This window comes from Coffea arabica, chromosome 9c (genome assembly GCF_036785885.1).
Source record: "Coffea arabica cultivar ET-39 chromosome 9c, Coffea Arabica ET-39 HiFi, whole genome shotgun sequence".
Lineage (NCBI taxonomy): Eukaryota > Viridiplantae > Streptophyta > Magnoliopsida > Gentianales > Rubiaceae > Coffea > Coffea arabica.
This window is the reverse complement of record NC_092326.1, coordinates 28,053,734-28,125,822: the sequence shown is the minus strand read 5'-3', so window position 1 is coordinate 28,125,822 and position 72,089 is coordinate 28,053,734. Positions and strand designations below refer to the sequence as shown.

At 38.7% G+C, this 72,089-nt stretch overlaps 3 protein-coding genes across 6 annotated transcripts in view; 2 read left to right on the top strand and 1 right to left on the bottom strand.

Annotated features, from left to right (window-relative positions):
• LOC113708294 (uncharacterized) overlaps window positions 1–2,051 on the top strand; it is a 5,099-nt gene extending 3,048 nt beyond the window's left edge. The window contains exon 2 of the mRNA XM_027230754.2: window positions 1,855–2,051. Coding sequence (XP_027086555.2) covers window positions 1,855–2,051 — 197 coding nt within the window. The remainder of the gene's footprint in view (window positions 1–1,854) is intronic.
• An 8,267-nt stretch (window positions 2,052–10,318) lies between these two features.
• Window positions 10,319–13,018, top strand: LOC140014163 (uncharacterized). Its single transcript, XM_072064576.1, has 6 exons — window positions 10,319–10,816; window positions 11,246–11,304; window positions 11,543–11,618; window positions 11,725–11,752; window positions 11,942–12,207; window positions 12,539–13,018. Exons 1-6 carry the CDS (start codon window positions 10,319–10,321, stop codon window positions 13,016–13,018), a joined length of 1,407 nt encoding a protein of 468 aa, XP_071920677.1.
• Window positions 13,019–18,064: 5,046 nt separating this feature from the next.
• On the bottom strand, window positions 18,065–44,927 carry LOC113707717 (protein SHORT ROOT IN SALT MEDIUM 1-like). 4 transcript variants are annotated; one of them, XM_027230006.2, is made up of 22 exons: window positions 44,762–44,919; window positions 44,438–44,548; window positions 43,642–43,845; window positions 40,364–40,654; window positions 39,509–39,609; window positions 38,525–39,271; window positions 38,385–38,430; window positions 37,568–37,660; window positions 37,434–37,489; window positions 36,967–37,084; window positions 35,833–36,044; window positions 35,688–35,751; window positions 34,089–34,262; window positions 23,579–23,609; window positions 22,340–23,496; window positions 22,142–22,216; window positions 21,922–21,996; window positions 21,486–21,794; window positions 18,870–19,067; window positions 18,721–18,762; window positions 18,578–18,640; window positions 18,065–18,492 (listed from the first exon to the last, which is right to left on the bottom strand). In XM_027230006.2, exons 2-22 carry the CDS (start codon window positions 44,528–44,530, stop codon window positions 18,394–18,396), a joined length of 4,248 nt encoding a protein of 1,415 aa, XP_027085807.2. In that variant the 5' UTR covers window positions 44,531–44,548; window positions 44,762–44,919; the 3' UTR covers window positions 18,065–18,393. The 4 variants fall into 4 exon arrangements, 3 of the variants coding, with proteins under 3 accessions (XP_027085807.2, XP_071921063.1, XP_027085808.2); XM_072064962.1 differs by having other exon boundaries at window positions 44,685–44,918; XM_027230007.2 differs by lacking the exon at window positions 43,642–43,845.
• Between the last annotated feature and the right edge of the window lie 27,162 nt (window positions 44,928–72,089).

The window sequence follows — 72,089 nt, the reverse complement described above, 5'->3', positions numbered from 1 at the left end:
GGTATCCGGCCAGATTTTGGCTGGATAGTGACGTGGCCGGTTACTGTTCATCCGCGGCAAATTTTCGTTTTTCGTTTTCTTGTCCGATTGAAGTGCTCGAGCGCCATACTTTCTTGCATAATGATATTATGGTTATAGGAACAAGTTAATGGGATAAATCGTTCACTTTGTTGAATTTTCCTTTATATATTAAACGAAATTCGATTTGTTTGCGACCCGTAGTCCTGGCGAGAGTTGGGCAGGCGGTCCGTCGACCCCTCTGGTTCGCCTTAGGGGAAGATGGGGTCGTCACAGAAGCCTTTGAGATGATGCTTGTGACGACCCCACCTCCCCCTAGAGTGTACTTTAATGTTTAGTGGACTGCCTACCTAACTCTTATCTAGATTCACTCAAATCTTTCGTTCAATAGCATTAACTCCAAAGTAAGCATTAAAACACTACAATTAAATATTACAAACCATCCAACTTTCCAAATCAACGATACTTATGTGTACAACTAAACGGATCAAAATACAAGTTGTTCAATCAATTCACTAAGTACAACTAGGATGCCAATTTACTTAAAACAAAGACTTCAACTCTCAAACTCACTATTCTCCAGTTCCATGTTTCCAACCCCTATTAAGAAAAATAAACAAAAAGGGGTGAGCTTGTGCCTAGTGAGGTTCTAAGAAAACAGGTAACCTTAAACACTCAATTTCACACTTCAGTAATATAACAGGAATAACAAACCCATTAATAATAGGATAATTTGTGAAACAATTCTTAACAAATAGTACAATCAATATCAAAGGATACTATACTGATATGGACTCTAGAGATGGCTCCCATCTGTTTCCAGACGTAGCACTTAGTCCCGTTCAGTATTTCACTTGCAACTAAAAGAATACAGTCGGCTCTTGCAAGCCAGTTCAACAGTAGCGTTTTTCGAGTTCGTTGGCACTCCGTCAACTATTGAAATTCAGTAATAAACAATATCTGTAGATTACCGCTTAATGCCAGTTTCCATCCACCGATCATCCCCCTATCTGGCCCAAATGCCAAATATATAACAAGAGACGTAATACTCGAATATACTGAATCTAGTAATAATAAACACGACCTATGGTTCATCAATCATCTCAACCAAACCCTTGCTTGTTCGATTCAACTAACTAGCCGATGGGGTTTGGGATCCCAAGTACGCAGTATAGTCGATTAGATAACATCTCTAGTTGACTTTTAAGTCATACACATATATATCAGTTCACTTGTAAACAAGATAGCAAGAGATCAGTCAAGTTAAATCGAGTGCAATAAAGTACACACTTATTTATTCATTTGCAGTTCAAGATATATAGCAGTATCAATCAACCAGACACATTAATCATTAATCAAGCAAAACATATAGTCCTCACATACACTTAGAACACTCACCGATTTAGTGAGAACTGTACACTTTCGCCTTGGGATCATCCACTTGCCCCCTCTCGAGTCCTGAGACCAAATATAAGTACACGCATGCATGTCGATTCCATCCATCAATATACCATAAGAGAGTACAGATTACATTCAAGTCTCAAACAACCCATCCAACTCCCACTCCCAAATTTCACATGTTTCTCTCTTGTAAAAATCAAGAACTCAACATGTATAGTAGAGCATGTGAAAAGGAATAAGGCATCAAAATTCCATCAAGACCCAAGTTCAAAAGCAACTACAATTGAGTTCGTAAATCATTACTCCACCTGTCAAATTTCCAACAAACATATCTCGTATTTTCCTTCAAAGACTACAAGGTTTTCTTGTTCAAATCAAGTGAAAAACCACGTATATACTAGATCAACATTTCAAGTAATATATGGGGTGATGCAGATACGGGTGTGCAACCACTTCAACCTTGGGTCCAGGACAACATTGACGGTCCGATGACAAGATCAAGATCCAAGAAGGTGAAGGAAGCTTTAAGAACCTTGATTATTCACCATACAAGCAAGGAGCAGGCTAAGTTTGAAGAATTGATGAACCATGAAGTTACCTTGCTCACTTGTACATTTGAAGTGCAAGAATGATCTCCTACTTGGTAGATTAGTTAGTAGCTGTTTTAAGACTGTCTAGTTTAGTAGTTGTTAGGCGTTGAGTATTTTATTACTTATTGGGCCTTATCGGAAAGCCTTAAGGAGCTGGCTCTTTAAGCTCTTTACGCGGACCGAATTTCTTCCAGGTTTATGTGGGCCGGATTTTTGCCCTAGTTTTAGCCTATAAAAAGGTACCTCTTGTATGAGTAAAAGACAGAATATTTTACAACCAGAAATCGTGAGGAATTTTCCTTTCAAGTTCTTAATCGAACTTACTCTTGAATTCTTGAGTTCATTGCTTAGGATTCAAATCTGACTTTATCGATTAGTTTGTTCCCTAATCGTGGTGTCTCTTCATCTATCTTTATTTGCTTAAGGTTGCTGATTGCCTTTGTGTGTCAGAGGTCTTGAGTTCATGAGAACAATCCAGTTCAATTTCCATTGGGAGAAAAGGTCCAACTCTGATAATTATAAGGTTGGGAGGTTCTAGGAGGGTCTTCCCCTAGGGTTGCTCATCAGTTGGTAATCAGAGCATTAGGTTAATTCTCTTTCAATTGAAGTTGTTCATATCTTATTAGTTTGTGTCTTTTGTCAAAAAAAAAAAAAACTGTAGCGATACTGTTCATCGTTACTGTTCCGAAATACTGTTCATCGTACTGTAGCGTCTGTTCACGTTACTGTTCATCCGAAAAAAAAACTGTTTGGGTATTGTCTTTTTGTGTTTTCTGTCCAACTTTTGTTCTTGAGTCTGTTATACTTTTGTTCGGGTTGTTAGGGTTTAAAGACAAAAAAAAAAAAAAAAAAAAAAGAGTCACGTACCTTATATTGTTTTTTTTAGTGTCCAAGTTGCTAGAGTATTGCTGGAATTTTTCTTTTGAGTATTGCTGAAAGTCTGTTTTGCCTATTTCTTGAGTATTGGTTGTTGTTCTTGCAAATCCTAAACACCACAACGTAATTTGGGGGAAGTTCTTGAGCTTCTTGAACAAATTCTTGAAGTTCTTGGACCACCAAGCCTTGTTTTGAAGGTTCTTGAACAATAAATCAAGAACTAGGGTCTTCTTGAAATTTGCATAACCTTTCATCCATTTTTCTTAAACTTGTTGGTGTGATCTGAATTTGTGTTCCTTGAAGAGCCGAAAAAAAAACGAAAGAAAAAAAAAAGGAAGAAGAGAAGGCATTGGCTCTCACACAAAGGAAATCAAGTTTCCCAAATCTTGAGTTTCCAATTCTTGATTAGTCTCCAAATCTTGATTGGTTTCCCAAAAAAACTTGAGTCTCCAAATCTTGATTAGTCTCCAAATCTTGGTTGATTTCCCAAAATTTTGAGTTTCCTAATCTTGATTGGTTTCCAACTTTTGAGTTCCAATCTTGATTGAATTCCAAAGATCCCAAATGACCTAACCAGCCCCAAACACCCCCAAATCAGTTTCCAAAACCAAACCTAAACCGCCACAAACACCATTTACCATCCAAATACTGGCCAGAAACTCAGCAAAAACAGCCGCTCAAAAAAAAAAAAACAAAGAGAGGTTCTAGCTTCGGGTAGTGTTTCTAGGATTTACAAAATTCTGCTTTGTGTCTTATTACTTGCTTATAGGGTAATTAATTCTGGAATTTTTGAGAGTTTGAGTTGTTTTAAGAACTTTGAGAAGGAAAATTGAGAGTGAGTGCGTTTCCTTGAGTGATACACGAGTGCTTTGTGAGGTAGACTAGGATACACTTTTGTTTTGCAGGTTTGACAATATGTCTCAAGAGGGGAACATGCCTGAGCCGTCTGAAACCAACGTGTCACTCAAACTGGTGCTCCAAGCTCTTCAAAAACAAGTGGAGAGACAAGAATTTGTGACGACACAACTATCCGATAGGTTGGCTGCCATTGAGATGCGAGGTACTGGAGATATTCCCAATAGGGCTTCAAGTGCTCAGAGTGTTGAGCATGATGCAGATGATGAGGGGTATCATTCTAACACCTTATTCCGATCAAGGAAAAGCCACAGGGAAGCGAGGGAAGGTCGAGACCGACCTAGGAGAACCGATGACAATCTTGGTTCCATCAAGACTAAGATGCCTACCTTTCATGGAAAAAATGATCCTGAAACTTACTTGGATTGGGTTAGGCGAGTTGAGCAAGTGTTTGAAGTCCACAACTACTCTGAAGAGAAAAAGGTGAAACTTGCGGCTATTGAATTTGAAGATTATGCATCCATTTGGTGGGAGCAAGTATGTGCCATAAGAAGGAGAAATAGGGAATCACCAATTGACACTTGGGCTGAAATGAAGCAAGTGATGAGGAAACGATTTGTACCCTTCCATTATACCACGGACTTGTACAATCGGCTCCAACGACTCACTCAAGGTTCTAATTCGGTTGATGAGTACCACAAACAAATGGAGGTAGCGATGATAAGGGCCAATGTCCAAGAGGATCCGGAAGCAACCATGGCGAGGTTCCTTAATGGATTAAATCCTGAAATTAGGAAGAAGGTTGAACTTCAAGACCACTTTGAACTTCAACAAATGGTGTCTTATGCAGAGAATGTGGAAAAGCAAGTCTTACCTCTAAAGACACCTAGTGGCCGAACCACTACATCCTCTTCCACCCTTTGGAAAAGAAATCAATTTCCAACATCCAGTGCTTGGCCAAGGCAAGGTAATAGAGAGAGGGAAAACAAGCGGATGGAACAACCGTCCCATCCGAGTGCAACTTCTTCTAAACCAACCCCGCGGTCAACTCTTCCAGGAGCAAATACATCTACCAACCAGCCAAAGGCATGTTTCAAATGCAAGGGAATTGGCCACCTCATGGCTCAATGCCCTAACCGAAGCATCATGTATATGAATGAAGAGGGAATGTGGCAAAGCGAATGAGAGGAGGAATATTCGGACATGCCACCGCTTGAAGAAGAGGGGAAGGATGATGACCTGGTTGAAATAGAAGAGGACCCCGTGGCTCAAACTATGGTGACTATGAGAGTGCTAAATGCACAAGCTCAAGAAGATGATCTCCAACGGACCAACATTTTTCATACAAGATGCAAATTTGGAGATGAGGTATGTCTCATGATCATTGATAGTGGCTCTTGTACTAATTGCGTAGCTGCTGACTTTGTTGAGCAAAAACACCTTCCATGGACTTACCACCCTAAACCCTATAGACTATCTTGGTTAAATTATGGGGGGGAAGTCAAGGTGACCAAACAAGCTTTAATCGCTTTTTCTATTGGTCGGTACAAGGACCAAGTTTTATGTGATGTAATTCCTATGCAAGCTAGTCATGTCTTATTGGGACGTCCTTGGGAGTATGATAGACAGGCTGATCATATTGGACTTACCAATAAATATAAGTTCATTATGGACAACCTCAAAATCACTCTTTCACCATTGACACCTACACAAGTGTATGAAGAACAATTGCATTTAAGAAAAGAGAGAGAGAAAAGGCAACCGAAAGAAACAAAGAAAAAGCCGAATGAGAGAGAGAATGAGGGAAAAAAGAAAGTCGAGGCCGAGTTGAGTGAAAAAGGAAATTCGAGTGGAAAAAAACTCAGTGAGGCCGAGAGCTTGAAGGTGAAAAAAAGGAATTTCTATGCAAGTGTGCGTGAGGTAGATATGGCTTTGAATGCACAAAGTCTTCTCGTAGTACTTCTGTACAGGGAAGCTGATTATTCTTCTTTTTACACACTAGGCATAACCGATTCTCTTCCTAGTGCAATCTACTCTCTTTTGCAGGAATTCAAGGATGTGTTTCCGGAGGAACTACCGAAAGGATTACCTCCAATTCGAGGTATTGAACATCAAATCGACTTTGTTCTTGGAGCAATTCTACCAAATCGACCAGCCTATAGAGCAAATCCGGAGGAAACAAAGGAAATCCAAAGGCAAGTCGATTCCCTCCTTGAAAAGGACCAGATTCGTGAATCTCTTAGTCCTTGTGCAGTTCCCGTTATTTTAGTACCTAAGAAAGAAGGGACTTGGAGAATGTGTACAGATTGTCGTGCAATTAATAAAATTACTGTTAAGTATCGTTATCCCATTCCTAGGCTAGACGATATGTTAGAAGAATTGCATGGAGCAATCATTTTCACTAAAATTGACTTAAGATCTGGATATCATCAAATAAGGATAAAGGAAGGTGACGAATGGAAAACTGCTTTTAAAACGAAGTATGGTCTTTATGAGTGGCTTGTGATGCCTTTCGACTTAACAAACGCCCCAAGTACTTTTATGAGATTAATGAACCATGTTTTAAGGCATTTTCTTGGAAAGTTCGTTGTTGTTTATTTTGATGATATATTGATCTTTAGCAAGTCTTTAGAAGAGCATGTTGAGCATTTGCGACTTGTTTTAAGTGCCTTGCGTGAAAATAGGTTATTTGCTAACCTGGAAAAATGTGTCTTTTGCACTCCTGAGGTTAACTTTCTTGGTTATATTATTGGAGCAAATGGCATCAGTGTTGATCCCGCCAAGGTAAAGGCTATCATGGAGTGGCCGACTCCAACCAATGTGTCTCAGGTAAGGTCTTTTCATGGTCTTGCAAGCTTCTATAGAAGATTTGTTAAAGACTTTAGCACTATTGTAGCACCTTTGAATGAGATAGTTAAAAAAAATGTGGGGTTTCAATGGGGAAAAGAGCAAGAAGAGTCGTTTAATAAGCTTAAAAATTTGTTAACTTCAGCACCTATTCTTGCTTTGCCTAATTTTGATTTGATGTTTGAAGTTGAATGTGATGCTAGTGGGATTGGCATCGGGGCTGTTTTACATCAAAATAATAGGTCCTTGGCATATTTCAGTGAGAAGTTGAGTGGGGGAGCTCTTAATTACCCTACTTATGATAAAGAATTGTATGCTGTTGTGCGTGCTCTTGAAGTGTGGCAGCATTATCTTATGCCTAAGGAATTTGTGATACATACTGATCACGAATCAATTAAATTCCTTAAGGGGCAGGGTAAGTTGCATAAAAGACATGCGAAATGGATTGCATTTATTGATTCCTTTCCAAATATCATTAAGTATAAGAAGGGAAAAGATAATGTCGTTGCAGATGCATTGTCTAGAAGGTATATTTTGATCACTAACCTGAACACTAAGTTACTTGGTTTTGAGCACATTAAAGACTTGTATGCACATGATGCTGATTTTTCTAATGTGTTTCAAGCTTGTGAACATGCTGCATTTCAAAAGTTTTATAGGCATGAAGGCTTCTTGTTCAAAGAAAATCGCCTACGCATTCCCAACTGTTCACTTAGGGAATTATTTGTTAGAGAAGCCCATGGCGGAGGGTTGATGGGGCATTTCGGTATTGATAAAACTCTTGACATTTTGCATGAGCATTTCTATTGGCCTAAAATGAGGCGTGACATTGCTAACATTTGTGATAAGTGTTTAAAGTGTAAGCAGGCAAAGTCAAGGAGTAACCCTCATGGATTGTATACTCCTCTACCCGTACCTCGTGCTCCTTGGACAGTCATATCCATGGATTTTGTGCTTGGTTTACCAAGATCTTCTACAGGTATGGATAGTATCTTTGTTGTAGTGGATAGATTTTCTAAAATGGCTCATTTTATCCCTTGTAGGAAAACAAATGATGCGCGCCATGTTGCTGATTTATTCTTCAAGGATGTGGTTAGATTGCATGGAGTACCGCGTACTATTGTAAGTGATAGGGATGTGAAATTCTTAAGCTATTTCTGGAAATCACTTTGGGGAAAGTTGGGAACTAAGTTGCTGTTTTCTACTTCTAGTCATCCCCAAACGGATGGTCAGACTGAGGTAACCAATCGAACCCTTGGTGCTCTACTTCGAGCCATTGTTCAAAAGAACTTGAAGAAGTGGGAAGAATGTTTGCCTATTGCCGAGTTTGCATATAACCGAACCACTCATTCTACTACCAATCATTCCCCTTTTGAAATTGTTTATGGGTTTCAGCCGCTAACCCCTCGAGATTTATCACCTATTCCTGTTAATGAGTGTTTAAGCGCAGATGGTGTCAAAAAGGCAGAAGCTGTTCGGACCTTGCATGAGAGAGTTCGAGCTCAAATTGAGAAGAAAAATGCGCAATATGCACAACATGCAAATAAGGGTAGAAAACATGTTGTATTCGAACCCGGTGATTGGGTTTGGGTGCACATGAGGAAGGAAAGGTTTCCAGCATCTCGACGGACCAAGTTACATCCAAGAGGCGACGGACCTTTTCGAATACTAGAGAGGATCAACGACAATGCATACAAATTGAAACTTCCAAGTGAGTATGGCATAAGCGCATCTTTTAATGTATCTGACCTATCTCCTTTTGACTTTGATACAGACTTTGAAGATTTGAGGACGAATCCTTTCAAGGAGGGAGGGAATGATGCAGATACGGGTGTGCAACCACTTCAACCTTGGGTCCAGGACAACATTGACGGTCCGATGACAAGATCAAGATCCAAGAAGGTGAAGGAAGCTTTAAGAGCCTTGATTATTCACCATACAAGCAAAGAGCAGGCTAAGTTTGAAAAATTGATGGACCATGAAGTTACCTTGCTCACTTGTACATTTGAAGTGCAAGAATGATCTCCTACTTAGTAGATTAGTTAGTAGCTGTTTTAAGACTGTCTAGTTTAGTAGTTGTTAGGCGTTGAGTATTTTATTACTTATTGGGCCTTATCGGAAAGCCTTAAGGAGCTGGCTCTTTAAGCTCTTTACGCGGACCGAATTTCTTCCAGGTTTATGTGGGCCGGATTTTTGCCCTAGTTTTAGCCTATAAAAAGGCACCTCTTGTATGAGTAAAAGACAGAATATTTTACAACCAGAAATCGTGAGGAATTTTCCTTTCAAGTTCTTAATCGAACTTACTCTTGAATTCTTGAGTTCATTGCTTAGGATTCAAATCTGACTTTATCGATTAGTTTGTTCCCTAATCGTGGTGTCTCTTCATCCATCTTTATTTGCTTAAGGTTGCTGATTGCCTTTGTGTGTCAGAGGTCTTGAGTTCATGAGAACAATCGAGTTCAATTTCCATTGAGAGAAAAGGTCCAACTCTGATAATTACAAGGTTGGGAGGTTCTAGGAGGGTCTTCCCCTAGGGTTGCTCATCATGGGGTAAAAACATCTTGAATATAGTCAAAAATTTTGAAGAAAGTGGAACAAAACTCTCTTGGTTCCAAAGCTGAAATTTTCTATCAAGAAAACAACTTGGAAAGTAGATTTTTGGCTCCTCTTAACCATTTTGTTTAGGCTCAACTCCAACATACAAGTAACAATTGAGGTCATTCTAAAGTGGATTGACCAAGAGTATGTCAAAAACCACCATAAAACTACTGATATTTCCACATAGAAGCATATGTCAAACTCACCATAATAATTCCCATCAAAGCTACTAAGATTTCCATTGAGCATAAATAATACTTCTTTTTTGTCATATAAAGAGGCATATAGCATGATTCTTAACAAAGAAATCCACCAAAATCCACATATTAAGCTTGTAAACTAATGATCTAACCACACACATAAAGCTGAAAATTTTCCAGCAACAATCTATCAAGAAGACAATTTGAAAACAACTAAAATCCTCCACAAAATTGCTCCCTTTTTGCTCCTATAACATCATACATCGAATAAACTCAATGATAAGGGAAGAAAGATAGGTTTCCTAGCAAATTTTACCCCCTTACCTTTAAAACCTAGTATGGAAACAAATCAAGAAAGTTGCAAAGCTTCCTCCTCCAAAAACTCATCCAAGAGCTTCCTACTAATGTTGACTCGAGGATTTACGGAGTGGATTAGGGTTTCTCTCTTGTTTGCTCACTAATTAGACAAAAAAGCAAGGCTAGAAATTTGGTGTTTTCTCCCTCTTTCAATTTTCACCCAAGGCTTGCAAGAAAAGAAGGAAATGGTGTTGAAATGGAAACTTGGTTTGTGATAAGTATGAAGCTTAGTCTTGGTCAAGATTGGTTAGATGATTGACAAGTGGCAATAATCCAAGTTAAGTCTATCTACTTGTCTCTAAGGCACCCAAATATCTATTTCCTCACCAATTAACTCTTAACACCTCTTGTCACATAATTCTTTTCATACAAAACTCCCTCTAATCCACCAAAATTATTGTTCATACCTCACTAGTTGGTCACATTAGTATAATGCACTATGAAACTCAACATGCGGCAATTAAATGAGGCAATATAAATAAAATCATTGCTCAACCATTAAATCAACCCAAAATTCAAGACAAGTATATAAAATACAAAATATGAATATTTCGTGTCCTCACAATACCAATAGAAATGAAGGAATTATTGGCCCAATTTAAGGAAGTCTTTGCTGAACCACAAGGCATGCCTCCTATCAGAAGCCATGAGCACGGCATCCCACTAAAAGAGGGAGCAACTCCATTCCAGATTAGACCATACAAGTGCCCCTATATACAGAAGGCTGAAATAGAGAAATTAGTAAAGAAGATGTTGCAAATGGGAATAATACAACCAAGCAATAGCTCATTTGCATCTCCAGTACTGTTGGTGAAGAAGAAGGATGGAAGCTGGAGGTTTTGTATTGATTACAGGCAACTTATTGAGCTGACAGTGAAGGATAAATTTCCTTTGCCACTAATAGATGAACTGATTGATGAGCTACATGGCTCTAGGTTCTTCACTAAAATAGACTTGAGGGTTGGCTATTATCAAATTAGAGTCAAGGAGAAAGACAGACATAAAACAGCATTCAGAACTCACCAAGGGCTATATGAATTCAAAGTCATGCCATTTCAGGGAATAGCTGAGAAAGTATGTCTTGGTATTTTTTGATGACATATTGATCTACAGCCCCACCTGGGAGGACCACCTTAAACATGTATCAGAAGTATTGAACACTCTAAAAAAGCACCAACTGTGTGCCAAAAGAAGCAAATGCTCATTTGCTCAACTAGAGGTAGAGTACTTATGCCACATTATTTCTGCACAAGGGGTGATGGCTGACCCTAAGAAGGTGGAAAATATGATGCACTGGCCAAAGCCAACCACTGTTAAAGAATTAAATGGATTATAGAAAGTTTGTAAAAGGGTATGGGACCATAGCAAAGCCCCTTACATTGTTGTTGAAGAAGGATGGATTTCATTGGAGTACAAAGGCTGATGAGGCTTTTCATTAGCTGAAATTAGCAATGTGTAGAACCCTTGTGCTAGCATTGCCTAATTTTACTAAACCTTTTGTAGTTGAAACTGATGCTTGCTATGGAGGTGTGGGAGCAGTGCTTATGCAAGATAAAAGGCCTGTAGCCTTTTTGGGCCAGAGCCTAGGACCAAAAACTTTGGGCTATCCATCTATGAGAATGAATTGCTGGCCTTGGTGACTGTTGTAACCAAATGGAGACACTATCTAGAAGGACACCACTTCATCATAAGGACAGACCATCAAAGCTTAAAATACTTATTGGAACAAAGGGTTACTACTACACTTCAACAAAAATGGCTCACCAAGCTGTTGGAACTAAGCTATGATATCCAATATAGGAAGAGAAAAAAGAATATGGCTGTAGATGCACTATCCAGAAGGGCAAGTAATGAGGAAGAAGACTATACTGCATTGGTTTGTGTCGTTCCTAAATGGATAAAAGAAGTGACTGAGAGTTAAAATGGAGATAAAAAGGTGCAAGATCTCATCAAGCAACTATTACTCACTCCTGGTAATCTAGATTACTCTTATCAAGATTGTGTGCTCAGGTATAAAGGGAGGAGAGTAATAGGCACAGAAGGAGGGATAAGGAGAAAGATCATTACTGCATTGCATGACACACAATTGGGGGGACATTCTGGAGTACAGACAATTTACCACAGGGCCAAACAATTATTTTACTGGCTAGGGATGTACAAAGACATTAAGGACATTGTGCTGCAATGTGACACCTGCAGGAAATGCAAGGACGAACACCTGGGCTCTTCAACCACTTCCTACTTCTCAGTACTCATGGAGTCATGTAACGATGGATTTCATCGAAGGCTTACTAGTATCAAAAAGGAAGGACACCATTATGGTGGTAGCAGACAAATTCACCAAGACAGCACACTTCATCAGCTTGTCCCATCCTTTTGATGCACCAACAGTGGCTCGGATTTTCTTGGATCAAGCCTGTAAACTACATAAAGTACCGCTGAGTATGCTTTCTAATAGGGACAAAGTATTCACTAGCCAGTTCTGGTCTGAGCTGTTTTCCTTGCTAAGGACTAAACTGAATTTAAGCACTACATATCACCCTTAAATAGATGGTCAATCAAAGAGGGTAAGCCAAGTGTTGGAAATGTATTTGAGGAGTATGACTCACTTAGAACCTAAAAGGTGGAAAGCATGGCTCTCTCTTACTAAGTGGTGGTACAACACCACTTACCATACAGCCATACACATGAGCCAATTTTGAAGCCCTATATGGGATGCCCCCTCCACAATTGGCCCTTGGACCTTACACTCACTCTAAAGTGGCTATAGTGGAGTATCATTTGAGGGACAAATAGAGGCTTGATAAGTTGCTTAAGAAAAACCTGCTGGGGGCTCAGGAAAGGATGAAACTGTATGCTGATCAGAGGAGGAGTGAGAGAGAATTCAATGTGGGAGATTGGGCCTACCTGAGATTACAGCCCTGTAGGCAGACTTTAGTAGAGTTGAGAAACAACACAAAACTGTCTACTAAGTATTTTGGTCCCTACCAAGTGATACAGAAGATTGGGAAGGTGGCCTACGGGCTGAAATTACCAAAGGAGTCTAAGGTGCACCTTGTGTTCTATGTATCTTTGCTGAAGAAAAAAGTGGGACAGCAAATAGTTCCATTGCTTCAGCTACCCAACATAGATGAGAAGGGGCATTTAAGAGTGGAACCAGTAGCTGTCTTGGATCAAAGAATTGTTAAGAAGAAGAATGCTGCAGCTATTCAATGGCTCATACATTGGTGGGGAACTTCTCCAGCTAAAGTTACATGGGAGGATGCAGAAAATTGAAAGGGAGTTTCTTAGATTTCAATCTGGAGGACAAGATTATTTGAAGGGGGAGCAATTGTCATGAAATAGAAGTTTTAGCAAAAGGAATAAGCTGAAGGCGCGAATTTAGTGGAGGAGTTGTGAAATGAAGTAAAGAGGATAGGTCGAAGACGTGGAAGCAAAATCATGCTTTCATTGGGAAATCATCTCAACAACGTGACTTCAGCAACAGTGATCCTGCAACAGATTCCTGGCACAAAGAGCCACATGTTCGAGTTTGATTGCAGCATTAGGAAGTTAGTTATTATTCAGTACCATTATATAGGAAGATTTGGTGATTGTAGTGGCAGAGAATATTTTTGTATCAGAAGACATGGGATCATTGTTCCCACTTCATTTTCGCCTTTCCCAAGTTTCTTTCATTCTTCTTCATCTTCTTCTCTTTTCCATCAAATTCTGTAACTCAACTGATTATATCAATATAAGCATTTTAAGTTTGGTTGCAGTGCTTATTTACTGTTTTGCCATATGTTTGTTTCGTCTTGCCATTTCCCAAGTTTTATTTAGATTTTAGTTCCTTAGTTCAACTTGATACCATCACATCTTGAAGCCTGAGTCCCTGCCTCTGTAGTTGTTCTTCCATAGTTCTCAAACATGTGCCGTCTGCCATGGATTATACTGGTAGGTCAAAGCTACAGGATCCGAGGATCAGTAGGTATATTCTGAAATTACAGATTGCAGGAAAGGAAAGGAAATAGAGAATATTCAAGAGCAAGAATGTGAGAGAGAGAGAGAGAGAGAGAGAGAGAGAGAGAGAGAGAGAGAGAGAGAGAGAGAGAGAGAGAGAGAGGGAGGGAGAGTAAAGAACTGAGTTTGTTATTATTTTCCAGCATGCCCAATTCGGTGGCTTTACAAGTATATATGGAAGTAGCTCTCATAACTGCCTCAACTAATAGTCTAACTAACTCAGTTACAATTATTGCAATCATGACCCCACACTACCTTGCATTTACAAGATATCACATGATGATCAAACATGACACTTTGCATTCGAAGTCACAAAGTCAGATTAGGAAGCCAAGTAAGCACATGGTTAGCTAAATCTAGAATAATTTTGCTTGTCAAGTAGCTAAGAGGTCGGGATCGAATAGCTATGGGGCACTCTAAGAAAATGTGATCAATTCCATTGTTGGAAGCTTGACATAGTGGACATGAAGGATCGAGAGACACTCTAAGTTTGGTATTGGTGGGCAGAATGTCCAGAAAAACTCACCAGAGAAAAATTTTAACCTTATTTGGAAGATGAAGATGCCACAAATGATTCCAAACACTCTTCATTAGCTCATTACTTCTAGAAGGCGTATTTTACCAATTTGTAGATCTCTATCTAATCAAATCATTGGCGCTTTTTACAGAAAAAACACCATTTTTTATGAAGTGCCATATGAGTTTATCTTGACTTCTACCATCACCAATCGGGATGCTCTGAATTAATTCTACTTCGTCCAACCAAAAAAGCTCATTGCAAGGCAACATTCCAACTCCTTTGATAATTATCAATCAAGCAGTCTACTATGGAGTTATCTGGCATTCTATTAGATCGCAATATAACTTTAAAAGTAGAAGGTCAAGGAAGCTGCCTATCTTTCCAAATTCTAATATCTTTTCCATTCCCAACACGCCACCTGTTGCTAGCCTCTAACTTTTGGGCCTCACAAGTCCCTTGCTGTGATTACGATGGTTAAGAGTAGGGGTGTAAACGAGTCTAATCAAGCAAATATCCTAATCTTCAAGTTTCTTTGATTATTTTAACGAGATTCAAATTGTTTATTTGCCGAATCGGGTTTGAATGAGATTTTTATTGAGTTTTAAAGTTGTTGAATATAAAATGTTGGCTTGACTAGTTGGCGAACAAAACTCAAATGAATTCTTACCGAGACGAACTCAATTCGAATATTGACTAATTTGGTTCATCTTTCAACCCTAAACAAGAATTGTTAGCATCCATTTGAGATCAATTGGCAGACAAGGTCACATGGGGGCTTGATTGGTAATTAAATTTGATAAATTGGCAGAAAAGAATTTATCATCCAGGGTTGAGTAATAAAGGTTCCATGGAGGATTGGAAACAATGGCAAATATTTATGTACCCATCGACGTGAGCAAATACGTGCAGATACATGGTTGTTAATGTGTATAAGAACGGTGACAAATTGGTCGGGTATCAATTAAGAATAGAGTCCATGGTGACAGTTGACCTGAGAAAAGATGTGTGAATCAACTCATGTCATACATATTAGGGAAGTGATGATTATATTATCCATGAAATATAGGAAGTGAGCAGTTACCACTACTCAAGAGCCAAAATGATAGGTAGTTGAAATCCGAAAATGGGCCATCGAAGAGGAAGTGGGCTTATCATTAGTTGAGATAAGAACTGTCAACTTTTCAACTATAAATAGAAGGAGGATTCTCATCAGATGAGGACACCACTTTTACACCACAAAAATGAGGAATCTGTTGTTTCTTTCCTTTTAAACAGGTTTTTGGCAGCCATAGGCTTGACTTAGGATTTCCTGAACTTTATTTAGAAATATTAGGCTAATTGTTATAATATTATGGTGGTAGAAGTAATTGTAGGAATTAAAACAATCTAAGCACTAGAATATATCTGTTTAGTATGTTTAAGATGGAACAACACTTCTATTGAGAATTCTATTCTTTATTCTTTATATTATTCTCTATATTATAGTACCCCAACATGATAATAAGGTAAAATTGGATAATTTCATTTGTAAGGCATTGTAACTTGCTTAGGTAAACAGGATATTATGATTATCACTTCGAGGTCCTTACACTATGTTCGAAGGGAGTGAATTTGATGATAAAGGTACTATAGCAATTCGCGTTGCTTAAAGAATTATATATGCATGCTTCTGGAACAAGTTTGATAAATAAAGTGTCCACCTTTTTTTCTTATGTTTTAATTGTGTTTGATAGCCTAACAAGAATATGGTAGCTGTCTCAGATTTTTTTTGTAGAATTAGATACTGTCATGCATTGATGGAGAAGTTGAGAACGGTAATTACTAATAGCAATTGAATTAACAAACTCACAATCTTTAGTATCCAAAACTGCATTAAGAAAACCAGCATCAAAATGATTTTGTGCTCCACTAACCTTAGACTTGTACTCATCAAAAGGAAATTCTATCAAGTTTTTCTTATATTATTATACCTTGAAAATATATAGGGGTCACAAAAAGAGAGAAGAGAAGTCAACCCATAACATCTGCTAAGTTGTCACTTTAAAGTCCTTGAGATAGTCACACTTGGCACTTCTTTCACCTAAATGCTTGGGTCATTAAACCCTTATTGATTTTTGCAGCCTCCACCCTAATTATCATGATTGGACCTTAAAGATTTGAGTAGTTATGGCTTAATTAATTGCAATTTGAAGAAAAAATATTCTATTTGCAATACTGTGCTTTTGTGAAATTTTAGGATTTTGAATGTGCAAAAGCAAGTTGGCAAGATTAGATATGAAAGAAATTTGATAGATAGAAAGATTGTGCTAGTAAAGAAAAGAATTTGTTTATGAAATTTGTAGCAAATCTAGACTTTTCTTAGTAAATGAAAATGAAAATAAAGGTTTTTACAGATTTTGAGATAGTGCAAACGATGTAGGAAGAAAAGAGAAAAATAAATATAGAATGAAATAATTAAAAATAAAGGATCACTCGCATGAATAATTGAGGTTGACTTGTATCTCTATTTGCTCAACTTTATAATTCAAAATAAATTGTTTGTTAAAATCTTACAGCCCTCAAACTTTACAAACATTTAAATTTTTATTTTGACGAGAGGCATTTTTCTTAAATAAAGTAGTATCTGTGTTTTCCCTTTCAAATAAATTGTTTAATGAGAATTCAAAGGATTACTCATATCAAACACTACCAAATAAATATTAGTCAAATTAAATACATGGTTGATTTTTTTTAAGTCAAGAGGTTCTTTTACACAAAACTCTTCATCTACGAAAAGCATTACAAAAACGCTTTTCTTTCATAAAAGAAAAACTCTTCAATAAGTAAAGAAAAAGAACATTGCTATCAAATTTAAACGCACCCTTAGTGCATTTTGTGACGCAAGTCGTTCTTTTGAATTTAGTCCTTGTCATTCGTTTGGATTTGTTTTGCATGATTTCCAGCCAATTTGTTGTGAAAGACTCATTTTATCACAACAATTGTGTGATCATTAATTTTTCCACGAGCTTAAGTTTAGCAAGAAGTTTCCATTTTGTTATGATCCCATTAATTTTGTTATTGAGTTTATCAATCTAATATGACTTTTGCATATGGCCGGAGAGAACATCATTTATATTTTTAGTTAGGTTATTTCACTAGATACTAAATTCTCATTTTGAGAAATCATTTTTTGAATATTTTTGTTTTGCTTTTACATTTTGGATTTAAATTTCAATAGTCCAAAGTCCAAACAAGTAAAAATTTAAAAGAATAACTTTGGATGATTTTGATTAAATGTTACAATTTTACAGGAGAAAAATATGCTGCTAAACTAGGCCAAACTACAATAATATCACCATTAACATTGGCCATTCCATTAGCCTCGTATTTGTTCGTCCCCCCAGCATCAATTTATGGAAAAGAACTTATGGAAGAAAAATTAAAGACTCAGTCAACAATTTTCATATTTAACGTAGATTAGTTAAAAGGGCAATAATTTGATTTTAATTCTGATCCTCTCCGTTCAATTGTCGAATTACAATCAGATTTGGATCCGGATCCCCCAATTCACGTGTCCAATATCCGTGTATCCATATAAAGTTGAGTTGATGAATATGTCTACAGCACAACATTAGCAGTTTAGCATCACCTCATTGAATAAATGTGCATTCCCCTAAAAGGTTTTGTTTGCATTACGACTGTGAGGACAAGGATAGAGGAACAGGATAACCGTTCATTCTTATATTTCATCAGCGTACACGAGTGATTGAGACCAGCCACATTCTACATGATACATACAGAATGAAAAACAAAAATTTGACTTGGGTCTGAAAAATGTGTGCTTCAGAACAGAGGAATTACTGTATAATGTACATTTGCATTAAATGCTCTGGATGGCAAATCTGCTTTTGCTCATGAGCCAGGAAAAGAGATGGGACCATAGAGAAATCTTTTCTCCAGCAGCCTCTATAGGAGCACATCAAATGAAAGAAAAAGCAGAAATACAGGGAAGCACAGTCAACCTTGCAAGAAAATCCCAAAGGTGCTTCAACAAAAACAAACATTTCAGAAGTTTAAAAAGGAAATAAGTTTTTTGATGATAGAAAAGGTAAATTTGTGAAATGACTTGGAAAAATTCAGCAAATTTCAATCATTGATTCAGCATATCTGATATATTGACCAGCTTATCATAGAGAATCCGATCATCCCTCCCAGTGTTGCTCTCTAGAAGGGCACTTTGCACAAGTTCCTGGTCCGTAAAGTAAATTTGGTAAACGTAAACAAAATGTAGCATATAAACAGACTTCTAAATACAATTGCAAACAAAAACCAACCTTTACATCTCTGTGTGAGAGGAACTTCCCCAAGTTATGGATGATTAATCTCATATCTTCAACCTGAAACAAGAAAGATACAGCATAAAATACAAGTTCCATGGTCAACGCATAAATGTACAAAACAATTGACAGCCACTTACCCTTATATACCCAACACGATTCCGGTCGAAAAATCTGAAAGCCTGCTTCAAAACAAAAAGGTTGACAAAATACAAGAAACATAGCAAGAGAAAATTGCAATAAACCCAACCACCAACAACAGAAATGCAGACAGAGTTTAGTGACATGCCTGCAACAGCTCCTTGTCAACTTTATTTCTTCCTTGATTGCTTATATCTGTCTTTCCAATTTTCTCCTCACTGCCTTGAACTAAATCAGGCTTTGTCTGTTGGGCAACAACATTAGCAGTATCCTTCTGATCTTTTGGACCAACAGCATCCTTTCTACTTTTCACATCAACATCCATCTTGCCAACTTGAGAATTTTTCTGCAAATGAAGCATATATGGTTGCAGCTATGTGAAAGCTAAATCAACAAAAGTATCTCCATGCTCTTCAGAAGAATCATATCATCCTTAAGAGACACCTTTTCCTAGATCATTTGATATCCTCCGGAAAGATTAGAAAAATTAATTACAAAGGTTACAAGCTATAAACATCAATAAATTCACAAAAGATATGCCAAGCCCTAATGAAACCATTTTCTCTTAGGAGCTAGCTAGCTTAAATCCGGGACTCGGATCTTTCCTAATTTAAGACCACGCTTATACAATTTTCTCTTCCAAGATATAAATCCAATGAAATGTTTTCTCTGTATTCACGTTTTCATATTTTCTCTTCAACAAAGATCATGTTGAAAAGTACAATAAAACCCAAGCATGCATAACTGTTTTATCTGAAGGACCAAAAGTTACTCTCTGAAGAAAGCATACTTAAGAAAGCTCCAAAGTTCCTAGAGAGACCTTTACTCAGAGAGGCTAAAGTGGCTGCATGTTGCACGAGTTTTTTCCAAAATAAAATAGCAAATGTATGTCCAATATCCAGTTTCACCAAAAATTGTTGGCTCATCAACTTTTCTGTGCTGAAACCAAGTTTTCAACTGTTACAATATTGCTTGCTGGGTCAGTAGTTATTTTATTCGCCAAAAAAGTTTTGGGAGAACAGAACGTGGTCATTGATGATTCAACAGGAAAGAACACAGTGAAGAACAGCCCCCCAAGATTTGAACAATCCATGCCTATACAGAGAGCCTAACACAGACTAGAATGATAGCAGGCTGCAATTGACTTTTCCATATATGAAAACGCAGATACATGTTTCAAATCCACTTTCACTAATGAAATGGTGGCTCATTGAATTTTATCTGCTTAATACAGATAATAAAGCTGTTATGTCTTGGTTGTTGGATCAATAGCATCAATATTCATTTCTTTTGCCTGGAATTTAGAGGATGAGGTTATTGATGATTCCGAACTGGAGAACACAGTGAAAAATGGCTTTGCAAAGTTCCTACCTACAGTCAATGGCACCATCATGTCAACACCTTTATCCCAGGGCCCATTTGCATTCACACAAATCTCCTAGCAAAATTTCCAGAAACAGCATACCAGGACAATAATCTAATGCTCATCAAGACAATACTATGTAAATAAAAGAAAACAGTGATCCAGTGCATTCTCTCTCTTCAGCATAATCTCAACTCAGTCCAAAGCCACCATTTTGTCCATCATTTACACTGAAACATATGATATCCAAAGCCCAACTCATTACAAAGAAAAACAACTCTTGAACTGACGCCTGCAATCTTCTCAAACTCAATAATAATTTCATATTCAACAAATCACAATAAGTTCGCTGAAAGCTAGAAAGTATATAAAACAGGATACACTAAAATAACCATCTAAAAGAGGTGCTTCCCAACTGTAAGTTTCAGATGGAGAATAACTCCTCTAATTTTGCACAAGAAACAAGTTAGAGACAACTTAGGAGCCCTATTAGCCCAACTTCGGTTGGGCAGCCCAAAAATTCATTCTGTTTTGGGCCCAGACCCATAACTAAGTTACTTCAATTTACTACTTCCAGCCTTTCTTAGTTAGGTGTAACAGGAAAGACTACTCTAGTCAGAAGCTTATGAATGAAGCTTTATTATTTAACTGACTAAGCTGATGTAACAGTGATATAAAATCAAACTAGTGCTGATATCCAATGTACATCACCTCTACAAAAGGTGGTGCAACCCATTAAGAGAGGAGCTTGTTGGCAGAAGTACCATTTGAGATTTCACATTGGTGTTTAAACAATTTCTAGTAGGTCATTTCTTGCTTTTACTAAATGAAATTCCTAGATTCCATTTAGCCTAGTCTCCCAAACTCACTTCATTTAGTTGTATCCTGAAAAAATAAGCTCTCTTCTCCAATCAGTTTTGATCCAAGAAGACAGCTGCATCAGTAACACAGTGTCACTTATAGCTAATTCCAAAGAAAGATGCATGCGCACATACTATACTGTTATCCTGTAAAAACCTCTACCAAATATCTACCCATTCTTACATCCCTTCTAGTTCCCATTGTCAAAATTCATGAACATGGGCCAAATAGCTATTGTTTGATAAATTTCTTTTTTCATTCAGATATACTATGGTGATTTATGTTGTCTACAACAGACAGAAACCAGATATCCCTCATCATTACAATTCCAACAACATTTATAGTACTCACCACATTCATTCCAAGGTTCCTTAAAAGATTCACCGATTTTTAAGCTGCACAGACCTCTTAAAACAGGGGACTTGTCCGATACCCACTTAAAACTCATATAGCATTAATACAGATACCAAAAGATTAGATTAGAAAGAGAACAAAGAGAACCAGTCATTTGGAGAAATCAGAAAAATAAAGAAGCCTTGCCTCATTAGCCAAGTCATGCTGTGGGACATCTGAAAGTTCCTCCACTTCCTCAGGGTCTTCCTCTTCATTGGTTTCATTTTTCTTCACATCTTCTGTCACAAAAGGCGTAGTAGTCTCATTGACAATTGATCCTTTTCCCTCTGGACTTACTACCTCATCAGTTTCAGTTTTATTGAATTTAACATCTTCAATAGTGCCATCTCTTTTTTGTCGCCTGCCTGTTGGTTTCTCCTCACCTTTCTTTGTACAGTCTTCTTCCCTCTGTCTCTTCCTTTGGTTCCTCTTAATCACAAATCTAACCTGCAGTTTCTGGAATAGAAGTGGACAAAGTGGTTGTGAGAACTTTAAAAAAAAAAAAAAAAAAAAAAAGACAATAAGACAATAACACCAGCATTAAGCAATTGTCAATAAAGGATCAGAATGCCTTCAACCATACCTGAAGAAAAGTCAACAGCCGAGAACCCATTTCATATTGAAGCATCTCATACAGTGATTCAGCAAATAATGAAAGCTGAAATAAGCATGTAGTGATCAGGAAGGGCATGCAGAAGTATCTCAATTCAGAGAAAGCAATACATGCTTAATGAAGCCCTTCCAAGAAGTGAAAAACAAAATATAATTCAGAACCCAATAACTAGAGAAGACCCACAAAATACCTCAAATGTTGATTCTTCAGTAGCCTTTTCATTATAATCCAAAAGTGAATCCAGAGAGAGTGACAAGGACTGCAACTGCAGTTGAGGATTTTATAATTAAGTCAAACTGTATGCTAAGACAGATTCAAAGAAAGAGGTAAATATGTGTAGTTACACAAATATAGATATAAATATAACCATAGTTTAATATGGACCTACCTTTAAATCCTTGCTCCCTTTTGTTTGAATAATCAACCCAGGATGGCGAGGGGCCTCATCGCTGCTTCTCTTTTCCTTCAACTCTTTCTTGAGTTTGTTTGAGTCATCCTTTTCATCTCGACCTCTCCTCTCTTTCTCATCTTTCAAGTGTTCCCTTTCTTTTGCTTTTGCATGATCATCACCCTCAGGAATCTTTTGCTTGTCTATCTCTGTTTTGGACTCAGAAACATCTTCTTGGTCAGCCCTCATCTCTATCTTTTTTTCTTGCTTCTCAGCATTCACAGCTTCTGTTTCTATTGTAGAGCTAATATAGTTTCCTATGTTCATATCAGTTGACTGCTTGCTGTTAATTCCTGAAGTTTGAGCCTCCTTAATTTGGTCCTCATTATTATCCTGAATCAACTTTTCATCCTTCACATTCCCTTTCTTAGTGCCAGCATCAGTGGCATCATTGTTGCCATCCTTAGCACTTGCCTTTTTTTTAGGCACCCTTCTAATTATTTTCTTCTTCACAGCTGTCTTTGCACCAGCACATTGGGCCACCATGGTATTGCCTCCATCTGGTTTAAAGCTTGCCTTGTCTTCAGCACACTCAAGTTCGTTCAAAGATTTTCTCTGAATCCCTTCAGGCATCAATTGACCATCTACTCTCTCTGCAGCTTTACCAACCACAACCTTTTTAATGATTTTCTTTCTCTTAAACGTTTTAATCTCTGAAACATTGGCAGATGAGCTATCCTGTTGACCGGGAACTTCTGGATCTGCAGGTTTCTCCCCACTATCTTTTCCACCCAGTAAATCAGCCTGTTTATCTGCTGTTTCCAGATTATCCTTTTTTGCAACTTTCTGTTTAACAACCTTCCTTACAATTTTCTTCTTTCCAGGCACTATGGTATCAACTGTCTGCATACTTTCTTGTTTATCCCCTTTCATAAGATCACTGCCACCTTGGACACTTTCAAGCCCTTCTTTATTCCTAACATTTTGGTCAGTCATTTGGCAGTCTCTCTCTGCCACATTCCCTTTATCATTGCTTCCATGTAGCTCATCATTATGAACATATGTTACCTCTCCAGACAATGAAGTTTCTTTGTTTTCATGTGGCAGGCCTTGTCCTTTGGCATCTTTCACATCCTCTACCTTATCTGAATGAGACCCTGAAAGCAGAAAGTCCAAAAGCATAAATACTATTACTAACAAGTTAACAAATTTTGGAAAAGGAAGCTTAAGATGTCATACCTTGAGTGCCGGTCTTGTTTTCTCCAGATTTCTAATCCAAATAAGATTTTATTTAATCAGTTCAAAGCAATTATCTTCACGCTCAATTCTAATGCAAGCAAAGTAAAAAGGAAAAAGACTAGAGTTCCAAAATAAGCAAGCAACAGAAAGCAAACAATTTGGCAGTGAGAGCTACAAATAGTGTCCTATGTCTTCTTAAGTCAGCTAGTCAATCCACACTATATAACCCTCAACTAATGCTATTTTACTGTAAATTTAGACCCTCCTTTTCGTTCTTTCTTTTCCTTTACAACCACCTACTCCCCCTCATTTCAATGACTCTTATCATTATAAGATGATTAACTAGTTATTCACTTATGTTTTCAATGGAACTCCGGCTCTTGACTGTAGGAGTCCTCAAAAGAATTTAACTATTTTGCACAAACTACATTGACCTTCTCTAAATCCTCAATCTGTATTTACAGTCCTCCCAGAAACTTTTTCAACTTGCACACCCCCACCTGAGAAGAGTGAGCTTTTTCTGCAAAAGAAAGTAGTCTATCAAGGCACCCATATTTTTAATTTCATTTGCCTCCCATCTTTATAATCTTTTAGGAAGTTAATTTGAGTATCTTTTTTCAAAAATTTTTTTTAAAAAAAGTATAGTTGATATCATTAATCTTCGATTAGGCATATCGTTGGTAGGAAGGGTTATCTATAGTGGCATGACATGGCGTGACATCTATGGAAAGTCAACATAATTTTAGAACATGTAGGGAGGAGGTCTTTGTAATATGATAAACCTCGAGTTCATTGAAATTTACAAACAATTTATTCAGACTATTTGATGAGTGATAAAGGCTTTTGTCATTGTCCATATGTGTAATAGAGATATCCCCATTCAGGCCAAAATAACACAATACAAAAAAAAAAAGGCAAAATGCCATGACCAAGCCACTTTGATATTATTCAACACATTCTTTCAAGAAATGATTCTTTCAGGATACTAAACCACACTGTTAAAGTGCAGAAAACATATATGAGCGTTCCAAGTTATTATAGCCATTAACCAGCACCAAGTGCGCTTCTTACTAATATAAGGGCTGCACAATATCCCCCATGATTTACATGCTTATATTTTCTGTGGAGGAGGTGCTTTGTCTGCCCCTCAGAAAGAGAGGATAACAATCAGAAATACAGAAACATTGAAGCCCATAGAAGAAATCCCGAAACCATACTCTACGTGTTTGACTGAGAAAATACCATAAAACAACTAATATTGTCCTTTCAATTTTCATGTGCAAGAATTCATTCATGCATCAATGATCATTCCTTTTTACCATCTCACATTTTCTTCCAACACACCCTTTGCTATGCTAACATCTCACTTGTAAGATGCAAACCAATTTGAGGTGATTACATGGTAGATTATTCCTTCGAGCACTTCACCATTAAATGGTGCATCAGGACTTATTAGGGATTTAACAGCCCACTTCTTCTTGCCAGAACAAGAAAAAGGGTACCTAAAATGACAAGATATAGGCACTTTGACGCATTGTTTCCTACAAAACTACCTGAAGGGAAAAAGGTTCCCAAAAAACTAAGATTCGTGAAAATTAACATATTTAACCACTGCTTATAACTTCTCTATCTGTTTTTTTCTAGCCATATTTTACAGTGACAAATTTTGCCACTCCTTTGACATCCATCTTTTTCTATAGAAGGCTGAGATAAACAACCTTGCTGCAATGAAGATTAAAGAGATGAATACTCTAAAAAAAAGTTTGCACAAGCACAAAATGTAGATTAGAAGAAAAAAAAAAACTATAGATATAAAGAGGAAAGTGTCAAGAGAAATGAAAAGGGAAATAGATGATTCACCATACATACTCCCCCACGAATATGACACGACTTAACTGGAACAAACTTTTTGCACAGAGGCTGTGCCACTTATAGCCCTCAAGCTGTAATTTGTACATATACCAGGAGGAAAAATAAATGAAGGGAAAACCAGATTGGGGTTCAAACTGCAGGTGACTTGAATGAAGGAGTGTGAGAACAGAAAAAGAATTCCAGTATATTTAAAAAAGAAGGTAACTTAAAAGACCTCTGAGCTTATAAACTATGTTTGCCTGATTACTTACACTTCAAGCTTTAGGGCTAACAAAACTGGGTCAAAGTAATACCTCAGTAGAATCCAAACAAAGTCAAGGCATGCATGTGTATAAAGTTCCTCAAATTTCAAAATCAGTTATGAGTTCAGCAACAATACAACCTTCCATGGCACAAGGATGGAGTTTTCTAGAACATGCATGTCATTTTCTTTGCATGGGACATAGTTTTCCAAAGGGCTTGAGCATTTAGAACCTTTTGAAACCTGGAGTGATTGTTATCAATGGCATCCATAGTCAAAACGAATAACCCAGGAGATTTTCCAAGGGAAAAGTAGGATTCAGAAAGCAGGCAATCTTGCAAATCAGCAGGTGAGGCAAGCAACTTAACTTGTGCCTATCTACGTAAAGTTGTTGATTACAACAAAAATAATCCAACACTGTCAGATGGGGACTTCTGTAATAGCACATTTTTCTCTTTTATTTTCACAGTACTGTCGACTTTGATCACCACTGGTAACCATGCATTATCAACTAGTACCAATAAGCTACTAGTTTTCCATTATACTTTCATATCCATTTAAGGTTAATGTTATATTTGGTATTCAATATACAAAGAATTTCTTAGCATCTTCTTGTTGCAATCTAGTTGTTAGAATTTGGTCCCATATTTTCCAGCAATAGCTTGCAATTTAAATATTATTCTTTTCATTTTCCTTTCCTTTTTTGTTTTGAGCCCGGAAGGGGGGGAGGGGGTTTCCTATAAATATGTCATTCCTCTTCCTTCTTGCTAACAAAACTAGTGCCGCCATCCTTTGCCCTTTTCCACCTCTGGCACGTTGGGTAATTAGTTGCTCATTAACTGGCTCAGACTTTTGCACCCATATTGATAGCGATAAGTGGCAAAAGTCCACCAAGGTTTATAGGAGACGTGGGGAGGATATGTCCAATGCCCAGGCATTGATTTGGCATGCTTCTGATGACAAGGAACCAACTTGGGAGTTGGCCTGAATCCTATGGAGTTTATTTTCTGATTACTGTCAGCAGGGGTATTTTAGTAATTTGAATTAGCTGCAGGAATTTTATGTTTACAGTAATTTTTGTGTAGTAGTTATTCTTGGTAATTAGTAAGTTGGTTGTTATAGGGAATAAGAAAGCTTAGCCTTCTAGCTTTCTAGTTATAATTCTATTCTAGTTAGAAATCCTAATTAGGATTGGAAAGGGATTTGTCCTAGATAGGAATCCTAATTAGGATTGGAAAGGGATTTGTCCTAGTGTCTATAAATATCAACTTCTCCACAAAGAGAAGGCAGTTTTTGGTCATTAATAAAATATTCCTGCAGACTTAACGTCTCCCTCAGGGCTGTGTGATGCATCCCAACTTTAGGTGTGAGGCCTAAAGATTCCTAGGAGTGATTCCTAGAACTACCAACCAGTTTTACCTTCTTAAGCATAATCTGCCAGCCTATTTCAAGTTGCTATTTTAAGTTCGGTGATATTCAATATATAAGCCCTTCTACAACACTGTTGTGCCCACCAAGTGTTCGTGCTGCGTCAATTTTGGTAATCAGAGCAAGGCTTTCCCATGACGACAAGAAGTGGGTTGAATTTTAGAGGTCGATACACAGACAAGGAACGGGATAACATCATTAATCTTCTCTTAGGGAGGGTTGCTGTGTTAGAAGACAAAATCTTTAATACCGGGCAACAGCAAATCCCTGAATCTGGAGGCAACGGTGAGCCCGGATCTGGGGACAAAAACAATGGAAAGGAACCTGAGCATCTCGAACAGCCTGAACACATAATCGGGAAACAATCTAGTAGGAGTGAAAATAGAATAAATCAATCTTTTGGAAGGCCACAAGCTTCTCTTTTTGACATGGCTGATGAGATTGTTCAATCAGCAAGGCAAGGAAGACAAGACTCTTATGATTTCGCAGGAGACATCACAAAAAAGGTAAGAGTAGATATCCCTGATTTCGATGGAAGAATTGATCCTAAAGTCTTTTCTGATTGGCTCGCTACTTTGGAACGCTATTTTGATTGGTATGATATGACTGATGAGAGAAAAGTTAAGTTTACTATCATGAAACTTGTTGGACAAGCCCAGGTGTGGTGGACAGGAGTCGAGCATGATCTTCGACTTGCTGGACAACTAGACTTAACGTGGGAAGAGATGAAGCTGCGTTTGAAGAGAAAGTACGTGCCTCTACACTATGAAGCTGACCTTTTTGATGACATGACTAGCTTAAGGCAAGGAGGAATGACAGTTGCTGAATATATGAATAAGTTTGAGGAGCTCAAAATTCGCTGCGGAGGCACCGAGAGTTCAGCACAAGCTTTATCCAGATTTAAGTTGGGTTTGAGACCTGAAATTCGCAAAGAATTGATGGGACGAGATATCTACACAGTTGACAATGCATTCCAAACAGCTCTTAGACTTGAAAAGAGCCTGCAGCAGCCACCACTTAAGAGGATCAATACTCAAGGTGGGGAGGAAATTCCTAAAAGATTCACTGCAAACGGCAAGCCATATAGATCAGCAGCAGCTCAAGCAACTTCCAAGCCTGCGGAGACCAAGACTAAGACTTCCACAATCGATGAAAGAAACAAGAACAAAGATGGATGTTTCAAGTGTGGTTTGAAGGGACACATGGCAAGGGAGTGCCCGAACAAGAGGAACTTGCACCTTGGCGCTGATTTCAGAGATAAGGAAAATCTAGAGGTCGAGGAAGATGGAGGTGCTGATTATCTGACTGAGATAGCGCAACTTAATGTTGATGATTTGGAAGACGAAGAAGAAGACACATCTTATCTCTCGGTTGTGAGGCGTCTCCTTAGTGCACCAAAGTCACAAAAGGAAGACTGGCGAAGAACTTCAATCTTTCAAACTTTAGTGTGCTGTGGGCAAGAGACTAGAAAGCTAATTATTGATGGTGGCAGCAGCATGAACGTGGTTTATGATCTACCGTACAACGGTTAAATTTGCCTACAGAGCCACATCCTGAACCTTACAAGGTTGCTTGGATCAACAGTAGCTCTATACCGGGTAACGAGACGTTGCTTGGTGTCCATTAAACATGGACCTTACAGCGATACTATATGGTGTGACGTTATTCCAATGACCGTTTCCCACATACTTCTTGGTCGACCTTGGCTATATGATCGAGATGTGAATCATAATGGAAAGTCAAATACTTACTCATTCAAGTTTAATGACCAGCAGATTGTCTTAAAGCCTATGAGTGCTGAAACTATGAAGAAGTTTCATGAGAAGAAACCAACCAATCAAGAGAAGCCAGGAGTTAATGAAGTGATCGAGACAAGGAAGAAACCTCTTCAGATTTTGAGCAAGAAGCAATTTGAAAGGGAGAGCAAGGAGAAAGGAGTTATTATGGTATTAGTCTTCAGAGAGGTGAAAATTTCAGCAGTTGTCAACTCTGAAGAAGTGCCTCCAGAAATTGTCAAATTGCTGTCCGATTTTTCTGATGTAGCTCCTGAAGATTTGCCTCATGGACTACCACCTATGCGTGATATCCAGCATGTAATAGATTTGATACCAGGCTCTCAACTTCCTAACTTGCCTGCCTATCGCATGAATCCGAGTGAGTCTGCTGAACTTAAGAGACAAGTAGAGGAGCTCTTGGAGAAAGGACATATTCAAGTCAGCCTAAGTCCTTGTGCAGTGCCGGCTTTATTGACTCCAAAGAAAGACGGAACCTGGAGAATGTGTGTAGATAGCCATGCAATCAACAAGATAACAATCAAGTACAGGTTTCCCATACCCAGACTTGATGATATGATTGATATGATGGCTGGGTCAACTATCTACACTAAAATTGACTTGCGAAAGGGGTACTATCAAATCAGAATTCGTCCAGGTGATGAGTGGAAAACAGCCTTTGAGACGAAGGATGGTCTCTATGAGTGGCTAGTGATGCCATTTGGCCTCTCTAATGCTCCCAGCACCTTTATGAGATTCATGACGCGGGTATTTCAGCCCTTTATTGGCCATTTTTTGGTTGTCTATTTCGATGATATCTTAATTTACAGCAAGAACAAAGAGGAGCACATTAACCATCTTCAACAAGTAATGAGAGTTCTTCGTCAAGAAAAAGTCTATATCAACTTGAAGAAGTGCACCTTCATGGCTCCTAGCGTGGAATATTTGGGTTTTGTCATTTCAAATGAAGGGATAGCTGCTGATCCAGGAAAAGTGAAGGCAATAGTAGATTGGCCAGTTCCTACTAATTTGAAGGAGGTTCGCAGTTTCCATGGGCTAGCTTCATTCTATAGGAGATTTATAAGGGGGTTTAGCTCTATTATGGCTCCCATCACTGATTGCATGAAGCAGGGACAGTTTCAATGGACAAAAACTATGGCTAAGGCTTTTGAAGAATTAAAGAAGCGAATGACCAAAGCTCCAGTGCTTAGGCTGCCAGATTTTTCTAAGGTGTTTGAGATCGCATGTGATGCTTCTCATGTCGGGATTGGTGGAGTTCTAAGTCAAGATGGTCATCCTATAGCTTATTTTAGTGAAAAGCTGAATGAGGCAAAGCAGAAATACTCCACTTATGACAAGGAATTCTACGCTGTTATTCAATCTATTCGCCATTGGCATCATTATCTTATTTATAAGGAATTTGTCCTATATACTGATCATGAGGCCCTCAAATATATAAATTCTCAAAAGAAGTTGAGTCATTGGCATGGCAAATGGGTTTCTTTCCTGCAACAATACAATTTTGTTATCAAACACAAGGCAGGTGTTGAAAATAAGGTGGCTGATGCACTAAGCCGTGTGCATCTTATCCTCACTACTATGGCTGTTCAAGTAATTGGGTTTGATTCACTTAAGCAAAGATTATCCTCACTGTAGAGATTTCAAGGTCATATATGAGGATTTAATGGCTGGTAAACAAGCAGAATATGCTGGTTTTTCCATCCATGATGGCTATCTTTTCAAGGGGACTCTACTTTGTGTTCCTAGTACTTCACTAAGGGAGGAGTTAATTTGGGAATTACACGGTGGAGGTGCTGCTGGACACTTTGGACGCAACAAGACAATTGCCATGGTGCAAGATCGCTTCTATTGGCCAAGTATAAGACTGGATGTTGGCAAGACCGTTGGTAGATGCCGAATTTGTCAATTGGCCAAAGGGCGAAAGAAAAACACTGGTCTTTACATGCCACTACCCATTCCACATGAACCGTGGCAGGATTTGAGCATGGATTTTGTACTTGGACTACCAAGAACATTGCGAGGTTATGATTCTATACTAGTAGTTGTGGACAGCTTTTCGAAAATGGCTCACTTCCTCCCATGTGCTAAGACTTCGGATGCTGTCCATATCGCTAAGATTTTCATCAAAGAGATAGTTAGACTTCATGGACTGCCCATGACTATAGTTTCAGACAGGGATGTGAAGTTTATGAGTTACTTTTGGCGGACTTTGTGGAAGATGCTGCACACTAAAGTCAAGTTTTCTTCTTCTTTCCACCCACAAACAGACGGTCAGACAGAAGTTGTTAACCGCAGCCTTAGTGATCTACTTCGGTGTTTGGTTGGTGATCATGTTTCCAATTGGGATCAAATTCTACCAATGGCAGAATTTGCTTACAATAGTTCAGTGAATCGTTCAACTGGTTATAGTCCTTTTGAGGCTGTAACGGGAAATAATCCTTGCAAACCAATTGATTTGCTTCCATTACCAGTTAGTGCTCGTCCAAGTGCTGAAGCTGAGGCTTTTTCTAAGCATATTTTGGATATACATGATGAAGTTCGACGCCGGATTGCTACCAGCAATGAAAGGTACAAGGCACATGCGGATTTGAAGAAGAAATTCGCAGAATTTGAAGAAGGGGATGAAGTTATGGTTCGTATTCAGCTAGAGAGGTATCCTAAGGGCGTCTACAAGAAGCTACATTCCAGAAGTGCAGGCCCCTTCAAGGTTCTCAAGAAAATCAGTTCAAATGCTTATGTTCTTGAGTTACCCGATGATATGGGGATTAGCAATGTGTTCAATATTGAAGATTTGACTGCTTATAATGGGCATTTAGACGATTCAGCAGGTGGGACTTCTAAGGCTGCTCTTCCACCTCCTACACGCTTACGTGAAGCAATTGAAGATATTCTTGACCACCAAATTGTGTCCACTAGAGGGGGTAGTTACCAAAAGTTTCTTGTTCATTGGAGGGGACGCCCACGCACAGATTGTGCATGGATTACCGAATCTGAATTTCAGAAGTTGGATCCAGATTTCTATGAGAGGTATCAGGCCATTAACTCGTCGGGGTCAAGTCTTTTCAAGCCGGGGAGAGATGATAGCGATAAGTGGCAAAAGTCCACTAAGGTTTATAGGAGACGTGGGAAGGATATGTCCAATGCCCAGGCATTGATTTGGCATGCTTTTGATGACAAGGAACCAACTTGGGAGTTGGCCTGAATCCTATGGAGTTTATTTTCTGATTTCTGTCGGCAGGGGTATTTTAGTAATTTGAATTAGCTGCAGGAATTTTATGTTTACAGTAATTTTTGTTTAGTAGTTATTCTTGGTAATTAGTAAGTTGGTTGTTATAGGGAATAAGAAAGCTTAGCCTTCTAGCTTTCTAGTTATAATTCTATTCTAGTTAGAAATCCTAATTAGGATTGGAAAGGGATTTGTCCTAGATAGGAATCCTAATTAGGATTGGAAAGGGATTTGTCCTAGTGTCTATAAATATCAACTTCTCCACAAAGAGAAGGCAGTTTTTGGTCATTAATAAAATATTCCTGCAGACTTAACGTCTCCCTCAGGGCTGTGTGATGCATCCCAACTTTAGGTGTGAGGCCTAAAGATTCCTAGGAGTGATTCCTAGAACTACCAACCAGTTTTACCTTCTTAAGCATAATCTGCCAGCCTATTTCAAGTTGCTATTTTAAGTTCGGTGATATTCAATATATAAGCCCTTCTACAACACTGTTGTGCCCACCAAGTGTTCGTGCTGCGTCACATATCCTTTCCACGTAAAAAATTAACAGATGATGACCAAGAGTGGTCCACAATTTACCTCCCAGCAATGGCTCCACCACTTTTTAGACAAATTGAAGCCAAATTTGAAGAACTCAAAATCCACAATCGATTTCCATGCATAACAACCACAAATACACAAATCTAGACATAAAAGCAAAAAACTCGGACTGAACCCCCGTCTACATATTGGAACCCCAAATGGCAAGTTTTAGATACCAATATACTCCAGATGTGTGGATAGTAGACTTAAAAATATCACTTCAAACATATCTAACAATGAACCACCACCATTTCCTCCACCATCACACGCCTCCACACCTCATGGCTGCTGCTGCAACTAGGACGATTCAACTATTTGGTGGAAAGAGAATGAGGGATTCAAGGGCTGGGGAAAATTAACGATAATAATTCTGCAAAAAGAAGTGGGGGGGGGACCAAAAGAAGAAACTACTTCCTAATTAAATTGACAGAGACTACATAAAGATAAACTATACAAAAAATCTGCATGGATTAGAACATCTGAAGAAGAATTATACAACTGCGTCTATGGGAAAGGGAAGAGGAGACAATAGAAGTGGAGAATCGAGAGCTTTGATGGTGCAGAAAAATGTTCACTAAGTATAAGGATTAACGAAGAGAGTACAAATTCATCAAGAATAATAACATCTAGGATTTCGAAATCACAAGAGAGCTAAAATTGAAATCTAAGTCATTAAATGAAGGAAGCTACTGCTGCAGAATACCCTAAATGAACTAGTGCCTATGCATACCCCCGCCATTAAAATAAAAATCATTCAAAAATACTGCAACACTAGAGCTAAATCTAACCCTTAAATAGAACTTCCGAACTTTAAAGAAAATCCTAAGCAATTGATTATCGAAAAATATCAAGGATTTCAGATACTCCTGCATGAGCTGACAATAGAGGAGACTGGACATTTAACAGATGAACGAGAAGTTCAGGTTGTTCACTTCATGGGTGAATAAGCCAATATTATTTACTATCTCAGTCACGAGTCCTCCCACGACACATATTCCTTTACCTCAACCCCGAAGTGAATTATATTAACCCCAATACAACATTAAATCTTTACAGGATAGATATTCCCCAATCAGTCATCCCATATGAAAACAACCAACTAAATAACAGACAAAATACAATTACTAATTCGATCCCATCTCATCCCATGAACCAAATAAGCCTCATTGTTGTCATGTGTCTCTCAAGTCCAACTAAGCCTAACAGGAAAAACATAAACCAGCCAAACAACCAACTTCATACTATAAGACAGTAAGATCAGCCAAAAGAACAAAAGCATAAAAATCAGAAACTTTAAAAAATTATCTCCAGATATTGAACAATAAAACTGTAAAAAATTACTTCAAGCAAGAGCAAGAAAATCAGACCTGTTTTCTGAGGGTTTGCAGCTGCTCTCTCTCAAAGAAAGTCTTTTTGTGAGCCAGCCACTGGTCTCGCCAAGCATCCAATGAAGGGAGACATTCAGATAGATCAGGAACATACAGTACAGTGACCTCTTTATGACTGAAAATCCCGTCCCTTCCTACCCTGTCATAGTGTATCTGCAAAGTCATGGAAATTCAGCTCCTATATAAGCTGCAGAGCAGAGAAAGGTAGAAACAGAAAATGATGTCTGAACAAGACATGAAAATACCAATAGTCTTTATCATGGAAAAATGCAACAAAGAAAGCCTTGCTCAAGTCAGCTGAAAGAAATTGATTCCATTACAATGTCTTAAGGTCAAAACCATGTCAAGTGCTCAAATATATCACTATACAAAACGCCAAACAAATGCACATGAAGAAAAAATAGCAAACAAGTGACATGGATTTAAAAAAAAGTTATGTTAATATCAACGCCAAGATAAGATGTGAAAAATATCAGCAGAAAACATTCAAGGGGCCATTTGGTAGAAGTTCGTATTTTTCTGTTCCTGTTCTTTGCTATGGATGAAACAGAACACTTGTCTTGTCTATAAAGAAAAAAAACCATAAATATATTTGGTTTGTAAACCATTTAAAAACCTAAATATGCATGGTTTTTCAAAAAATAAAAAATAAAGTTAACCCAATCTTGGCTAGAAACCCATTTTGAAAAATGGGCCAAGATGAGCCACGTGTAATATTTGGACGGCTCGAGTTTGCACCAGTGAGACTTTTCCTTTGTGTTGGGCTTGGGCTGGTTGAGCACCAACTAAATAAGCCCAAATGATTGGATTAACGGTGCCAAAATGGGTTCAGGCCAGGCCAAACTAGGAAGAACTGTGTGGGGAGGAACAAGAAAAGGTAGGGAGGGATAATGGATGGTGATTGAATGAAGATGAAATAAAACAATTTACAACCTTGATTTATTTGTTGTCTATTTCGGGCATCTTCTAAACAGGTAATAACAACATTTTTGGCATTTCAAGAACAAAGGCTCATTTTCATAAACATCTGTTTTTTGGTAATAACACAAAAAATTTCAGCAAACACTGTTTTTTGTTTGTTTGTTAAATTTTACAAATAAAAACAGAAAAAAATAAAACATAAACATTACCAAATGGCCCCTTAAAGATTGAATCAATAATTTTTGAAACACAGAAACTTTACGATTAGTATTACTGATTACAAGTGAATCATGAACTTCAGCAGTTCTTTCAATAAGACAAAATCCAAACCACAATGGTAGAATAAAACTTTTGAGGATTTTGGAACTGACAAAGGTAACCTTTGCAGGAAACCAAAAGCTTTACTGACAAAAGGGAAAAACAGCTTACTAAATAACTTCATGGGGCCCAGAGAATAAAGTATAAACACACCAAATATAAAGGGAACCACAATGAAGACAACATCAACAAGCCAGATGAGCAAAATCTAAAATGCCTATGGTTTCCCTGCAAGTTTTAACCCTAAAAGGAACTTATGGGCACATCAGAAACCTCCTCAAATAAATCAATATACTTTAGAGTAAAAAAAATCAGGTGAGGAAAGGAAAAGACGTGTACCTCAAGAAAACGATTCCAGCTCTTGCAATTTTTCAAGTCAAGATGAGCCACATCCTTTGCATATCTAGGAGCCAGTTTTGCATAGTGTAAACAAGATATGTAACAGAATCTTATAACCAAAGAAATTTATATTGAAAAAGCATACCGAAGAACTGTTCGAACCAAAGAAGAGTCATCGACAGATGGATCTCCGCCATCAGTAGAATCCCAGCGGCCTCCAATTGCCATCAAAGAGTTATCCCTTCTAAGAACAGCAAATCTGAGCATATTGCAGAAATGTGGTATGCGATCTTCATAGCTTCTTCCAGATGAGAGCTCTTCTAAAGCATTTTGGCTAAGACCGCTCATCAAAATCATCTAAAACAGAGAAAAGAAACTACACGTGATGCGTATAATGTACATATTAGAAGTTATTTCAAGGAAAAGATCATATCAGATTCCATTAAATCCTCAAAAATCTTAAACATAATGGAGAGTATTGAGTAGATCGTGCAAAGCCACCTGGTCCTCGACTTGTCAAATGCTCACCGGGATTAACTTTAATTAAGCTCAAGTTAAAACAGCTCAAACAGCAACTACAGCTGAATTTGAGGCCAAAAATAATATTATCGAGTGCTCGCTAAGCAATCATGTCCATCATTTTTTATGACATACTTATACAACAAAAAAAATATCTGCTCTCCACTAATTAAAATATGTGTCACCTCAATCCAAGTTTCATGTAAAGTGGCACAAGCCATCCCAAGATACAGCTGTCAAAATCAGGTAAACTCTGTACCTTCAAAATCATTCTTACAAACCTTGAAAGGAAGGAATGAAATTCACATTACAACATGGGGAGAAAAAAATAAATAATAAATAAAGGGACAAAGCCAACTGTAATTCCATGTTAGTAATAGTGTGCATGTATTCTTCTGGTTAGTTTTTATTAGTTCTCATTCTTCTGGTTAGTTTTTATTAATTCTCATTATGAAAAATTGATTTCATAGTTTATTGCTGTCTTTGAAATCTACGTCAGCTAAAATCTTTTCAACAGAAATTTCCTTTTATGGGATAAATTAGATAGCTTCGATAAATGAGACTACCAAGTTGGTCTTCAGTACTACACTAAACTAAATAACTCAAAACTAATCTCATCTTAGAGTGTCTACCATTAAAAATTGATTGGGCTCAAGCTCGAAGCAATTTGAGCCAATCAAGACCTAAAGTGATGTTTGAACTTGAGGTTGCTTAATGCACCATTAAGTTAAAGAAAGCAAGCAACAACATAAAAACTGACCTTGGAATTCCACACCGTACTTCTGTGCTCTGATTTTGACAGATCCCAAGTAGGCAGTCCAGAAAGCAATACCTTGCATTCAATCGCAGCATCATCTTCAACAAAGTCATGCTCAAAGCTGTTAAAGTAACAGTGACACAAGTTAACCAACAAATTATTAGTTTAATGAAAAAAAACTATTCAATTAGCTAGCTAAACTTGGCATGACATAGAGTTCCAGAAACAAAAGTTTTAAGCCAAAAGACAAAAACAACACTAGTTGGCCAGCTAAACTTGATTGAAAAATTAGTAGTCACAGTCAGATGCAGTGATTTCATTATTTTCAAGAAAACCATACTCCTCCCTAAATTGAGAAACAAGAAAATAAACAAAGACATCCAGTTCCCAACCAATATATCAAGATATGATATAGTAGAAAAATGTTGTTAATTTTGAGAGAGAAAGAAATGTGTAATTAAGCAGGGTACCTGACAGGAGTGTACAAAGAGAGCTTCACATTCACCTTTGGCCAATTAACAACCACCTACAGCCAATAAAAGCATGAATTATAACATATAATGCTGAAGTTATCTATTAATCCTCCAAGATGAGATGAGAAGACCTTTGAACATTCTGGTGATACAAAAAGCCGGGGGTATCGTTTAGCCAGTGACAAATAATCCCTCTCTACTTCTACCAACCTAGAAGAATAAACCTACAAAGACGATATACATGTATCAAGTTACAGCATCAATAAACACAAAATTCACATATCTAATAATTAACATCAAAAATAAAATTAGAGAGAAATTAATAATTCTTCTACAGATGACGTCACTTCAATTTTAAAGAGGAATTATCCAATGACAAATAACTAATCTTAAATTCATGGCAGCCACCTTGTCTAACTCCCCAAGAAATGCCCCAGGGAAAAAAGCAAGCAAAGCTTATAGTTCATCCTATAGCTTCCCTAAGAGCAAATCATATAAATGATGAATAAAATATCTATGAGAAATACTGAACTATGTGCGAAAAAAAGCCTTGCAAGGCAGAGACTGAGAAAGGATGTCCACAATATAAAAGGAAAAGTGTAAGGAGCCTGAACAAGCACAGTACCAGAACATGAGAAATTTGAAAAAGGGGATGTGCTGCAGAAAGCCTGGGCAAACAGGAAGAAGGCAGGATATCCACAATAGAAAAGGAGAAAGTAATGTAGCCAGAACAAGCACAGCACAAAAATACAAGAAGTTTGCCAAAGTGAACAAGCAGAGCAGAAGGAAGGTAATGGTGAACAACCAGTTTCCTAATTGAGTTAAGGTAGTGAATTTGAGAAAGCTGTGCCTTCAAGATTCTTAGCCCTGGATAACAGGAAGGAGATCCCTCTTAAAGAAAGAAGTCCTGACAATCATTCTTCTGCCAAGCTCGTGTAGCCATTTTACCTTGCAAACGTAATCTCTCCTTTTCTCTTTAGGAGGTGAATGACGCCTTCAGCATGATAGAACACCAAGTTAGTTCGCTGCAAGATACACTAGCAGCTAAAGACACATAACTATAGTAGAAGACAAAAAACAAGATCCACCTATGCAGAGCTTCATGACGTGGAGATTCTTGTCGTGAAGGTGTACCATCTTTTGTCAAGGATGTACCTCGACGCTCCTTTGAGAGTCTCGCAGGAGTTCGCTCACGTTTAACTGTTATTTCATGTTTGCGATGTTGTTCTCGTTCTCTTTCCTTCTCCCTACGCTCAATAAAAAGCTGCCTTTCACGCTCCCTATCCCGTTCCCTCTCCCGCTCCCGTTTCCTTTCTCGTTCCCGTTCTCGATCACGCTCTTGCTCTCGCTCTCGTTGCCATTCTTGTTCCCATTCTTTTTCCCTTTCTCTATCTTTCTCTCGCTCACGTGAATAATCCCTATGATGTTCTTTGCCCCTTCGTTCAAGCTCCCTTTGATATGCAACCCTATCATCTTTATGATCATTAATCATTGGATGAGCACCACGCAACAACATAGTATTTGGATAATCCGAATCTATGGACATGCCTTGAAGCCGCTTCCCTGTTCCATAATCCCTTCCAGGAGGCAGGCTTACTCCATAGCCAGGATCTAAAGAACCCTGAACAAACTTGAGATCATCCACATTTCTGTGAGGTCCTGCTCCTAAGATTGATGAAGAATGATTTTTTCCGTAGGATGAACCACTTAACATTGATAAACTGTGAGGATCAGGATCCATTCTCCCACCATAAGCAATAGGATCTTGAATTGGATAATGATCCTCAGCTGAACGATGAAGAGTGTTGCCCCTTGCAGCAAGGAAATCAGCTTGTCTGCCAGAAATTTGTTTCTACTCAGTGCAGTCGGATATTGTGTCATCTAAGGAAGCAGCACGTGGATGCATTGTGCAGACGTATTATGCGATTAAAGATAACTTTTCTCATTGCATATACATTAACAAAGAAAAATCAGAATGGCATTTCAGACGCCAACAAATATCCACTACTCCCATCAACAGCAACTATATATCATTGCCGAACCAGTTATACTTGACACCAAAGATAACATACCTAGAATTTCCACCAAGGGAAGTAGATGTTAGTGACTGGGTTTTCAGCACTGATTCTTGCCTTAGCATTGATGGTTGTTCCGTGCGTTCATATATCTCAGGCTGTACAGAACCAAAGTTAATGTACAGCATGTGCTAATCTATATAAACAAAAGAGATACTATGCATAATGCAATTCCTCAGTCCACACATGAATGTCAAACAATCTCCATGAAAGAGTTGATGTGTTTAGCATTGAAGGGTAGCATTTATCCATGGATTACAAAGATTTCAAAGTTCATATGGACCAATGCTCAAGATGATAGCTCAAGAAGTGCGAAAATTTGAAATTTTGTACCAAAAGTGAAAAGCATTCCTTAATTAAAAACAACTGACTATTTCGAGATGATTCATCACACTTTTGGTGTAAAAGAGGAAAGCTTTCAAGTCCCTAGGAGATAATTAAAGCATTCCCTAGGAGACACTTTCTTTTGGTGTAAAAGAGGAAAGCTTTCAAGTCCGTGTCAGAAGGCAAGTTACATTTATTGCCACAAAATATGCTGTGAGGAAAATTTAGTAATACACTTTAACAGAAGGTATGTTATGTTTATAAAGCATCTAGAGGTGCAACTCAAGTTACATATGCATTCATGTTAGTACACTGTGCCATGTTTATCAGATAACTGTGCAAAAGATCAACTGTCAGTAGAAAAACTGTATTCAATCAGTAGGGTAGTGACATGCTACTTCAAAAAAATAAACGACCTATAAAGGACAATTGCCACAAAATGTACCATGCAGCAAAATCCATTTACTATCTCAATACATAAAAAGGTAATAAGAAAAACATAAGGTAACTAAAAGCATTACTGGCTACCTGATGCTTATGAACAAAGGCAACTGATTCAGCATATCTAGAAGCAGGTTCACTCGGCAATTCCCTTCCTATATAAATGCTATGCCGATCACCATATTGGTGCCTATCCCCAGGAGTGTAATCAGAAACTCTATCAGAATACAACTGATCAACTTTATGGCCAAATGCATGGCCAGATGAAGACACATAGTCGCCAGAAGCGAATTTCGGTGAGTCTGCCATAGATGAGTTAAAACCCCTACGACCTTCCAACAGAGATGGAAGGGATCCTTTAGCACTGATCTTGGGGGCCTGCAAAATAAATATCAAGAACCATAATGAACTACAGGTAGTTTTGTTTTTCAAGAAAGCACAAGTTGCCAAATACAGAAATTTTGGCATCTAACCACAAAATGAACAGAGCTCAGAACACTGGTAACAATAAAGTTGTCATTATTAAGTAGTTGAGAATACAGATATTCCTCATAGTGCTATACTTTATTTCTTTTTTCATATCTTTTTTCATTTTCCTTTTTGCAATTCCCCTTCCTCCCACCAATTCCTCATAGTGCTATACTTTATTTTAAGAACCCACACAATCCACCCCCTTTGAAATCCAGCATTCTTGCTTACCACAGCTAAGACAGAAAAGCCAATTAAAACTATAGATGGCCCACTCAACCCGTTTCCTTGTTGGGAAGGAGAAGAGGCACAGTCCTGTAGGGAGACCAACAACCAGATTAGCAAGGTGTATCGGGCCTTTAGTAGATTGAAGGTGGAGGATCAGTTTTTGCCAAGGTAGATGCAGGTTAGTTTGGGGAATATGCAGAAGAATGCAGCAATAAAGTTATTGGGAATAATGTCAAAGACATGCACACAGGATATGGGGTCTGGACAGGTGAAGTTGCTAATTTATTAGAGAAAACAGAAGGTGCTGGAGTAAGTTAGATGAAATTTAGATGCCGGATGGGGTTGTTAGGAGAGTTTCTTTAGCTGGAAAATGAACAAAAAAAGGGCCAACTCTATTTATTCTTATTTACAACATTTTTGAGAACCAACATATGTCTCCCTCAGCTTACCCATAAAGCATTTACCCAACAACTAAAATTATCTTAAGTACAACATTGTATCTGTTTTGAAAGTTCGGTGGCTGATTTGAAACCTTACATAGTTTAGTAGTCAAAAATACAAGCAAGCAATACCCTTTTATATTTCTTTCCCCTATTCAAAATAAAAGAATGCCTAAGCCAAAGATGAAAGAAAATTGTGCCTTCCCAACACATCAGTGAAGATAATCAGTAAAAATCGAAGTTTTTTAGCTTGCAAATTTATTGTCTTCGAATACATCTCCTAGCAAAGCTTCAATTTTTCCAGCTTTCCAATGCTATCCAAACTTCATCAATAATACAAGTCTGATCCTATGCAAGCATAAAGCCTTAAGATGAAATCTAAATTGAATCAAAAAGGCCATTGTCACTACAAGTAACTTGTACTTCAGAAAGATTTTCTTACATGATCATTATGGAATCTTTGCTATAACATTGGATTATATTTAGGCACCCTTGAGAGGCTAGCAGTTAGCAACAGATAGAAGCAACACTAAGGTGCAAAAGCTATTAAAGCGGGGGTAACCTAGTCAAGATTCAACTGAAGCTTGCTATCCATATTTGGGTACAGTTCCTTATCCTCCTTTCAGCATCTAGCTACACAAGGAGTGAAACTTAAAATTCTTTTAGCTATTGTTCAGTGTTAAGACACTATTGATGTCCTGGATATTTATCAAAATTGCTAAAAATTATGTTTAATTAGAACACATAGCCAGGGCCCAAATAGGCAGTAGATTTATCTGTAAGTAGACTGTTTGGCACAGTTGTAACACCTGAAGTTTCAGAAAATCATGGGCTAATTTCAGAAACCTCCCTCAAGATTTATAATAATTTCACTCAGCATCCGTCTAAATTCAAATATTACAGTGACCTCCCTTCATGGCTCAAAATGATTAATGACCTTCCCAAAAGAATTAGAATCATCATGTGCAAAAAATGTGGCCACAGTTTTCTTTAAAAAGGAAACCCATTTAAAAAAAAAAACCAGCAGAAAAGTCAAATGTCTATCCAAACTTAAATAACTTACCACCAAGTATCTCCCTGCCATTAAATAGCCCTATTACCACCAATGTTACTTCTTCCCCACAACTTCAACTCATCTTTTTTGCCTGTCTCCAATCCTTCCCCATATTCCTAACCTCCATATCTCACAAATTCCAATATCAATCATGCTTCTTAATCCACCCATCTTTCATTCTTTTCATTCATCCTACTGTTTTCCCCCACCAAACTTTAATAAATAATTACAAACATAAATATACGATAGTAAACGTGCCAAAGGAATATGGAGAATGCGATTAAGGCCTTAGACAAGGCAGAATGTTTGAGACGAGGAGAAAAAATATATATTCATTGAATAGTTTTGTTTAAAACAATAAAAAAAAAATCCTTAAGGGCAATTCAGATATGAATATGGTTTTTTCTGGTCAAATCAGCCAAATGAAACACAAAGCTACTATTCAGGGGAGGTGAGTACAATTTTTGAAACATGGTCAGAGCTAGCTGTCATTGTCGTAAACCTCAAGAGAGGTTTCTGAAATTATCCCTTAAACTATTCCTGTAACTGGATGCTAAGTCCTGTGGGTCAGTGAAATGGAATGGATTCATGAGCATTTCAGACTTGCATATTAGGCGTTCAACTTTTTGTTTATATCTTTAAACATACTTTGGTATTCCATCATCCCACATCTTTTACTGAAAAACTGTTTCTTCTTCTTTGATGCCAGAATTCAGTTTCCGTAAGTAATTTAATTCAAACATCACACTATGAAGCGGATGAACAACTATGATCCATAAACCAATATCCATTTGAACTGTAGACCAAGTCGATTAGGGAACACAATAAACTCATCTTCATATCAGGGTCTATAATTCCGGTTCCAAATATGGGCACAAATCAAATGCATTATGAATACCCATTATCTCAATTAAATCACTATTCGCACCTTCTACAACTTCTTATTCCACTATAATGCTATAACACTTTAATGTCAAAGCTCACTCACAAAGTCCTTGTAAGAAGCATAACAAAACATGTTTCCTTTTTTTCCTCACAAAATACTGGTAACAAGTACAGCAACAGTTCAATCTTCATCAACCCAAACACCTTCTAAGAAAAACAACTATTGCTTTCTTAAAATCATGGAAAGCCTACTAAAGTAAAAGAAATAGTAAAAACTACAAAAGTTTAACCTGTTGATCTGCCGAACTATACACAGAACTATACTGCCTTGCACCATAATTTTGTGGCCCAGCAGAGAGATGAGAATGTCCTCTATATCCACCCATATCTCCTTCCTGTGGACCTCCTAACATAGATGAATGCCGTGAAACCACAGATGGCTGCAACATTCCTTCAGGCCTTCCACCAGGAGGCCCATGGTAGCCAGGCCCCAACTAAATCACAAAGAAATGAAATTCATACACAAACATCCCATCAAATCCTGCATAAAGTGCAATCTTTGAAGCACGACAGGTGAAATCAAGGGAAACTGAAATTATAATAAAGGCCTTGCTTTCGAGGAAATGTTAGTCCACTCATTTATTTGTTAATGGCACTCCCTTTGACATTCTGGCCTGAGCTAGACCAAATACCCCTATGCTCCAGCGAATTTACAACCACAGCTTTGAATGAAGTTTGTAATCAAAACGAATAGTAATGCCATTTTATCCTTTCACATGAGTGAAAGAGTCAAGTGGACTGCCATCAATAAATAAAGCTGATACAGCTGCAAATCATTATGAAGGGAACGAATTGTCAAAATGGACAAGTTCATGTGCAAGAACTTACTAATTCACGTACATAAACATAACAGATTCTAAAACAGAATCTATTTCCACCATATACACTGAAGGCCACTAATAAAACATACAAGAATTACGCACTCTTTATTAAACTGCTCACCAAGCAAGGCACTTTAAAACATTTTACCCTAAATAAAAATGGAAAGACACAACCAAACAAGTATAGAAGAGAAGAAAAACACACATTTTGGGTATAGGCGGATTGAGAAGGGTAGGGTTGCTGCTGCTGCTGCGGCTGCTGTTGACCATATGAATTATTCCCACGAGATGAATACATTTTTCACCTCACAATATACTGCAATCAATGATTACAATTATCACAATCAAAACTTGCACAAAATTCAAATAAAGTAACGCTTAAAAATCTCTTATCAACGAAATTCCAAAATTGAAATTGAAAATTTAAAAAAAAAAATCGCAAAATCAGAAACCTAGCGTCACGCAGCTCGCTTGTCTACATACGTTATATATACGTATAAATCCACATATAGAGAGGGGAAAAGCTTACGATTGTCCGCGAGGAGGTTCAGAGAGGCAATTGGTAGACTTTATCGATGGTGCCCCTTTATGAGGGTTATTAACTTATTATGATAATAGGGCTTAAGGGGTTAGAAATGGTTTGCACATGAGGCAAAAAAATTGACTTTTTTTTTCTATTTTATTTTTCTGATAAAAAACCACAGAGGATTTCAACTGGGCGAGTAGGGTAAAATGACTACAACAGTCCCCGGGTTTCACAAAAATTACTTTTTTATTTCTCTTGAGATGAAGATTTCAATTTTCAAATGAGCAGGGAACGAAAATACCACCATAGTCTGTAGGCTTCCACCAAAATTACATTATGGTCCCCATATGTTTAAAAAATATAAAGTAAGCCATTAAATATTCATCCAATTTGTTCTAATGTAACTTATACATTGAGTTTGTTTGGACAAGCCAAATTTGGTTTGCAAAATTTGTTTTCACAAATTCCAATCACCTTTTTCTCTTCCCAATCACCTTTTTATCTCACATACATCACATCACAAAAAGTGCTACAGTAAATATCTCAAATAAATCATCCAAATAAACTCTTATCCAAACAAACTCATTGTTCTTACAATTTAACTTTGTCCTAAATTTGTGTTACATACCAAAAATATTAAGAATAATTTTGTTCATCTTCCAAGTTTGACCTAATCAGTGGAAAAGAATAAAATCATATTTTTGGGGCCTAGCTATGTGAAATCTATGTGTTTGCTAGTGCATAATTATTTGCCCCTTTTTAGATGTTTGGGGTAGTAGAACTACACATGTTAACCTTCTTAGAATTTCTTTAGTAGAGATGGAAAGTTTTGTCTTATGTGATAGGCAAATCAATAATAAGTGACAAGATAAAAGTGAGAACAAGGAAGAATGAACAAGCATGGTTCAAATTGAAATCATGTTATTGATTGTAAGTCGCAAGTAGTTACTGAGGATAACCGTCTTTCATCTTCAAATTGAACCTCATGCTTTTGTGGTCGTGTGACAACCCCACCTTCCCCTGGATTTAGCTGATCGTCTGCCTAACTTTCGCTCGGACTCACTCACAACCCTTAGAAACACAAATCATAACTTTAAGAGAAAGAGGAACAACAACAATTAAACTTAACATATATACATTTGATTACTGCGAATATCCATACAAACCCAAAATGTAACAAAGGATTCAATCTCAAGCTGAGACATTAACTCTAGAAGAACACTAGTATTACTACAAAAGTCAAGGGGTCTAGACAAAATCTCTGCCTTCTCCCAATCACACGCCCTTGCTCTCGCGCCCCTTGTAAGGAAAATAAACTAATGGGGTGAGCCAAAATTCAGTGAAATTCCAAGAAACATGTAAACAAAGTAGCAATCTCAAAGCAAGTAAGAAAACGGTAACTAGGCAAATCAATAGCAAGCAAGCAAGGGACAAGTAGCACTTTCAAGTGGAAGGATATAGTTTCTCTCGCATTGGCCGCTTGTCTTGCAAATGTTGACACTTCGTCAACCTTGAAATACAATATCAAGATCCAGTAGAACACTACTTCACGCCAATCTCCGTCCACCGATTATCTCCCTTTATAGGGCCCATACTCGAGTATACCAGAACGAGTAGTAAGATACAGGATCCATGGTTCATCGGTCACTTCGACCAAATCCTTATTGGCTCGATTTGACCAACTAGTCGAGGGGTTTGGGATCCCAAACACGTCATATAGTCGGTGGAAAACATGCCCAACTGACATTCAAGTCAAGCACATATTTATTATCTCACATGTAAACAGTGTCAAGTTTGTGGCAAGTGTAATAAGTACACACTCACCTTGCTAATAGCAAGTCAAGATCATTCAACCACTCATTCAAGACAAAAGATGTGAGAACCCGTGGAAACCCTAATCTTTTCCTAGGGTTTTAGTTTCCTTAATTGCATGTTTTCTGCATTTTCTGGCTTAGAAATATTTTCTTGGTGGATTTTATGAGCAATTATAGTTTTTAGATGATTTTTCTAGCATTAGTGAGTTCTTAAAAAATTAAGAATATATATTGGACGTGGGACCCACTAGTGCGGAAAGTTCGGAAAAATTCGGCCAATAAGGTTAAGTTTTGGATACTGGAGTTAATTTATCGGGTGTTAAGAGATAAGTAGCGGATGTTATTTGGATTGGTATGAGGGGGAAACAAAGAGATAGAGATTCATTTATGAAGTGACAAGTGTCACCATTTGATTGGTTGGACACTATTCACTTTTTGACTTTTTTTACCAAGTGATTAAATATCTTAAAATTTCACAAAAATCACCATTTCTTCTCTCTCTCATGGCCGAACCTCTTGCAAGGAAAAGGAAGAAAACTTCTCCAAGTTTCAAGCTTCAAACTAGCTCAAATCTTCCAAGAAAATTACTTAAACTAGTTTCTACTCCATAAATTCCCTCTAGTTGGTGCTAGTAAGTGATTTGGTGAAATTTTTTGGAGAAGCTAAGGTGTCCACAATCCCTCTCTCTCTTGATTTCTTGGTAAGTGTTGCTTGAACACCCTACTATCTCTAATAATGGTTATATGATGCTTAGAAGTGGCTTGAGTGTTTGAAAATGTGATTTATCTCTTGATTTCGCTTGTTTTGGTGAAGTTTTTATTTTATTGGGAATTTTTCTGGTTTAATATGATCTTGATGTTGGGGGCTTATATGATGAATTGTAATGGTTGGAAATGACTCTAGTGAGTGTGAATTGTGGTTAAATGCAATCAATTTTGGATTTGGTGTGAAAAATGGAAAGTTAGGGTTCATAAAATCCCAATTCTGTCCGGTTTTGGATCACTGGGTTAGAGGCCGAATTAGACTTTGCTTAAAACATGAAAGTTGTAGGTATTGATGTGTTGGAGGTGCCTGTAAAATTTCAGGTCATTTGGATTAATGTAGAATGAGTTATGACGAAATTACTGTAGCTGTTCTGCTTTGGACAGAATGCGAAAACTGCGATAGTAATTGGCCATTTTGACTGGTTTTGGTTTGGATTTTGTTGTTGGTGTCTTCTGATGAAATGTAGCTGGATGTCTTAGCTAACTTATGCCTTTGGAATTTCGGCATTTGGACTTGTATGGACTGAGATATACCGATTACAGTTTTCTGTGTTTTGCAAACCTGTTTTGGTAATTCTGGTATAGTATTTGGCATTTTCGAACTAGTTAAGCTAGGAACTGGATTGAGTGACCTTCTACATTGTTGTAGCCCTGTTTCATAGCTTCGAAATGGTGGGTCTTACACCCCCATTCGATAACCGTAGAGAATTTTACACCATTACCGCAAAATAAGGGCAAAACAGTTTTTCTATTCGGGGCCAAGACTAATGCTATTTCTAATTTCTGGTTTGCTATCGTGCTTATTTATGCATATGAGACCCTATTGGGGTTGTGTTCAGCATTGTTTTATGACTCGTCGTCGAGTCTCTCTTAGGGCTTGCTTTCATATTGCTTGTTTCCTAGCTAACTTTTGTACTTGTACCACTTTGAGCCTAGCGAACGGCTTTTGGGAAATGAGATGAATTTTGTGTTAGATGTTGGGACTGATTTGAGGATATAATGAAGCCTTAATGGCTGGAAAAGTAAGAAATTTAGGGGAAGTGCTGGCCGATTTTCTAGGCCGTTTGGTTCCTTTAAGTTGGATTTGCCTTTTGGTAGAATGAAAGGCTTTTGGGTTGTTTGCGCCTAGGTCTTCATGCTACCTTTTCGTTTCCAAGGGAATCATGTTTTTGCATTCTTGCATTAGTATTTATTTGGCAAGGCGTACGACGTGTAGTCGAGTCTTACATGTGCATTCTGTTTACTCGATTCTGGAAGTAAAACCTTCAATTGGTTTATTTTGATTATTTTAGGGTTTCTTGGCGATTAAGGCCAATCTGAAGTGAAAACTTTTGAAGTTGAGCCGGTGAGTGTTCCACTACCTGCTACCCATTATGTGAAATATCTGAATATCTGAATACTTGATTTATGACTATTGAAGCCAAATACTGTTTTGATAAAATGGAGGCGAGGGTGTACTTTATCACACTCGTTCTTCTATCTGTTTATATGCCAATTTTGAGTGCCTATCAGAATCTGCCGTCTGAATCTGCTATCTGAATCTGCTATTCTGTATCTGTATCTGAATCTGTTATCTGTGTCTGCATCTGTTCGGATTTCTATGACCTATGAGCTCAATCCTGTGGCTAAGTTATTCGAGTCGGCCCGGCAAGGGCCTGGACGATTAGATAACGAACCACGGTAGTCTGTTCGGGGATTTTTGGGTATTGAGACCCTTGATTCCGGTATACTCGAGTATTACCATTTCTGTTCGGTTACGGTGAGCGGGCCCGGTAAAGGGGTGTTTGGTGGACGGAATTCGGTGTAAAGAGGGGTCTACGGACGTTTTGGTTCTATATACGTTGACGGAGAGTCAACCGGTTTGGATCAAGTACTGCGCTGGAAATTTGGCTCCTGAGAGCCACCCGTATCCTTCTGATTTGAATCATTAGTTCATTTGCTTTACATCTGACATGTGTATCTGATTTGTTAAATGTGAAATGCCATGACTTTATTGCTATCTGTTTGGTACCTCATTGAGCGCAAGCTCACCCCGTTCTGTTCCTTTTGTTTTCCTTACAGGAAAATAAATACTTTTGGACTGGATTTGATAATCGGTTGCCGACTTGAGCTAGTTGGACATATCTTTTGTATAGCTCATGTATTAAAACCCTAAATGTACTTTTGGTCCGTTTCTCTTTTGGATTTGGCAAACCGTACATGTATCCACTTTTGAATCACTTTGGTATGCCCCTTTTGGGAAGTATATGCTAACTTGTGAGATGTAAATATTTGCTTGACGTTTGGTTGGGTTTTGACGTGTCGGTTCCTCTTCATGGCCGACTCCGACTTTGTTTTTTCTTATTTTGTGGGTTCGACTGGTTTTCACGCGGTTGTATGACCCGAAAAGTATTAGATCGCGCTAATCTGATCCGTAGTCCTGGCGAGAGCTGGGCAGGCAGTCCGCCAACCCCTTTGGTTCGCCTTAGGGGAAAGTGGGGCTGTCACAAAAGAGCGTAAGCAAGCAAGTATACACTACAATCAAGGAACAAGTCGCAACATGCAGGTGAAACACTCACCAATGGTTCACTATTTATCAATGTCAAGCTCAGGCCCAGCTCCTTGGCCACTGTCAAAATTTGCGATTAAATATCATATAGCAAAATGCAATCAAATAAGGTTTCAAAATACACAACCTTTGCTTGTAAGTATCAAAGGGAAAATCATGCAAATAGAACTCATGAAACTCAGCAAAAACATATGTGAGATATACGCACGACTTTTGGAAGAAAAACGATCAAAACCTTTAAGTTTAAAATTGGGCACGCGCAACTAGAAAACATGTTTGAAGTAACCATTACTTCCCTCCTTGTAAAACGCTTGGTTTTGGCAAAAATATAGCTTGTATGTCACAATCAAGATGGATTCAAGCAACTTCAAACAAAGTAAGTCCAAACTGTCCTAAATTCACACCTCAATCCTCACTCTTCCTTACATGACCAACTAAAGAGAAAATCAAGCAGCATATCCCCTAGTTCTTCAAGTTAACCCTCCAAATTCCAATCCTATTTTCTTGGCAAATCGACATCAATCAAGGCAACATGTTATAAGGTATACGTGGTACATGTTTTAGGCCACAAAAACTATCAAAATTTGGCATATCTCACACACCACTACATCAAAGCTGGAAATTTGATCCTAAAATTGGAAATTACAAACGAAAGCTGGAAAATCCTATATCGAAGCTAAAAGTTCATATCAAAGTTGGAATTTCTCATGTCAAAGCTAAAAAGGTCATAACAAAGCTAAAAATGACATCCCAAGGCTGGAAATAACATAGCAAAGCTGAAAATTAACCACTAAAGCTGGAAATTACAAGCTACCCTAGTAAAATCACGAAATCTTCCACAAGATCACCTCATACATGGATTAAATTGCAAGATAAGAGGAAAAAGAGAAATTCTTAGTATAATACCTCAAACCCTAGCAAACAAGAGCTTTCTTTCTCAAATCACTTTACCACAAATTTACTTTATGACGCCCCCACTTTTCCTAAGGGCGAACCCTAGGGTATCGGAGGGACGTCTGCCTAACTCGCGTCAGGACTCAAAATTTCAAAATAGTAAAAACTAGATAAACCAAAAGCGTACTATTCACAATATATCCAACGCCAAAAGAGTTCTATTTACATTCCCAAAAGCAACTATTCAAACCACCATATTACATTATAATAACAACCAGCAGAAAGTGGACCCTAAGGTGGGTCCTTATACAAACCACCAAAACAAAAAGGAACATCTTAGTTGACCAACTATTACAAACTAAGCCTCGCTATACTAATACTAGTGCCAAAAGTTTTCCCATGTCGGCTCCTGTTAAGGAAAACAAAGGAAAGAGGTAAACTAGAAGTTTAGTAAGTAAACAGGGGTAAACTCGTAAATTTCACATTAAAATAAACAATTATGTCACAAAATGTCAAATCAACAGATATAAGTAACAACACAAGTAAGGATACAGGTTGGCTCCAAAGCCAAGTTGTTCGCCAGGCGTGACCTCCTGCCGACACTCCGTCGACCACATATAAGGGTCCGTAGAACTCCACTTGTACTCCCACCTAACACCTTATCACCCTCACTGGCCAGTCACCTCACAAACTTGCTCGAGCGAACGAAATCACAAACTTGATCTTGAGTCATAAGCTCGGGTCACAAACTTGGTTCACAACTTGAACCTACGAACTTGGTGACCTCAAGACTAGGTTGGACTAGTTTCGACCAAACCCCGCCCGGGTCGAATAGCCCGTCTACGTCTTGAGATCGGGCCCACAACTTCATCATATTTCACAAATTTATCATAACTCCCAACTCACAAATCCAAATCAAGAAATTCCAAAGGCGTTAGAAAGCTATGTCATAAGGATAAAACTTTTATGTTTTGGATAAAACCTGAATCAATACAGAGCATGGGGAAAAAGGGGTTCAAAGTTCCTGTCCGAACTGTTCAAATTTGAAGGCAGTTCTGACAACCGATCTTGTTTTGGTCATAACTGAAGCTACGGAACTCGGATTTGGATGCACTTTATACCGTTTCGAAACTAAGATCAAGATCTACATTTCTTATGAAGGGGTCAATGCCCAGTTCGCACGTTATCAAAACGGACAGAGTATGGTCAGAAGCAAAACTCAAAAATGTAACACAATCCAGTGTACAAAACAGGTGCAAGTGTTTTGCCTATAACTCGGGCTGTACTGATCCGTTTGACCTGAAATTTTGCAGGCATATTCAGGACTTAAGAAGATACAACTTTCATGTTTTGAGTAACTTCTGAATCAGCATACATCATAAAGAAAAATGGAACTCAAGTTCGGATTTGTGGGCTGCCCTATTTTTCCAGATTTGCCGGTTTTGTACGTCGCAAACGCATGGTCTATCTCTATGATTCTTATACCAGTTTTCTAACAAATTTTATACCAAATAATCATACATATACCATATCCTAAAAGACCTACTAATGGTTCGAAACTTCCCCTCTAAGTCACTACAAAATTGCCCAAAAACTAACCATAATCCCTAACTTAACTTTATTTGCATCACTAAACTTCATCTGTCAACCTACTAGCCAAACCCTAACTCACTAAACATTAGCCAAGCTAAACTAACCTAAGGAAGCCTAGGGTTTTTTTACCCAAATCAGTTTTTACCATTCACTCACCAAACCAATGAAGTCAATCATCAAACACAACCACTACAAGTTCAATAACACAAGATTAGAGCTAACTAGAATGCTTAGCAAGAAACCCTGATCTTCCATAGCCTTAACCGAAATTTTTACAGCAATAACCCACTAAAATAAACCATCAATCAACACAATAATCACCACATGAACCTTACAAGTTCATATCACAACAAAAACTTCACTTTCGTGACTTCAAGATTAAAACCCCAAAATTCAACTTTCGAAAGAGGTGATTTACCTTCAATCCAACTTTGTTGATGATTAACCAACAACAATCAAGTAGCAATGATGCTGTCTTAAACTCAAAAACCAAGATGGAAGCTAGAAGTTGAAGAATTTTGAAGGAAATTTTTCTTTTTTCTTTCCTCCTTGGTTCGGCCACCTCTCTCTCTCTCTCCCTTGGTTTGTTTTGTTTCTTTTCTTATGTTTATCTCACAAATCATATGATATATAAGACTAGTCAAGCCTTGGAAGATATTTTCTCTCTCCACCAATCACATAAAAGCTCACATTTTGCTCTCAAGCCTATACACCTTCAACTTTGCATTTGATCAACTCTTGCCCTTAAACATTTAAAAAGCTTTCAATTAATTCCATACGTTATAAACTTAATCTAGTCCAAAACACTTGACCATACTTAATTACTTCACTAATCACCCTCCTATATTAATCACCTGTACTAAAACATACTTTATCTCACATAAAATCAATTAAACAACAACTTTTTTGTCAAGGGCAAAATTAGGGTTTTAAACCCAACATAAACTTCTAATATATCACAACACTAAAGGTTTTGCTAGCTTTTAGGGTTTTCTAACTTTTAAACTCACTTAACCGATATAAATTAGATCAAATCCTATACTTACCTGTACTAAAACACACACTAGCATAACTAACTTTAACCACCACTCGAACTTATGATTAATACAAAAACTAGGGTTTCAATACTAACCCCAATTTAGGGTTTTCGAATTAGTCCCAAAACCTAATGTTACCGCACAAATAATGAATATAACCTAATATCAAACTTAAGAACTGACCGGGGTCTCACAACCTCCCCCACTTAGAATAATTTCGTTCTCGAAATTGATACCTTTGTTCGTGAACCATAATTGCGGGGTTTACAAGAATATGTGTCGTCAGAGTCTATTAAACACTTGCGGCGCGCCGATAAGAAAGGGCGTACCTTCGATGCCCACCGAAGGGTCTAACACATCATGTTGACCCATTGCATATATTCTAACTGGTCTTTTGCGTCGATTTTTCCCTGTATTTGACGGCTTAGCTGTGGTCGCTTCAGTCGGTGGTTTAAGTCTCTCTTTTTGTATCTTAGGGCATTGGGCAATCAGATGCTCTGTACTACCACATTTATAGCATTTTCGGATCGAACTGTTGTTCCAACAGTTTTCGTCGGTGTGATTGACCCCGCAGAAACCACAGGTTGGCCTAGTTCCTGCAGTCAATACTTCACGCTGAATACCCCTCTGGGGCCCTTGTCCTACCTGACCTCTCCCAAAATTACCCTGGTTTAGAGTTCTTACGGGTCGAGAACCATCTGTTCCTCGATCCCTCTTAAAAGGTGGTTCACTTCTCGAACTCTGTCCGGTCGCAAAATTGCTCGAATCGGGTTGCCTCCTTTTCCGATCATGAAAGACTTTTACCTGTCTCCTTGCTGTCTCAATCCGCTGTGCTTTATCTAGCGCCTGACTAAACGTGTCCAACTAGCAGCTGCTAGTGCCTCCTGGATTTCCACATTCAAGCCTTGGATAAAGCGGCGAATTCGCTTTTGCTCCGTTAGCACCAGTTTCGGAGCGAAGCAAAAGAGTTTTGTAAATTGGGTTTCATATTTCGCCACACTGGATGTCCCTTGGCGCAGGCGGATAAAATCATCCTCACGTCTCTCTTGTACAATGGGAGGTAAATATTTTTCATTAAATTCTCATGTAAAGTTAACCCATGTCCAGGGGGTCTGTTCCCGCTCCCACTTGGCTCTAATCACATTCCATCAGACTCGGGCGGCCCCTTCAAACTGAAAAATAGCAAAAGATATCTACCGCTCCTCCGAATACCTAAGCGCTACAAATATATCTAACATACGGTCCATCCAACCCTTTGCTAGGTCAGGATTAGGTCCACCTATAAACCTGGGAGGTGCAAATTTTTGGAACCGTTCTAAAGCACGGTCCTCCCCTTCGTGATTGCCTGGATTATTTCCAGGGTTTCCTGTAGTATTCCCATGGCCCTGACCCTATTGGTCAAGCATACGTTCTAACAGGTCAGCCATCCGCTAGATGGTTGTAGCTACTTGATCTGGCTCATTTTCATGTTCCCTTTCAGGGATTCGTCCTCGCCCTCTACCTCTACCTTGAGTACCGGAGGCTATTTAGGTGCAAAAGTCTATAAATCCAAACATAACGTGTGCTTAGTATTCAAACTAGAAACAAAATAAAAACACAAAGCAAATACACAAAAGGCACGCAAAGGATAAGTGCACAAGATAATACTCAAATATACATATTTATTTACAAAGCCACACCAAAAGATATACAAGTTATCCAACATCCGGTCAGTACAAAACCCTTTAAATACATGAGCATTCGAGCTCCAAAATCTAGTTTGCTTGCAGATAACCAAGGAACCAGCTATACTGGTTTGAACAAAAACATATCAGTTGGCCAAAAGAGAATCCAAATAACGGCCCTACGCGCCTCCCCTAGGGCCCCAATCCCCAACGGAACCTAGAGTATCTATCTCGCCTATCTACTCTGGGCCGATAGCTCGTGGTGGTGCCTCCGCGACCATATCTAGTAGGACCTCGCAGTCGAATGTAATGCTCTGGGCCCTCTCCCTAAGCTGCCTCCTAATAACTAAGAGGTGCTGGTGTTCGTCTCGGAGGCCCTGCTCCAAGTCCCTAATGCGCAACGCCTGCCTGTGGCCAATCTCTCTAGCCTCCTCTAGCTGTCGAGCCAAGCGATCGCAAGCCTTCCTCAGGCGGCATCGCTTGTCGTCCATTACCAAGACGACCTCATCAGGGTAGCTGTACGTATAGTAACACTGACAGGGTCGGTACAACACCTGACCAAAGGGGAAATACAAAATGTAGGGCTCTCCAGGCCTTTTCCGATATCGGATCACCCGCTTACGCAACACCCGGTCCTCCGGAGCCCTCGCACTCGGAGGTCTAGATCCCGGTCCCACGCCGCCGGGTCCCGCACCACTAGAACTGCTTGGATCTATACCTACAAACATTAATTCGTTATTTCACCGGCATTTCAGCTAAAAATATATCATTCATTTTAAAATAATCAAATATGCCTAGTGCCTATCACGTATGTTCCACTTGTCCAAGTCCTCTAACCAAGATGTTCTGATACCACGTGTGATACCCCCACTTCTCCCAAGCGCGAACCCTAGGGTATCGGCGGGACGCTTGCCTAGCTCGCGCCAGGATTCGAAATTTCAAAACAGTAAAAACTAGATAAACCAAAAGCGTACTATTCACAATATATCCAACGCCAAAAGAGTTCTATTTACATTCCCAAAAGCAGCTATTCAAACCACCATATTTCATTATAATAACAACCAGCAGAAAGTGGACCCTAAGGTGGGTCCTTATACAAACCACCAAAACAAAAAGGAACATCTTAGTTGACTAACTATTACAAACTAAGCCTCGCTACACTAGTGCTAGTGCCAAAAATTTCCTTGTGTCGGCCCCTGTTAAGGAAAATAAAAGAAAGGGGTAAGCTAGAAGATTAGTAAGTAAACAGGGGTAAACTCATAAATTTCACATTAAAATAAACAATTATGTCACAAAATGTTAAATCAACAGATATAACTAACAACACAAGTAAGGATACAGATTGGCACCAAAGCCAAGTTGTTCGCCAGGCGTAACCTCCTGCCGACACATCGTCGACCACATATAAGTTTCCGTAGGACTCCACTTGTACTCTCACCTAACACCTTATCACCCTCACTGGCCAGCCACCTCACAAATTTGCTCGAGCGAACGAAATCACAAATTTGAGCTTGAGTCATAAGCTCGAGTCACAAACTTGGTTCACAACTTGAACCTACGAACTTGGTGACCTCAAAATTAGGTTGGACTAGCTTCGACCAAGCCCCGGCCGGGTCGAATAGTCCGTCTAGATCTTGAAATCGGGTCCACAACTTCATCATTTTTCACAAATTCACGAAAGTCACCCCGAGCTCCAAGCTCAAGGGGTTCAACACCAAAATAATTCATATATACACATCTCATGAAAAAACATAGGTACAAACTAGGGTTTAAGTCGAGTGTGATAACGTACACTCTCGCCTAAATCCCCCTTTTATTCACATAAAAACACAATAGTAGTTTATACATATAAAGGGACTGAATACTTACACCAAAGGTACGTATAGCAAAGATGCAAGGATCACGTCACGTATACAGCTAGTAGGCCCCACCGGCACCGTCTAACCCGTCACTGTCTGAAATAGAAAATTGCATCACAATATAACAAAAACGGCCAATAACATGCATAACTCAAGTAAAACGGCAAAATTGGCACATGCAAGTGCAGAAACGGCACACGGAAAAGGAGACGGACACGGAAACGGAAACGGAAACGGCCAGATTTGCCATCCCAAACCGTTTTGATCAAATGTTAGGCTAGGAATGTTGGATCAAGGTGGGGGAGATGCCGTTTTGAAGCTACGAGGAAGGGCTACAACTTTTATTTAGACATCCCAACCCAGATCTGAATGAAAGTAGGCCGAAATCATGGAAAACAGTACCAGAAGTTTGCATTTTAGGATGACAGACATGGTCTGTTTGCTGGACCATAACTCCTAGCTCACAAATCCAAATCAAGAAATTTCAAAGGCGTTAGAAAGCTATGTCATAAGGCTAAAACTTTTATGTTTTGGATAATACTTGAATCAATACAGAGCATGGGGAAAAAGGGGTTCAAAGTTCCTGTCAGAACTGTCCAAATTTGAAGGCAGTTCTGACAACCGATCTTGTTTTGGTCATAATTGAAGCTACGGAACACGGATTTGGATGCACTTTACACCGTGTCGAAGCTAAGACCAAGATCTACATTTCTTATGGAGAGATCAACACCCAATTTGCATGTTATCAAAACGGACAGAGTATGGTCAGAAGCAAAACTCAAAAACATAACACAATCCCGTGTACAAAATAGGTGCAAGTGTTTTGCCTATAACTCGGGCTACACTGATCCGTTTGACCTGAAACTTTGCAGGCATATTCAAGACTTAAGAGGATACAACTTTCATGTTTTGAGTAACTTCTGAATCAGCATGCAGAATAAAGAAAAATGGAACTCAAGTTCGGATTTGTGGGCTGCCCTGTTTTTCCAGATTTGCCGGTTTTGTACGTCGCAAACGCATGGTCTATCTCTATGCTTCTTATACCAGTTTTCTAACCAATTTTATACCAAATAATCATACATATACCAGATCCTAAAAGACCTACTAATGGTTCGAAACTTACCCTCTAAGTCACTACAAAATTGCCCCAAAACTAACCATAATCCCTAACTTAACTTTATTTGCATCACTAAACTTAATCAGTGAACCTACTAACCAAACCCTAACTCACTAAACATTAGCCAAGCTAAACTAACCTAAGGAAGCCTAGGATTTCTTAACCCAAATCAGTTTTTACCATTCACTCACCAAACCAATGAAGTCAATCATCAAACACAACCACTACAAGTTCAATAACACAAGATTAGAGCTAACTAGAATGCTTAGCAAGAAACCCTAATCTTCCATAGCCTTAACCGAAATTTTTACAGCAATAACCCACTAAAATAAATCATCAATCAACACAATAATCATCACATGAACCTTACAAGTTCATAATCACAACAAAAACTTCACTTTCGTGACTTCAAAATTATAACCCCAAAATTTAACTTTCAAAAGAGGTGATTTACCTTCAATCCAACCTTGTTGATGATTAACCCACAACAATCAAGTAGCAAAGATATTGTCTTAAACTCCAAGACCAAGATGGAAGCTAGAAGTTGATGAATTTTGAAGGAAATTTTTCTCTTTTCTTTCCTCCTTGGTTCAGCCACCTCTCTCTCTCTCCCTTGGTTTGTTTTGTTTCTTTTCTTATGTTTATCTCACAAATCCTATGATATATAAGACTAGTCAAGCCTTGGAAGATATTTTCTCTCTCCACCAATCATATAAAAGCTCACATTTTGCTCTCAACCCCTTACACCTTCAACTTTGCATTTGATCAACTCTTATGATTAATACAAAAACTAGGGTTTCAATACTAACCCCAACTTAGGGTTTTCGAATTAGTCCCAAAACCTAATGTTACCACACAAATAATGAATATAACCTAATATCAAATTTAATAACTGACCGGGGTCTCACAACCTCCCCCACTTAGAATAATTTCGTCCTCAAAATTGATACATTTGTTCGTGAACCATAATTGCTGGGTTTACAAGAATACGTGTCGTCAAGGTCTATTAAACACTTGCGGCACGCCGATACGAAAGGGCGTACCTTCGATGCTCGCCGAAAGGTCTATCACCTCTTGTTGACCCATTGCATATACTCTAACTGGTCTTTTGGTTCGATTTTTTCCTGTATTTGACGGCTTAACTGTGGTTGCTTCAGTTGGCGGTTTAAGTATCTCTTTTTGCATCTTAGAGCATTGGGCAATCAGATGCTCTGTACTACCATATTTATAGCATTTTTGGATCGAACTGTTGTTCCAACAGTTTTCGTCGGTGTGATTAGCCCCGCAGAAACCACAGGTTGGCCAAGTTCCTGCAGTCAATACTCCACGCTGAATACCCCTCTGGGGCCCTTACCCTACCTAACCTCTCCCAAAATTACCCTGGTTTAGAGTTCTTACGGGTCGGGGACCATCTGTTCCTCGATCCCTCTTAAAAGGTGGCTCACTTCTCGAACTCTGTCCGGTCGCAAAATTGCTCGAATCGGGTTGCCTCTTCTTCCGATCATGAAAGGCTTTTACCTGTCTCCTAGCTGTCTCAATCCGCTGTGCTTTTTCTAGCGCCTGACTAAACGTGTCCAACTGAGCAGCTGCTAGTGCATCCTGAATTTTCACATTCAAGCCTTGGATAAAGCGGCGAATTCATTTTTGCTCCGTTAGCACCAGTTTCGGAGCGAAACGAGAGAGTTTTGTAAATTGGGTTTCATATTTCGCCACACTGGATGCCCCTTGGCGCAGGCGGATAAAATCATCCTCACGTCTCTCTTGTACAATGGTAGGTAAATATTTTTCATTAAATTCTTGTGTAAAGTTAACCCATGTCCAGGGGGTCTGTTCCCGCTCCCACTTGGCTCTAATCACATTCCACCAGGCTCGGGCGGCCCCTTCAAATTGAAAAATAGCAAAAGATATCTGCCGCTTCTCCGAATACCTAAGCGCGGCAAATATATCTAACATATGGTCCATCCAACCCTCTGCTAGGTCAGGATTAGGTCCACCTATAAACTTGGGAGGTGCAAATTTTTGGAATCGTTCTAAAGCACAGTTCTCCCCTTCGTGATTGCCTGGATTATTTCCAGGGATTCCTGTAGTATTCCCATGGCCCTGACCCTGTTGGTCAACCATATGTCGCGCCCCATTTTTTGATAAATAAATAAATGGTTTAAAAATGTATTTTTTTGTGATTGGAAAATGAATTGTGATTCAAAAGAAAAAATGGGTCTAAATGGGGGGTTGAGAATGCGACGATTTGACCCAAAATTATAGTTTAAAAAGGGTTTTTGAAATAAAAATTGGAGTCGCCACTTGGTAATGAGTTAAGGTGTACCAAGTCACCAAAAAATGAATTTTTTAAAGAAAAAGTAGGAAAAAGTAGTAAGAAACCCCTTTTAAACGACTCCTAATCCACGTAAACCAAAGAAAAAGGTTCGGGAGTCACATTTGACAAAGGGGAAGGCAAGGATAAAATCCAAGGCACCCCTTTGACCTAGCCAAGGCTAGTTGCATGATTTAATCAAAGGTTTTCTTGTTTTAACCAAAGAATTTATTACATTTGGATGCGCTACATGAATGCAAACCCTAGACCTAGGGGTATTGGGGGAAATTTCTCTTCAAAAGTTGAGTGATGCCAATCACATTAATTGTGAAACCCAATAACGATCCTTTGAAGAAGTCACGAATAATGCGAGTGGGATGCAAATGAATGGAATGCATGTATGTAATGTGAGGACATGAGTTTGAAAAAGTAATAAAAGGCAATAATATGTAAGTGAAAATGTGCACGTGAGTAGGCAAGGTGCGGTATGTGAAATGATAATATGAAGTACATGTGTGCAAGTGATGATAAAAGTGTTCGTGTGCAAGTGAAGCAACATAAAGGTGCACGTGTGCAAAATGGGGGGAAAAAAATGAAAATGTGATGGGGGTATAAAATGATAGAGTGGATTTAAAAATGCATGAGCCTAGGGAGTTCATGCATATTGGGTACGGGGAGACCTAAATCGTGACTCAATTTGCGCTTTTATAGAGGGAATACAAGCGTGCTAAGGCTTAGAAAAAGCCACACTCGTCTATATCCCATATTTAAGGGGACTCTCAAGCAAATAAACCCTATAACTAGCATGAAATGCAAAAATCCTAAAATGGAGGGAAAAGGGGTTCGAGGGGCATGAAAAATGATAAAAAACTAAAAAGAATGCATGACATGTAATGAACATGCAAACATGTACTAACAAGGGGAAATCTCTAAGGGTCTAGCGTTGGACTAGCCCATTCTATGAATTCCGACTAGCGTTGGACTAGCGGAAACGTACATTCATCAATCACATTCATTCGTGGCTATGGGAAGCGAGTAGACATGCCAAACACTCATAAACACATAGCATATAACATTTAGCATGCTCGACTATATGCAAGGCCCTAACAAAGCAAATTAACACGTAGCAACTAAGCATGCAAGACACATAAGACAATTAAATCTCTAACTATTACATTTGCTAGCTAGGCACATGACTTCGATAGGTCTTCATTGAATGCACCTCCAAGCCCTATCTATTACATTAGGGAGATCCTACTACAATCTAAAAGGGGGAAAAGGAATAAAATAATTAAATCCCTAACTATTACAAGCCAAAAGGTGTACACATACCCCATAAAGAATAACTTAAATAAAAAGCAAAAGTAAATGACATAAATAGAAGAAATTAAAGAAAGGCTAGGAAAGCAAAGTAGACATGTATATTCACATAACACGTAGGAGCACGTAGGAAAAATAACTCAAGAATATAGAAGTTACCTCCCTTGCAATGGAAATCGAGTAAATGAGATATTAGCTTCAAAACAATAAAAAGGGTCAAGGCACCTCAAATAGCCGGATAAGCATGAAATTGAACCATTGAAAGCATTTAAACAACTAAACAGTCCATGATTCAAAAAAGATTAGGGTCCGATTGAAAAGGAAAAAGGAAGTTTGAGGGATCAATTTGATTAGCCTTTTCAATTACTCGGGCCAAATTAGCATTATGGGAGACTTGAGGGGTTAAAGTGTAAATTTTAAAAAATGATTTCATGCAATCTTCATGCAAATGACGTGAGAAACACATTCTGCAGCAGAAATTTCAGCACAACTACGAAGCTTTCGACAACTGAGAATGAATCAAGTATTTTCCAACCAAAACTCAAAGCTTTAAACTAGGAAACAACTACAACACTATCATAATCCAAACAAACAACAAGCATAGAAGGAAATCATGCAAATTCTAGGAAACTTTCGTACAAGCTCATGAAGAAATCTTCGGCAAATTTCTGTTGCAAAAATGCAGCTAGAATCCATATAGATTTCTTACGAAAAGAAACCAACAAACTCATTATTTGTCAACCAAAAACATATAAATCTACAAATCACCACTCTTAGCATAACTCAAGTACAAGATTAACAGCAAATCAGGAGGCTAAAGCTTGTGAGTGTTTGCGGAAAAGAAAAGAAAACAAAACGGGTTGCGGCAGCCTCTGCTCTGCTGCAAATTCTGCAGCCAACCCATTTATGTCTTCCTTACCCAGTTCAATGGTATTCATGCAAAGCAACACAACTCTGGACACTTCCTAAACTGAACAGAAATAGCCATGGTAGTTCAAAACAAACAACGACCAAAAGAAGGAAAATGCAGTCTAGCCGAATTGATAAAAATGCAGCAGAATTTCTGGCGTGAACTTTGCAGCTCATTTCATGTGGTTGGGTCCGTATAAAACTCTAACAACCTGTTATTTCATCAGCCCCAACCCACATAATCCTCACTCATTAATCAATTGGGAGAAACCAGGCCAAGAAAGTGAGAACAACCACTAAAATGCAACAAAACTTTGTTGTTTTTTTTATTTGAAAACATTGAGCTACAACATTCAAGGGAGCCGGGTATCAGATATTTCCACTTCAAAGCTAATGCCTCAGTTACACAAAACAGAAACAATGGCAAAAGAGACATCAAAGTAAACATGATAAGGCTATGGAACAAGTTCAATAAACCAACGGCTAAAAGGTTTGACAATTCATGCATCTTCTTGACAGAAATCTGGTTTCCTAACTGCAATTTCTGAATTTCATGCCAACAAATTCAAATAAGTACCAAAATTCCAACCCAAACCAACAATCAAAAATCGAATCTTGTAGTTCACATTCCTAAGAACTACCAGACCCAACTCGTACACACAAACGAAAACAAAAATGCAACCTTTGGTACGTCAGATGACATGTGTGAGAAAAACATTATCGGTTCATGGCTTCTACACTGAATTCACGCTTTCTGATGCACCTTAAATGAACAAAAGGGGCGCTACCAGGTTTATCAACAACACCACAACAGATCACCAAATGTTATCTTAAGTTCCATCTTGTTTGCAGAGATTCTAGCCGAAACATGAATCACTAACACAAGTAACGAATGGGACATTAAAACAGAAATTTATTGTCATATTTCCTGATTTCTTGCTTTGTTAAACAGGCGAGACATCTATAAACATCCAATAAAGACACAATGAAGTCATTGTAGACTGTGCTGAGAACATCAAACTCATGGGCATGGCAAAGCTACAACAACGTCATTAAACAGAGAGAGAGGAGAAGTGGTATACCCGAACAGCAAAATGGAAGCGGATTGGAAAGATTTTCAGCAGATGGCTTCGCCTTTCAATGGGGATAGGAACCAACGATGGAAGCACTGGTTTCCTCCTTCGCTTTACACTCCTCTCTTTCAGTCAGTTTTACTTTCTGATTTTCTCTGTAACCTCCAGCTGTTCCTCCTTGCTCTGTTTTCTTTCTTTTTGCCGTCAAACTCATCAGCCTTCCCTCACTCAACCAGCCAGATTTCTAGCCGTCACTTTCCCCTCTATTTTCTGGTTCTTTTTGGTCTCTCTCTCCTCTTCGTAGGCTTTCTTCCCCAGCCTTTTCTTTTTTCTTCTTTTCTACCCCGAAAACTCGCCGCCTCCCTTTTTCTGGTTTCTTTCTCGTTTCTTTTTTGCCGTCTCCCCCTTAGCTCTCTCTCTTGTTCTACAAATTTGTCGTCACTCTCTCAATCTTTCTTCTCTCAAACTCTCCTTCCTTGCCGTATGTTTTCTTTTTGCTTTCCTTTCCCGATTTGCGGCCGTCCCTTTCCCCTGTTGCGGCTCGTTCTTTTTATACCGCCATCCTCCTCCTAAACCCTTAAACACTCTTCTATATTTTGCAGATAAGGGGCTTCTCGATCCTTTGTTTGCAAGCTGCGGCAAAACGCAGCTTGCATGCCGCATTTCAGTTTTTTTTTTTAGATTAATTAAAACAATATTGATAATAATAAAAATAAATAACAAAATAATTTAATTAACCTTGGATAAAACAAATAAACTAGAAACAACAAAGTATAAAATCCAATTCTTTTTTTTCATTTTCCGTTTTCATCATTTTTTCCTCTTTTCTTTTTTTCTAAATGAACCAAACAAAAATAAAAGATAAATTAAGTAGAAATGACTAAAATAGATAAATAAAACAAAATTGCAATTTTTTCCTTTTCCTTTTTCCCTTTTTTTTATGATTTTTCTTTTTCCCTCTTTTTTCAAGAAATTCTATGCTAAAACTTAAAAATAAAAATAAAAATAAAACTAGAAACTAAAAACTAAAAACTAAAAATCGAATAAAACGAACACGACAAATAAAAAAACTAAAAATAAACAGTAAATGAAATTACACCAAAATTTGGTGTCTACACCATACGTTCTAACAGGTCAGCCATCCAGCTGGATGGCTGGATGGCTGTAGCTACTTGATCTGGCTCATGTTCATGTTCCCTTTCAGGGATTCGTTCTCGCCCTCTACCTCTACCTCGAGTACGGGAGGCCATTTAGGTGCAAAAGTCTATAAATCCAAATATAACGTGTGCTTAGTATTCAAACTAGAAACAAAATAAAAACACAAAACAAATGCACAAAAGGCACGCAAAGGATAAGTGCAAAAGATGATACTCAAATATACACATTTATTTACAAAGCCACACCAAAAGATATACAAGTTATCCGACATCCGGTCGGTATAAAACCCTTTAAATACATGAACATTCGAGCTCCAAAATCTAGTTAGCTAGCAGATAACCAAGGTACCAGCTATATTGGTCAGAACAAAAACATATCAGATGGGCAAAAGAGAATCCACATAACGGCCCTACGCGCCTCCCCTAGGGCCCCAATCCCCAACGGAACCTAGAGTATCTACTTCGCCTATCTACTCTGGGCCGATAGCTCGTGGTGGTGCCTCCGCGACCATATGTAGTAGGACCTCGCAGTCAAATGTAATACTCTGGGCCCTCTCCCTAAGCTGTCTCCAATGGCCAAAAGGTGCTGGTGTGCGTCTCGGAGGCCCCGGTCCAAGTCTCTAATGCGCAATGCCTGCCCGTAGCCAACCTCTCTAGCCACCTCTAGCTGTCGAGCCAAGAGATCGCAAGCCTTCCTCAGGCGGCATCGCTCGTTGTCCACTACCAAGACGACCCCATCAGTGTAGACGTACGTCTAGTAACACTGACAGGGTCGGTGCAACACCTGACCAAAGGGGAAATACAAAATGTAGGGCTCTCCAGGCCTCTTCCGATATCGGATCACCCGCTTACGCAACACCTGGTCCTCCGGACCCCTCACACTCGGAGGTCTCGATCCCGGTCCCACGCCGCTGGGTCCCGCACCACTAGAACTGCCTGGATCCATACCTACAAATATTAATTCGTTAGTTCACAGGCATTTCAGTTAAAAATATATCATTCAACTTAAAAGAATCAAATATGCCTAGTGCCTATCACGTATGTCCCACTTGCCCAAATCCTCTAACTTAGGCGCTCTGATACCACCTGTGACGCCCCACTTCTCCCAAGGGCGAACCCGAGGGCATCGGCGGGACACCTGCCTAGCTTGCGCCAGGATTCGAAATTTCAAAACAGTAAAAACTAGATAAACCAAAAGCGTACTATTCACAATATATCCAACGCCAAAAGAGTTCTATTTACATTCCCAAAAGCAGCTATTCAAACCACCATATTACATTATAATAACAACCAGCAGAAAGTGAACCTTAAGGTGGGTCCTTATACAAACCAATAAAATAAAAAGGAACATCTTAGTTGACTAACTATTACAAACTAAGCCTCGCTATACTAGTACTAGTGCCAAAAGTTTTTCCGTGTCGTCCCCTGTTAAGGAAAATAAAGGAAAGGGGTAAGCTAGAATCTTAGTAAGTAAACAGGGGTAAACTCGTAAATTTCACATTAAAATAAACAATTATGTCACAAAATATCAAATCAACAGATATAAGTAACAACACAAGTAAGGATACAGATTGGCTCCAAAGCCAAGTTGTTCTTCCGGCGTGACCTCCTGCCGACACTCCGTCGACCACATATAAGGGTCTGTAGAACTCCACTTGTACTCTCACCTAACACCTTATCACCCTCACTGGCCAGTCATCTCACAAACTTGCTCGATTGAACGAAATCACAAACTTGAACTTGAGTCATAAGCTCGGGTCACAAACTTGGTTCACTAGTTGAACCCACGAACTTGGTGACCTGAAAACTAGGTTGGACTAGTTTCGACCAAGCCCCGGTCGAGTCGAATAGTCCGTCTAGGTCTTGAGATCGGGCCCACAACTTCATCATATTTCACAAATTCATGAAAGTCACCTTGAGCTCCAAGCTCAAGGGGTTCAGCACCAAAATAATTCATGTATACACATCTCATGAAAAAACATAAGTGCAAACTAAGGTTTAGGTCGAGTGTGATAACGTACACTCTCGCCTAAATCCCTCTTTTATTCACATCAAAACACAATAGCAGTTTATACACATAAATGGCCTGAATACTTACCACAAAGGTACGTATATCAAAGATGCAAGGATCACGTCACGTATACAGCTAGTAGGCCCCACCGACACCGTTTAACCCGTCACCGTCTGAAATAGAAAATTTCATCACAATATAACACAAACGGCCACTAACATGCATAACTCAAGTAAAACGGCAAAATTGGCACATGCAAGTGTGGAAACGGCACACGGAAAAGGAGACGGACACGGAAACTGAAACGGAACTGGCCAGATTTGCCATCCCAAACCGTTTTGATCAAAAGTTCAGCTAGGAATGTCGGATCAAGGTGGGTGAGGCACCGTTTTGAAGCTACAAGGAAGGGCTACAACTTTTATTTAGACATCTCAACCCAGATCTGAATGAAAGTAGGTCGAAATCATGGAAAATAGTACCAGAAGTTTGCATTTTAGGATGACAGACAGGGTTTGTTTCCTGGACCATAACTCCCAACTCACAAATCGAAATCAAGAAATTTCCAAGGTGTTAGAAAGCTATGTCATATGGCTAAAACTTTTATGTTTTGGATAAAACCTGAATCAATACAGAGCATGGGGAAAAAGTGGTTCAAAGTTCCTGTCAGAACTGTCCAAATTTGAAGGCAGTTTTGACAACCGATCTTGTTTTGGTCATAACTGAAACTACGGAACTCGGATTTGGATACACTTTATACCGTTTTGAAGCGAAGGCCAAGATCTACATTTCTTATAAAGGGTCAATACCCAGTTCGTACGTTATGAAATTGGATAGAGTATGGTCAGAAGCAAAACTCAAAAACATAACACAATCCAGTGTACAAAACAGGTGCAAGTGTTTTGGCTATAACTCGGGCTACACTGATCCGTTTGAGCTGAAATTTGCAGGCATATTCAGGAATTAAGAGGATACAACTTTCACGTTTTGAGAAACTTCTGAATCAGCATGCAGCATAAAGAAAAATGGAACTCAAGTTCAGATTTGTGGGCTGCCCTGTTTTTCCAGATTTGCCGATTTTGTACGTCGCAAACGCATGGTCTATCTCTATGCTTCTTATACCAGTTTTCTAACCAATTTTATACCAAATAATCATACATATACCAGATCCTAAAAGACCTACTGATGATTCGAAACTTCCCCTTTAAGTCGCTATAAAATTGCCCAAAAACTAACCATAATCCCTAACTTAACTTTATTTGCATCACTAAACTTAATCTGTCAACCTACTAACCAAATCCTAACTCATTAAACATTAGCCATGCCAAACTAACCTAAGGAAGCCTAGGATTTCTTAACCCAAATCAGTTTTTACCATTCACTCTCCAAACCAATGAAGTCAATCATCAAACACAACCACTACAAGTTCAATAACACAAGATTAGTGCTAACTAGAATGCTTAGCAAGAAACCCTAATCTTCCATAGCCTTAACCAAAATTTTTACAGCAATAACCCACTAAAATAAACCATCAATCGACACAATAATCACCACATGAACCTCACAAGTTGATAATCACAACAAAAACTTCACTTTTGTGGCTTCAAGATTAAAACCCCAAAATTTAACTTTCAAAAGAGGTGATTTACCTTCAATCCAACTTTGTTGATGATTAACCCACAACAATCAAGTAGCAAAGATGTTGTCTTAAACTCCAAGACCAAGATGGAAGCTAGAAGTTGAAGAATTTGAAGGAAATTTTTCTCTTTTCTTTCCTCCTTGGTTCGGCCATCTCTCTCTCTCTCTCTCTCTCTCTCCCTTGGTTTGTTTTGTTTCTTTTCTTATGTTTATCTCACAAATCCTATGATATATAAGACTAGTCAAGCCTTGGAAGATATTTTCTCTCTCCACCAATCACATAAAAGCTCACATTTTGCTCTCAAGCCCTTACATCTTCAACTTTGCATTTGATCAACTCTTGCCCTTAAGCATTTAAAAAGCTTTCAATTAACTCCATAGGTTATAAACTTAATCTAGTCCAAAACACTTGACCGTACTTAATTACTTCACTAATCACCCTCCTACATTAATCACCTATACTAAAACATATTTTATCTCACATAAAAGCAATTAAACAACAACTTTTTTGTCAAGGGCAAAATTAGGGTTTTAAACCCAACTTAAACTTCTAATATATCATAACACTAAAGGTTTTGCTAGCTTTTTGGGTTTTCTAACTTTTAAACTCATTTAACCGATATAAATTAGATCAAATCCTATACTTACCTGTACTAAAACACACACTTGCATAACTAACTTTAATCACCACTCGAACTTATGGTTAATACAAAAACTAGGGTTTCAATATTAACCCCAACTTAGGGTTTTCGAATTAGTCCCAAAACCTAGTGTTACCACACAAATAATGAATATAACCTAATGTCAAACTTAGAATAATTTTGTCCTCGAAATTGATACCTTTGTTCGTGAACCCTAATTGCAGGGTTTATAAGAATACGTGTCGTCAGGGTCTATTAAACACTTGCGGCGCGCCGATAAGACAGGGCGTACCTTCGACGCCCGCCGAAGGGTCTAACACCTCTTGTTGACCCATTGCATATACTCTAACTGATCCTTTGGGTCGATTTTTCCCTGTATTTGACGGCTTAACTGTGGTCCCTTCAGTCGGCGGTTTAAGTCGCTCTTTTTGCATCGTAGGGCATTGGGCAATCAGATGCTCTATACTACCACATTTATATCATTTTCGGATCAACTGTTGTTCCAACAGTTTTCGTCGGTGTGATTGGCCCCGCAGAAACCACAGGTTGGCCTAGTTCCTGCAGTCAATAATCCACGCTGAATACCCCTCTAGGGCCCTTGCCCTACCTGACCTCTCCCAAAATTACCCTGATTTAGAGTTCTTACGGGTGGGGGACCATCTGTTCCTCGATCCCTCTTAAAAGGTGGCTCACTTCTCGAACTCTGTCCGGTCGCAAAATTACTCGAATCGGGTTGCCTCCTTTTCCGATCATGAAAGGCTTTTACCTGTCCCCTATCTGTCTCAATCCGCTGTGCTTTTTCTAGCGCTTGACTAAACGTGTCCAACTGAGCAGCTGCTAGTGCCTCCTGGATTTCCACATTCAAGCCTTGGATAAAGCGGCGAATTCGCTTTTGCTCCGTTAGCACCAGTTTCGGAGCGAAGCGAAAGAGTTTTGTAAATTGGGTTTCATACTTCGCCACACTGGATGCCCCTTGGCACAGGTGGATAAAATCACCCTCACGTCTCTATTGTACAATGGGAGGTAAATATTTTTCATTAAATTCTCGTGTAAAGTTAATCCATGTCCAGGAGGTCTGTTCCCGCTCCCACTTGGCTCTAATCACATTCCACTAGACTCGGGCGGCCCCTTCAAACTGAAAAATAGCAAAAGATATCTGCCGCTCCTCCGAATACCTAAGCACGGCAAATATATCTAACATACGGTCTATCCAACCCTCTGCTAGGTCCGGATTAGGTCCACCTATAAACTTGGGAGGTGCAAATTTTTGGAACCGTTCTAAAGCACGGTCCTCCCCTTCGTGCTTGCCTGGGTTATTTCCATGGTTTCCTGTAGTATTCCCATGGCCTTGACCCTGTTGGTCAACCATACGTTCTAACAGGTCTGCCATGCAGCTGGATGGCTATAGCTACTTGATCTGGCTTATGTTCATGTTCCCTTTCAGGGATTCGTCCTCGCCCTCTACCTCTACCTCGAGTACCGGAGGCTATTTAGGTGCAAAAGTCTATAAATCCAAACATAATGTGTGCTTAGTATTCAAACTAGAAACAAAATAAAAACACAAAACAAATGCACAAAAGGCAGGCAAAGGATAAGTGCAAAAGATGATACTCAAATATACACATTTATTTACAAAGCCACACCAAAAGATATACAAGTTATCCGACATCCGGTCGGTACAAAACCCTTTAAATACATGAGCATTCGAGCTCCAAAATCTAGTTAGCTAGCAAATAACCAAGGAACCAGCTATACTGGTTAGAATAAAAACATATCAATTGGGCAAAAGAGAATCCAAATAACAGCCCTACGCGCCTTTCCTAGGGCCCCAATCCCCAACGGAATCTAGAGTATCTACCTCGCCTATCTACTCTGGGCCGATAGTTCGTGGTGGTGCCTCCGCGACCATATCTAGTAGTACCTCGCAGTCAAATGTAATACGCTGGGCTCTCTCCCTAATCTGTCTCCTCATAGCAAAGAGGTGCTGGTGTGCGTCTCAGATGCCCCGCTCCAAGTCCCTAATGCGCAACGCCTGCCCGTGGCCAACCTCTCTAGTCTCCTCTAACTGTCGAGCAAAGCGATCACAAGCCATCCTCAAGCGATATCGCTCGTCGTCCACTACCAAGACGACCTCATCAGGGTAGCCGTAAGTATAGTAACACTGATAGGGTCGGTGCAACACCTGACCAAAGGGGGAATACAAAATGTAGGGCTCTCCAGGCCTCTTCCGATATCGGATCACCCGCTTACGCAACACCCGGTCCACCAGGTCTCTCGCACTCGGAGGTCTCGATCCCGATCCCACGCTATTGGGTCCCGCACCACTAGAACTACCTGGATCCATACCTACAAACATTAATTCGTTAATTCACCGGCATTTCAGCTAAAAATATATCATTCATGTTAAAAGAATCAAATATGCCTAGTGCCTATCACGTATGTCCCACTTGCCCAAGTCCTCTAACCTAGGCGCTCTGATACCACCTGTGACGCCCCCACTTCTCCCAATGGCGAACCCTAGGGTATCGGCTAGACGCCTGCCTAACTCGCGCCAGGACTCAAAATTTCAAAACAGTAAAAACTAGATAAACCAAAGCGTACTATTCACAATATATCCAACGCCAAAAGAGTTCTATTTACATTCCCAAAAGCAGCTATTCAAACCACCATATTACATTATAATAACAACCAGCAGAAAGTGGACCCTAAGGTAGGTCCTTATACAAACCACCAAAACAAAAAGGAACATCTTAGTTGACCAACTATTACAAACTAAGTCTCGCTATACTAGTGCTAGTGCCAAAAGTTTTTCCGTGTCGGCCCCTGTTAAGGAAAACAAAGGAAAGGGGTAAGCTAGAAACTTAGTAAGTAAACAGAGATAAACTCGTAAATTTCACATTAAAATAAACAATTATGTCACAAAATGTCAAATTAACAGATATAAGTAACAACACAAGTAAGGATACAGGTTGGCTCCAAAGCCA

Coding starts and splice junctions, on each gene's coding strand:
- LOC140014163 (XM_072064576.1), top strand. CDS start 10,319: ATGAAGGAATTATTGGCCCAATTTAAGGAAGTCTTTGCTGAACCACAA. Junction 11,753..11,941: donor TATCAAGATTGTGTGCTCAG/GTATAAAGGGAG, acceptor TGACACCTGCAG/GAAATGCAAGGACGAACACC. Junction 12,208..12,538: donor TGCTTTCTAATAGGGACAAA/GTATTCACTAGC, acceptor AGGGACAAATAG/AGGCTTGATAAGTTGCTTAA.
- LOC113707717 (XM_027230006.2), bottom strand. CDS start 44,530: ATGTATTCATCTCGTGGGAATAATTCATATGGTCAACAGCAGCCGCAG. Junction 21,795..21,921: donor GGCTGTTGACTTTTCTTCAG/GTATGGTTGAAG, acceptor CTTCTATTCCAG/AAACTGCAGGTTAGATTTGT. Junction 18,763..18,869: donor TTGACAAGGAGCTGTTGCAG/GCATGTCACTAA, acceptor GTTTTGAAGCAG/GCTTTCAGATTTTTCGACCG.